This window comes from Lytechinus variegatus, chromosome 1 (genome assembly GCF_018143015.1).
Source record: "Lytechinus variegatus isolate NC3 chromosome 1, Lvar_3.0, whole genome shotgun sequence".
In the NCBI taxonomy this organism is placed as follows: domain Eukaryota; kingdom Metazoa; phylum Echinodermata; class Echinoidea; order Temnopleuroida; family Toxopneustidae; genus Lytechinus; species Lytechinus variegatus.
In genome coordinates, this window is record NC_054740.1 from 71905556 (window position 1) to 71958436 (window position 52881).

The 52881-nt window shown below is 36.9% G+C and overlaps 1 protein-coding gene across 1 annotated transcript; it reads right to left on the minus strand.

Annotated features, from left to right (window-relative positions):
* Positions 1 to 227: 227 nt before the first annotated feature.
* LOC121421982 lies at positions 228 to 33651 on the minus strand. The gene is made up of 2 exons (XM_041616787.1): positions 33372 to 33651; positions 228 to 5841 (listed from the first exon to the last, which is right to left on the minus strand). Exons 1-2 carry the CDS (start codon positions 33414 to 33416, stop codon positions 709 to 711), a joined length of 5178 nt encoding a protein of 1725 aa, XP_041472721.1. The 5' UTR covers positions 33417 to 33651; the 3' UTR covers positions 228 to 708.
* Between the last annotated feature and the right edge of the window lie 19230 nt (positions 33652 to 52881).

Here is a 52881-nt window from a genome sequence, read left to right on the forward strand (position 1 = left end):
AGGTATTTCTACTTTAGCTCATATAAGAGACATAGATTTGGCTTGCCACATCCTGGTATTAGTCTAAGTTCTGTATTACTTTACAACTGCTTCACAAAATAACCCCTGACAAATTATACTTTTTTAGAAATGTGCTCAAAAAACAAAAATGCCCCATTGAGAAAAAAATTATGTAGTTTTCCTATAAATCTTTGATATTAAAATCTGGGATATATATATATATTTCAAAACTTTTGATTCATGTAAGATGCATACAACCCTGTCAATTAAAATATTGAAATTTCCAAAATTGATCAAAATCAGTATTGTATTGACAGAGTTTCCAATTTCTGAGGTGAAAAATTGAGAAAAGTGTTATAGACTTACATGTATAATAGGCTAAATATACATTAGGGCCCATATTCTTAACTCCAGTTTAACTTAAACCATAGTCTAAGTCAGAGCTGAAAATTATGGGAAGCTTTAAGTGTGAAATATTCATTTATTACTGACTGTTGTCATATTACTTGGATATGTCCAATAATTAATGGTGAAGAAAACTATTGTATTTATCACTTCAAGGCAGTTTCTAATGCCTTGAGAGACAAATTGACCAATTATGTACGAAGAAATGTGTTACTTTTGGCTTTCCATATTAACAACTTCAGACCAGAGGTCAAATTAAACCAAGTTCAGAATACAGACCTAAGACATTGACTTGCTGATGCATCATACATCCTCAACCTCTGCTAGTGGGCAGTTCTTACCTTCCAAGTCTGCCTCATCACCTCCCGAAGACTCATAGTCCTCCTCATCGGCCAATGGGATGTATCCACCAGGTGAAAAGGATTGGTTAGGTTTGGTCTCTGGAGTTGTGTTGTTTTGCCTATGGGACCCAGACACCATATGCATCAGGGATTCAACAGACGAGGTTCGTTCTGGATCAGGTAGAGACATCTCTACAGCCTGGTGGTCCATCATGATGTCCTGGTACTCATCTACCATGTCATCAAAAGGTTGAGCCAAAGCTGCACTGTCCACTGTAGAGACAGAGTCCCTGCAACCAGGGAGCTGGAGGTGTGCCTGGGTTTCCTTGAATTTAGTTACGGCTGGAGCAGGAGGTGGTTTTGTAAGGACAGCCCTCTTCACCTTGGGACTCTCCACAAACTTGACACTCTGCATGACTGGTGGAGGAAGGTTGGCAGGATGGTGGTGACTGTTCATTTTCTTGTTTGTATTGACTTTGGTTGGAATCGGACTTGGCCCCCTGCTGTTGTCTTCTCCAGAGAAGAAAACTTCCCTCGTTGTTTTACGCTGCTGACGGCTGGCACGTAAATCGGGACTAGGCACCCGGACATACTCTGGAGCAACAAGTTTGACTTTCACTTTAACAGGTCTCTCAGGACTACTGTCTGAGCTGAAACCGAGGTTGTCTGATGATTTGGGGTGCCTATAAAGTTTAGTGTTAGTGCCGGGAGGAACAGGTCGAGGAGTTTTGTCTTCATCTGATGTTGACTCATGATCACAAGCAGGATTATACTCATCCTTCTTGACCATCTTTTTTGGATGTGTGGCCTGCCTGTAAGGGAAAAATTCCTGGCCCTTCTTTGCTTTACCAGGCTTCTCTTGCAATTCTCCACCATCAAGTCTGTGCAGAGTAGGTCTCATTTCAGAAACATCTGATGTTGCTCTCTTTCCCTTTTTGCGATGTTTGCCAGATCCTGGAGTGGCATGAACACCAATAAGCTCTTGTAGTTCTGCAACCTTCTGTGCAAGCAATGGAATCTCAGCAGCCCGATGATCAAATGGCCTATAGTACTGAGGATGGAGTATCTCATCTGCATCTTGATCAGCCTCAGTGTGGATGGTTTGGAGTTGATTCAAGGCATATTCAAAGTCAGCACTGTCCCTTCCTCGAATCCTCTTTCCTGCAACATGGGTCGCCAACAGATGCCCATTTTGTTCCAGTGAAGAAATGGCATCATTTTCCTCATCTTTTGGAGCTAGATTTGGCTCACTGCCAGCACGATGCATTTTCAACTGGTTTTTTACCTTTTCTAGAATTTCTTGCTTTTTGTTAAGGCGCTCCATTTCAAGCTTCCTCTGTTGGAACAGTTGTGCACCCATCGATAAACGCTTGGCACTGGAATCCCCTTCAGCTAGTTCGACAGACGTACTTGAAACCTTGGAACTCTCAGACTTTCCTTCTCTCGTGCGGGAATTAAGTCTTGGAAGACTTTGGCTCCTCCTTCCTTTCAGTCCTGGGCCTGTACCTTGGCCACGCTGTCTCAGGCGGTCATAGTAAGCATGCCTCTCATCAGGTTTGGATTGATCATCATCAGAGTACATTTCACTTCGGTTAACAGGAGATGGGCTTTTCTGGGCTTTTTTAACCTTAGGTGGTTCGGCAAAACTTTGCTTTACCGTTTGCTTCTTGATTTCAGGTTCCCTAGCAGAATGGTCTTTGGGCCATTTGATGCTGCCATACACTGCTTTGGGCTGAGAATCAACTTTCTTATGGGTATTGCTTGGTGTTGCTTCGTCTCGGTTTTTGTGGCTGACTACGCTAAGGATCTCTTCTTCCTTAGATAGAGGCTTCAAACTCTCATAGAAGGCCCTTCTATCTTTAGCATTTATAGGCTTAGTATCCTCTTCACTTTCATCTGGACTTTCTTGCTTTACATCTGGTCTACTTTCGTCCCTGTAGGATTTATCGGTGGCACGAAGCTCATTAGAGAGTGGACGAGCATATGTTTGACTTTTTCGTTCTGTTGTATCAACAACTTCACAAGGAACAGCGGTTGCTGTGATATATTGCTCATTGTAATAGGCAGATGGGTGACTGTGCACTTTTCCGGAAATTTCATATGTCTGCGTCTGTGTATCTTTAGAATCCCTTCGAACAGCACGTTTGCCGTAACAAGTGTCATCTTTGATTGCTTGGTTGGATTGCTGGGCATCTCTCACCAATATACTCTTCAAGTCAGCTGAGGCTCGCCTAGGGGGTACGACTTCATCAAGACCACCATTTGTTTCAACATCCCTGTTGATTTTCTTTATAAGATCTTTGACAGGTACAATGGGTACATTATCTACTTCATTTTCTTTCCCTGTACCTCCAAAACGATACTCAGTATCAGAAAATCTTTCCCTGTCAAGAAGCAAGTTCCTAGGTTGATGTGTCTGCTGGTTTTGTTCTCTTTCGAACTCTGGACTAGAATGATACCCTGAAGACAGGCTTGCTCCTCTGTTATGGTCTTTTGGATTTGAATAGTTAACCTGTGCCTTTTTAGGTTCAATCTGTGAGGATGCAATCTTCTTCTGAGCTTGGTGTAGAGCTTGTTGAGTGTAGCCAGCTGATTGTCTTTGCCTGTACAAAACAGATTCATTGCCCATAGAGCTATCTTGAGATACTGTGCTCTGGACACTCTGTCTACGTTCATACTCCTCTAGCTGTCGTCTCCAGGCTAGATCTCCCTGGTTTGTTTGGTATTCCATCTGTGACCTTACTGGAGAGTAACTTCCACGCTGGGAATAGCCATTTTGCACAGGGCTCTTCTGACTGTATTGGTTGGGTGATAGTTTGGGCACGTTTACAGGCTGTTTCATTACAGGTGATACCTTCCCATTTTCAATCTCCACAAACTCCCTCTGCATAGGCTCTGGACTTAACTCTGGACTTGGTGAGGTGGGTACTACTTGAGAGACCAGGCAGAAGATAGTCTGTTTCCCAGAATCCACTTGTTTTACAGAATTGACTGAATTCTCTGGATCAGAAGGAACTGGTGACCTTATTGTCATCTGTGCTGGATAATCTTCAGGCCAGTCCTTTGGAAGAAGAGAAGATCCTTTGTTTGCTGCATAATTTTCATTGTATATTTCTTGCTGGTTGTGTTTATGGTTATTTATACCATATTCACCATTGGAATAGCTTTTCTCAATAGGTTCAGAATATTGTTGACTGCTCTTGGGACTTATCCCATACTGATTTTTATAGGTGGAATTATTGGAGGGATTCTTTGGTGATGCAGCTGCTACTCCAAATGCTGAATTTTTAGACCGCTCTAAACTTGGATAAAGTCCATCATCTGAAGCAGGTTGTTCTATGGCACTCCTGGGTCTTCCTTGGCTAAATGTGTTCTGTGGCTGTCTTGGAACACCGCCGAGGCTTGTAGGTCGTTTGAATTTCTTCATGTGTTGATCATAGGCTTTCACTTCTCTTACTGTGCGCAGTGAGTTTGTTTGTTTTGGCTGCATCTGACTTACTTGCTGGCTCGGCTCTTCCCACTGCATATCTCTGGGTTCCGACTCTGCTTGAAACTCTGGATAGTAATTGAAATTTGCTTTACTTGGTTTACTGGTCGGTGAAGAGGGGTAACTGTTGGAAGGGGGTGCCTGGTTGATTGCAAACATATCAGGTTCTCTGGACTTCTTGTAGGTAGGCTCTCTGAGGTCAATCTCTCCATCACTTCGATAAACTGGTCTTGGACCCTCAGGGACTTTGTCATTTGGGGGCAACACAAGGGGCCTTGCATTGCTGGTGGGTCTAGACGGAACTATGTTTTTCTCTTTGATCCAAGAATTCCCATATGGATCTGAATTCAGCTTTTGTTTCTGCTGCTGATTGGGAGGTTTTTGTTGATAATCTTCTCCATAAGAGGTTGGAGGGTTTTCAAAAGAAAATGGGTTATATGGGCTGGAAGAGTGCACAAAGGGAGTTGGATCAGGGCTATATGGGTCACTTGGTAACCATGCACTGTTTTTATCTGCTTGGTATCCATTTGCTGAAGGCTGATGACTCCTGGAATACCTTCCATTTTGCCTTTCAGGAGAGAAGTCTTGTTTGCCATAGTGATCACTGTATCCATTGTCTCGAGTACTATATTGGTTTTGCCTTCTGTTGTGTGACCCGTCTTGTTGACCATAATAATCACCATTTGTTTCATGGGTTCGATTGTCATAGTGCTTCTGATTTCTGTCCAGAGAGCGGTCCCGCTTGCCATAGTGACTACTTTGGTCATACAGTTGATTGTCATGTCTCTGCTTTCTCTCATGAGACGCATCACGCTTACAGGAGCGATCATCAGGGGCATACTGGCGAGTATCATATTTCTGCTTTCTTTCAGGAGATCGCTGTCTTCTTGGAGGAGACCTTGAGTATTCTTTAGATGGAGACCATGATCTTTCTCTCTGTTTGGAACCCGATGAGGTATGACCAATAAGAGGACTCACCTTCCAGTTCTTTGGACTGCTAGATCCAGATGAGGGACTGCAGATCTCGTATTCACTGGTCGAAGTAGTGAATTCAGTGTCCGGCCGTTCGGGAATATGGACTCTGTTGAGAGATTCCTGTCGACGTGGTGGTTTAGGTGGTCCTCGAGGAGATGTAGGAGACCCTTGGCCATACTGTCCTGGCAACGATCCACGTCTGTTCTTCCCTCTGCTATCCTGAGAGTAGTGGCTTGGTAGCGATCCTGATCTTTTTTCCCCTCTATCCTCATACCTTTGCCGCTGACTGTTGATATGCATGAGCTCTTCATCATCTTCTCGACTGTACCTCCGCTCAGTGCCCGATCGGTTGTGATGATGCATACTGGAGGAACCATTCCTATAGTCTCCTGTAGAATGACGATACCGTCTGTCTTCTCTGGGTGGGCGTTCGTGTCTGCTACGAGAGTAGCCCTGGCCCTGTGACTGGTGATGTTTGGGGGCTCGAGGGCGCTCTGGGCTACTTCGACCGTTGCTGCTACTTGGTTTGGTGATGTAATCAAAGTGGGTCGCCTTTACAGGATGTGCTTTCCCATTCGTCTCATTTTCTTTGCCCTTTTTCTCCTTCCCTGGTGACAAGAGGCCTGAAAGGCCCTGAAAGAAAAAAAAGAGAAAAAAATCATAAGATTGTTTTCATAGCAGTCTAGGAAATTGCTCAAATGCATCCAATTACTGTCAACAGGGCATAAAATAAGATATTTTCAAATTATCACTTTGTACCTCAAGGTGAATTAAAAATATGGGGAAGTATGAATAATTTCTAATTCAGTGAACTGTTGATTGTACACTGAAGATATCACCTTTTAAACTCTCTTTGCAAACCAGATAATATGAAAAAAATAAACCACATGACAAACTTGGTAGAATAGAATTGTGGGAGACAGTGACTGCTTTGGAATTAAACTATTTTTAAGAAAATCATGGATAAAAACGTCTTTCATGAAAAGTGAAGATAGATTAGAAACCAAAAGAAAATGTGAATTCTGAGACAGACCATGATTTAAAAATATAATGGAAATAATTTATTTGTCTTGTAGTGACATTTCAAAGGTAAATAAGGGCTGTTATTTCATGGTTCCAGTGTCATGATTTGTAAATGAACATTCCTAAAATGCACACATATACAAATTCACTTATTAATTTCAAATGTATTTTGCATAGACCCTCTGACCCCCAGAAGATCATATGGATCAAAAACAAATTAAACAAATGAGCAGATTTAAAATCATTCCCTCAAGACTCAAGGGTAAAATCCGAAAGTAAACCCCAAAGACAATAACAAGAATTTCTAAAATCATGGACTGACAGGCAAAAATTGAAAATGTCATAGAACAAGTCCCCTACATGGACTGCTGTGGGCAAATTCATCCATCATGGTTGCTTGCCTTTTGACAATTTTTGAAAACTCTCAAGAGATGGCCTTTGCAGACTAGGAGCTATATTAAAGAAACCCTAAATTGGAAGCCATTGTTTCTGTCATTCATGTCATTGGAAAATTTTATGCAAGCTCAAGTCTCTCCCTCTCTCTTTCATAACAGACTACTTTACAGAAACAATGAATTGCATGAAGATACAATAGATTCCTAGTTCCTTATAAAACTTCATCCATATCTTTATGTAAATTTGGGGTTTTTAGAAACTTCCTTCTATATTCAAGAATGACCAACAGTCATTTCAAGGACTTCATCAAATGGCAAAATCATGAAAGAAATATATCAACAATTGTTTGTTTTTTGTAACATTTATTATTCATTTGTTTTATATCTTTCAGGTTTAGCTTTTTACTTCTATTACAGTTTTTACTATATCCAATAGGTAGAGCGGTAAGACATACAATGCGTTACTAAAGACTCACATAATACAGCAAGTTTTTCACACCATTCATTCACATAATCAAAGAAAATCAAAGAAAACTGAAGCATTAGCTAGCATTAACCTAATGAGCCCTATGTCAAAGATAAGTTGACCAAGAGTCTACAGAATAATAATAATAATAATAATAATATATATGATTTGTATGGCGCCAAATCCATAAGAATATCAAATGCTCTAGGCGCACTAGTGCAAAGTAGAGGTGAAAAAGAAGGAAAAGTATTTAGATTAAAAGTGCTGAAGACAAATAGAAGGGATAAATATCAATTGTAGGCCAAATTGAACATATAGGTTTTAAGATTAGATTTAAACATTTCAACAGAGCTACTATCTTTAATGGTCCGAGGAAGAGAATTCCATGCGGATGGCCCAGCATGGGCAAATTTACGTTCCCCCCACTTTGTTTTGATTTTAGGGATAACCATCAAACCAGAGTCTTGAGAAAGAAGAGATCTAGAAGGGGTATATTGGTGTATCAAGGAGATGTTATAGAGAGGAGCGGATCCATGTGTACAGTGAAAGAGTAATAAAAGAATCTTAAAAATAACGCGTTGTTCAACAGGTAGCCAGTGTAGCGATTTCAGAACGGGTGTGATGTGGCTGTGCTTATTGGTGAGGGTCACTATACGCGCAGCAGCATTCTGTAATTTTTGAAGTTTTGCAAGAGCATTTTGAGGTAAACCAAACATTAGAGCATTTCCGAAATCTAGTCGAGATGATATTAGAGCATGGGTGATTTTTTCTGTGGCATTGCGGGTGAGGTATTTACGGATGAAGCCTAGGTTGCGTAACTGATAGCGAACTGATTGAGAGATACGTTGAATCTGTGTGGACATTGTCATTTGGGAATCAAGAAAAATACCTAGATTACGACAGGCAGTAGATAAGGACACCACATGCCCGGCGAGCGTGACTGAATTGATCGAAATCTTTTCTAATTGAGGTTTGGATCCATACATGATAAATTCACATTTTGCAAGGTTTAATTTAAGTGAATGTGAGTTCAACCAGATATGGACATCGTCAACGCATCGCTCAAGATTGTGGATAGCGCTAGCTGCATCGCTCTGATTGGGTTTGAATGACGTATATATTTGAATATCGTCAGCATAGATATGATAAGAGAGTGAGTGCTGAAGGAAAATATTCCTAAGACCTGTTAGATATAACATGAACATGGTGGGCCCGCCCACAGAGCCTTGCGGCACTCCGCATTTAAGTGGTAAAAAATCAGAAAGGCAACCGTTTATCCTTACTGCCTGGGAGTGAAGTGTAAGGTATGATTTAAACCATTGAAGTGCCTTACCATTGACACCGAGAGATATGAGAGTGTTAATTAGGACTGTGTGATTAACGGTGTCGAATGCTGCTGACAAATCAAGGAGTATCATACCAGTCACTTTTCCCTTATCCATCTCGTGGAGAACATGATTGGTAACATTTGTGAGGAGGGTTTCAACACTATGATGGGGGCGGTAAGCAGATTGGAAGGGATCAAGGAGGTTGTTATCTATGCAATAGTCTAATAATCGTGAAAAAACTACTCGCTCTAATATTTTGAAAAGGAATGGAAGATTAGAAATCGGACGATAGTTACTCAGGGATTGGGGGTCAAGATTGGGTTTTTTCAGGATAGGAAGGATGTGAGCCGTTTTAAGGACAGAAGGTACACATGCCTGATCAATACTTAGATTAACAATATAGGTAATAATACTAGCGAATGTAGAGCTGCATTCCTTGATGAGAACAGTATTGATGGGATCTAGATGGCAAGATTTGGCTGGTAATCTGCGAAGTAGTGACTTTATCTCGTCAGGAGTCGTTGGCCAGATCGTATCGAAGGAAGCTGATGTGACTGGATCGACAGGTGTAAGATCTGGGGTAAGGCTGTTCTGAATTTTATGTATCTTCGAGTGGAAGAAGTGGATGAATCTCTGGGCCAGTTCTTGACTATCGGTGTGCCTTGGGAGTAGAGAGTCCTGTTTACGATTGAGGAGACGGTTAGCGGTGGAGTAGAGTTTCTTAGTATCATTACCACACATGTTGATTAGCCCAACATAGTAGGATTTCTTGGCGCTTTCAACAAGATGATTCACAACCTCTCATTGCGCTTGGAACATCTGTCTGTCTATGCAGAGCTTGCCGTTTGATCGCCATCGTCGCTCGAGCTGTCGACGCTTGCGTTTCTCAACGGTTATCTCGCTGTTGTACCAGGGGCTATCTCGGTGATCTCTCACTTTGCGGGTCTTGGCAGGGGCATGAATATCGAGAAGTGAGGTTAGGATGGTGTTGTAGCGGTTGGTAGCCGAGTCGATATTCTCAGACACGGAGGATGGGGAAATAATATTGCTTTTCGCGACATCTTCTATAAAAGACTTTCTATTGATATCTTTGATGTTGCGTGAGGTATATGCTCTATTGACACGATTTGATCTACAAGAGCGAATTACACAGGTGATAGCAGCGTGGTCTGAAATACCTGGAATAATGTTCGGTTTGGAGATCGGTAGCTTGTCCGAGTTCCGGACGAGGACAACGTCAAGAATATGACCTTTGTCGTGAGTTGGGGATGTGACCAACTGGGAGAGACCATGGCTGCTGATGAGATCCAGAAACTTAAGAGTGTGCGGAGACGAAGTCTTATCAAGGTGTATGTTCAAGTCCCCCGTGATCAAGATAGAGGAAGGATTGCACAGTCTCTCATCAAGAAATGCTGAAAAATCAATGAGAAACTGAGAAAATCCCTGAAATCCAGGAGGACGGTAGACGACGATGATGTCGACCTGCTTGGAGCCGGCATGAGACAAAGTTCCAGACAGGGATTCGAAGGTGTCAAATTGTCCTGTTGGGCCAATATCAACATGAAGACTGTCCTTGTAGAGGAACCCGACTCCACCACCGCGCTTGGTTGATCTGGGGTGATGCTTGAAGAGATATCCTCGTGGACAGAGGTCAGCAGTTGCAGCATCATCGGACGTGGTAAGCCAGGTTTCGCAGACACATGTGAAGTCGAGTCGGTGATCGAGGACAAATTCATGAAATTGGGTAGTTTTATTACGCACAGAACGGCAGTTAAGCATACCAAATTTTATGTTGTCATTAAAACGGTCACGGCCACCTTTCCTACCTCGATGTGATATGATATATTGAAATCATTTTTGTTCAACAGATCAACAATAGAAAAAAAAAAGAAATCTCAATAATTAAGTCTTCTTTACTGTCTAATTATGGTGGGAAAACTATACAATGTCTGGTAATACAAAAAGTTTTACACTGTAGTGTAAATGCTCCAAAAGTGTGATGGTGGAATTTGGAAAGTCAACCTTAAAAGCTTTTACTTTTTTTCTGGCACATTCGGATGAAGTGGTGGGTGCAGTTGACCCACAAACAACCTCATTTTTTCCAAGGCTGATGTGTTATCATCAAACTGTTAGCAGAGCAAAAAATCTGGTTCCACTTTGACTTTAACCTTCAGACATGATCTCAATCATAAACAGAAAATAATCTCTTTAACAAAATCTCTGCTACTTTTTTTTCTTTCTCTGCCTTCACATTGATCCCTGAGCAGAGAATAATTCCCTTTAGTATCTTCTGATCTGATTGGTAATGCAGCCCCCCCCCCCATCTCCCCGCCCCTTTCCCTTTTTGATTGAAGAGTTCAAAGACATAATTGGGTGAGTGACCTTGGAGATTTATTTCATATACGTAATAGAATGGCAAAGCACCACATACACAATAGGCGGTTTCAGACCGCCTCAAAGTTCGCCAGTTCCAGGTATTCTCTGATCGGGAAATTTACCCCGATCAGAAAATACCAGGTATTTTGGTAATGTGAAAGCAAACTACGCGTAATTTCCCCGAAAGAAAATACCCGCTAAATAGTAGGTACTTGGCGAAATTACGAGAACTTTCGTGGAGATTTTTCCAAGGTCGCAGGTATTTTGGCGATGTGAAAGCAAATTACGGGAACTTTTATCCCAGCGTGTCATTGGGCGCGGCGGGGTGAATGGCTGCTGGGCTAGTGATTTTGAATCTCCCGCCTTGCCTGCTTATCAGACCACACTGCGCATGCTCGTAACTTCGGGAACTTATCCCGAAGGATGTGTTTCGGGGCGGTGTGAATGCAGGAATAATTAACGGATATTTTTTAGCTTTAAAAAGTTCTCGTAATTTAACGGGGATTCTTGTGATCGAGGCGGTTTGAAACCACCTAATGATAATAACAACAAATGATTGGACCTCTAGAAAGAACAGAGCCAATGCTCTGAATAGAGTGATCCATCCATATCTTTTCTGGTGTTAATATATTCAATATTAATATTTTGTACAATTTATTTTGTTGTGACTCTTATATGGTAAATTAAGCCAAACCAAACCAACCAGTACTAGTAATGATAAAAATAATTGATAAAATTTTTAGAAAATACAGATAAAGATAACACATCTTTTAAGGTCAGGGAGATCGGGGTTAGTTGGTACACGGGGTAAGTTGAAACATTGTAATTGTCTTTAACGCCTGTAAAATAAATTTATTTCTATTAATAATACAACAGTGTTGTATTATCAATAGCAATAAATTGAGGGCAGTATTGCATAAATTTTACAGGCATTAAAGAAAATTGCAATGTTTCAACTTACCCTGCGTTCCAACGAACCCCAATCTTCCCTACTTATTTTATCTATTCAGAGACACAGAGTGATGAAATAAGGTCCATGAAAGTTGGATCATTTGAAATATGACGAGATTCAAGAACAGATATGTCAGACCAGATTTAATTCACTCTACAGACTTTTCACTTTACTTGAAGAAAGTAAAAGAAAGTGCATTCCACAGAGAATGAGAACTAGTAGCAAGGTTCTTTTTTACCAAATGAGAATATTTTTTGTCTGAGCCAACCAATGTCTGTAGGCTGTTAATGATCGTCCATAAAACTAGGATTGGGGACTTTCTCATCTACATGTATGTTATACAGGCTAGTTTCATATGATATCTTCAGAATTATCACATGAATCCTGTAAAATACTTAACCACCCCACCCCCTCCCTTTTCCATATGTATCCTGTTCAGATTTGATACCCAAGTGTTCAGTTTATTCCTCTCCACCAGACTCTATCCCTTCTTGCCAAAAGACCCTTTAAGCAGCCATGAACCTAACCTTGATATTGACTGTTCATTCCTTTCCAAACAATACAACTGTCAACCAATACCTGTCATGTTTTCGAATGGATGGTAAAAAGCACAAGTTCATTATAAGATCAACAGTCGCATTAAGATAAAAAGATGAAAGGTTTAGTGTTACGTGTAAAGCTGCAAAATAATACCCATTATCTTTGATCACCTTGAATCTCATGGAAAGACTGAGAAAAGGATCCTTTCAAACCATGAACTTCAAGGCCTCACAAGAAAGTACATTCACCGGTAGAACATGTTCACTAGTTCCATGGACCTATCCATGACTGGTTCATACCCCAAATTCCAAACTTGGGTTTATAATTTTATGGATTGCGAATCTTTGCGACACAGCAGATTGATTTGTCAGCACAAAAGGTACTCAAATTCATCCTTAACATCTGGGAATAATAACTGAAATAGTTTTATTCACCATTAAAGCATGTTGAAATAATGTAAAAAACAAGAGAAACAACATTTTTTATTCTTCTAATATATTTCTTTATATCCTCCTAAGACCCATTATAGCCATGGCTTATGCCTAGATTTTGAATCTCCAAGATGCTGAACAATATGTAGGCACAGTGGATAAAATGCATGACTACCACCCAAGTTAGAAAGTTTTTAATGCCATTAATTTGGGACAGACAATACAAGCACTTACAATATTCTGATGGGTGAAGATTTAGATAAAGACCATCCCCCCCCTTCTGCCCTACACTCCAATTCCTCACATTATTATTTTCTGTATGCCCCTCCCCTAACCATCAACTAATATCTTAGAATCACAACACAACAGAGCCGCTTGAATTGGCCTGGCTGACATTAAATCACTTTCACATTCTAGACATAGCTTTGGGATTACAGAGCGCTGGTAATGATACAAATGATGGTTAGACGTCACACTTCATCACTGATCTTACACTAGTATCATAAGCAGTATGTTCAGCCACAATGAGCATACTGCATCACAAAATCATAAACTTTGACATGATTTTATTTTGGCCAATTTCACAAGGCTACAATGAAGCTTACATGATTGGGTAAATTGCCCATTTGTCTACTACCAACTCGTCCATTCCCCACATGGTCTACTTTCATTTAGTCTAATGCCATTTCATCCAACATTTCGTCTAATAACCATTTGGTCCATTAACAATTTGGTCCAATCATCACTCCATCTAATCACCATTTCGTCTATGACCATTTCGTCTAATAACCAATTGGTCTAATACTCATTTTATTTTCATTCATTTTGTACAATTTAACACTTAAGACCAATAAGACCACATAATATATGGAATAAATGGCTATTGGACTAACTGGTTATTAGACGGAATGGCATTTATAGACTAAGAGAATTTAGACCATGTGGTGATTGGACGAACTGATGGTAGACCAAATGATAGTAGACAAGCTGGCAAATTTTGGACAAATTGGCATTAGACCAATTGGAAATAAACACTATCATAAGCAACTATGTTCAGCCATACTGTATCACAGAATCTTAAACTTTGACATGATTTTATTTTGGCCAAATGTATCACAGAATCTTAAACTTTGACATGATTTTATTTTGGCCAATTTCACAAGGCTACAAACAATGTAGCCTACATGATTGCAGCAAAATTTCTACTTATTGCCATCCTGAAGCCTACATAAAAGAAATGTTGAACTCATCATATAGGCCTAGGTATAGATGAAGTCTGATTTTTATACTGACTGTGATATAAATGAAAACAGAAAAGAAAGGCTTAAACAATGAATAAAAGAGAGGGCTATGAATCAAATTTGACCATATTAACCATGAATCTATAGGCCTTCACTTCAACAATACAACAAACATAATGCCTACTCCTGATGGGTATAGGCTTGCATATAGGACGGATAAAGAATTTAAATGTCTTTAAATGATGCATTTATTATAAAAGTATCTCTGACTGAATAACTACTGCAGTACACTAAAATACAATGGCATTATGGCAAGCTGAATGATTCTAATACAGAAATTTGTCCGACTGTTAAATGGAAGTCTTGACCGAAAGTCCAAGACTAGGGATATTGCCTTCTACATCCCACAAATAGAAATACTAATTGGCAGCTGGGAGCCATGTCATATTCAGATCCAATTCTAATCATAACTTGATCATACAGTGTACCACGCTGCTTGCTGGCAACCTGCCAGTACAACAGGGGTCAAAGCCACATTTCAGAGGTCATTGCTGACCCTTCAGGCAAGGTCAAAGGTGGCACAACTTCAACTGGAAATTTTCAATAGAGATTAAAATAAAATCTCGACCTGGTACATGGATGTGAAGGGATTTTGGTTGGACAATCAACAGCCGGGTGTACAGACCCTTGTACAGACTGTGGTTTCGTGAGTGAATAGGGCTACATAAATACCTGGAGGACACTTGGGAGCAAGGAGTAGTTTATTCGTATCTCGAGCTAATTTCTTTTTTTTTGAAAAAAGAAACTTGAAAGGACAAGAATGCAATTTAGAGATCTGAATACATTGAAAAAATCCTTTTGAACGATAATCCGTTTAAATTCATAGACCTTCAAGAAACACAGGACAATTAATTGATAATTATTTTATTTTCAAAATAATTTCATCGACCTACACCATCTCAAATTTCCTCTAATCAATGATATCTTGTTGACAAAATGATACAATATGGACAGTGATACATTCAGTCTAATCACAATATCCTATTTCATGATTGGCCTACATATGTCACTGGAGCAAGCACCATGTAATTACTCCTTTTTTTAACTATTTGCACGCTGAATTAATATTGGGGATAATAATGACAATTGTTTCCATGTTTATTTTCTTTCATTCAAGATTTCCCTATTGCACCATTGAAACTTATTCAATATCATATAGATGTTTTATTAGCTTATCTAATTTTTTGATGGGGGAGAAAACTAATTATTGCAATTGTTAAATTTAATTGTACGAATGTACAACAGATAGCAACACGTTACACAGCCAAGTAAAATATTTTATTTACTTTTTTTTAGAATTCAAGGATGTTTTGATATTGGACTTCGTGGAAAATGATGACAATGTTCTCTCAATTGGAAATCTTCTTGGAAACGAGTACTCTTCTTTTGTTCACACATTATGGATATGATACAATCTGTTTATCCCATCAATTATTTCAGTTTTGTAAATACCACTTTAACAGACAGCAATTTGGTGCAATGACCGATCAGGAATGAGAATCAGAATGGCAAAGTTTTATGAATACTTCAGCCACAATAACATTGTCATACAATGACTTTTGTGGGGATAGATGACAGACAAAGAACAAGGAAAATAATCAAAATTTGAAAATGGTGACACAGGTCATTTAACATTCCTCATATGAACAGTAAACAAATTATTCCCAAATTGACTGTGCATGATTAAAACAACAACATAGCTTTTCCTCATGTACATGACGTCCCAGCCATTATGGATTTTTTGTGTGTTTTCTTTGAATACATGTAGCAGCTTTAATGCACATGTCTCAATACATGTTTGTGAATAATGTTAGAGCAATAACCAGATGGGACATCGGTTCAGAAGTTTTGCTCCTAAAATCAAAATCTGTTCGAATATCTTCAAATACAGTAGCTTTAAAGCACACTGTCACAATAAGGCCCAAATGTCCACTACCAATTCTTCCTCTTTGTTGGAACGTTTTGCTAGACCTGAAAAAATTACTAGCCTATCAATTTTTGTGCTCAGCAAATGTCAATGGAAACTCACACTTCTGTTTAAAAGCCAACACTAAAATTTAAAGCAAAACTATTTGCCTACTTCAGTCAAATAGGCCTCATATTCTCAACAGTATGGTACTGAACATGGCATCCCCCCCCCCCTCCCCTCCAAAAAGAAAATAGTTCTGGGCTAAATCAACACATGAAAAGCTGGATTTGAGATCAAGTGAGAGGATGAAAGCCATCTGGGAATGCTTGAAGGAAAATTGAACAATTTTTCACATATTTGTAGAAAAATGGATCTTTCAGCCAATCTTGAAGAGCTACATACCCCCGACCTGAAGGTGATGAAGTAAGCTTGGAGCTCAACCAGATGGGGCACTGACACCCTGCTGAAGTGAAATTCAATATTTCATTTTTTGCAGATTTGACATCAAGGAAGCATCTTCATGAACCACAATGAGTTGCAAGAAATTATGGCAATCCCACGATTTCAGGGAGGTATCAAACCTTCACATTATAGGACTAATGCTACAAAAAGTGATATTTCATAACAAAATAGAAAAGAAATAGTAGTTGACATCATCTGCCCTCTCATTTGCATACCATTCAGGGTGTCCATATTCTATAAAACAAACCTGTTTCGTGAAATTAATAAAACTGTTTAGTAAAAGCACAATCACTTTCTCATTTTACACCCGATTTTAAAGATTTTTTCAACATTATCAATGCTAGTTTGATTTTCTCTTTTCATTATAATTAGCTGGTGTGGACTTGACCTTTAACAACTCAATATTGTTCACAGGCTTGCAAAGACTTGCACACTTGTCAACTTGACATATCAGCAAATGAAGATCATCTCGTCAATTCCATCATTTTAGCTTTTATTTTTTTTCAAATAGGCCTACATGTAGATCTACACTGTTAAAAAACCTGATTTTACAGAAAAAGGAAAGAAGATTTTGCAAAAAGCAATAACAGAATCATTCTGTAAATTCATAAAACATGAATTTTCTGCAATTTAACAGATTAAGTCTGTTTAAAAAGGGGGAAATGGTGTTTTATTAAAGGAAATTTGTAAGGTTTCATACACCACATACCAATATCCTGTAAGATGCAATCTGGTAAGATTACAGGTGTTCTCGCGACTCTGCTGCAGGAACTTCGTTTATTTTATGGATAACTTTTCTAACAGTGTACATAATAAATGCTGGCATTAAAAAACAAGAATTTTAAATTCAAATAACATTCAAGTGGAATTCAATGTTTACGAAACTTGAAAACATTAATTTCTATGGCTTAGAATGTCCTTTGAGCTAGCTGTGCAGGTCATTGCACTGTATGGTTTGTTTTGTGTTGAGAAAAAAATTCAATGCCACATAATATTTGATGCAGGTTACAGGCAATCACTTTTAAGGCTACACATTCCTTTGAGTACAATAGACCCTCAAGGCTATTTGACATCTTGCTCAAACTCAAAGAAAGTTTCACAAATCAAATGTCAACATTTTCAGGTAGAATGGAGAGAAATGAACTTTTAATTTTGCAGCGATTTTTGTATGACTCTGTGGACAAAAATACAACAAGTGGGTGGGTGTGTTTGTGTTTTATTGTGGATAATTGGACAAAAGGTACTGAATAGAATGCACAGTATATCCATCAAGAATCTATCCACCCCCCCCCCCCACAAACACACCTGCATGCACAAACACCCTCCAAAATCGTTTTGGAGATTAACTTGAGTTTCAACTTTCAAGAGTTCAAATCATGACTTGTAACATTAGGACCCACAAAAAAAAGAAAGTTCACCCAAGGATACTTACAAGTTCCTGAAAGTGTAACTAATCTCAGTTGACAAAAAATATTGATCTCAAACACTGAAACCAGGTAGGCCTACCAAGTTTCAACATTTTTCTACCATCTTGAAAGCAAAAATATAGGCCTACTTTCCCTACCAACAGTTTGCATTCCCATCCAAATCATTCCAACGAGCGATAGGGCTACCACCTGCACTTGTGAAAATATCATGGGGCACACCATCATAACACATTAAAATTCTGATTTATATCTGTTGTGACAAAATCATAAATACCCTCAGGTAATAAATTTGAGGATGCTCTCAAATTATCAATAGAAGAAGCACCATAAGTCTTTAAATTTTGTGGAAAAGTGATTTAAATTGTCATCACACAAAATTAAAGGGGGAAAGAAAAACCCGCCTTGGAGTAAAAGTAGACAAATGAAAGGGCTGGGGAGCTTGACCCGTGGCATACATTAAAATTTCACTGGTGTATTTCACCATAAACAGAAAATGAACGTAAATCCATCTCAAAATCAGGATCCAAGCTGTCAACCTGAATATCAAATGTAACCAATCTCTGCTTTGATAAAGGGTCAAAGGTCGTATGATGAGAGATATAGTTGAAGATATTTGAAAGATAAAGCATATTTCAAAGCCTCACCTCCAACATCTGTAATAAATGAAAATGATTTCTTCAAATGGAATGACTGAGGTCTGGGTGTGGGCTGGTACTTGGTACTGCCAAGTGCCAACTTCTGGGCCCCGTCTTACAAAGAGTCTTACAAAGACTTACGATTGATCCCATCAATCTTAACTTTATGGAAATCCATCCGTACATTATTTTTTCTACAAGAAATTTGCACAATCTCCTAAGTAAACAAAGAAAATCACACTGAATCTTCAAGAGAATGATAAATGTATGAATATACATCATATCCAGAAAACATTTAGAACAACTTTGCATTTTAGAAGTTGACATTGCTGGCCATCCAAAGTTGAGGTTGATTGGATCAATCGCAACTCTTTGTAAGACAAGGCCAAGGTCTCAATAATCACTTTCATTCTACATGTGAATACACACTTCCACATTATATCTAGATATATATTTTTGTGTGATTTCATTTGTCATAGTTTTGAAATTTTGTTGATCATTGTCAAATTTACACTTCTGTATTGCTTTGCTGCACATAAAAGTGACACCAGAATCATGAATACGCTGAATGAGTCGTGACAATATTAGTACATTATGCCAAAAAAAAGTCTATATGCACACTGTATCAAAAGGGTGCCTGTATAATAACAATATATGCCAGGGTGCTAAATAACTTTTTAGAAGCACTTGCCCTGTCAGGCAAGTAAATTTTTAAATAGTTGGAAAATACTTGCCCGAAAATCTATTTCCCTTGCTCGAAAAATCCTTGAAAAAAATTTTATTACCTCTTCCCATGAAAATATTGCAGTTTTAAACACCATTGACCTTTTTCTCTCTTTTGACATAAACTGATGTACCTTGTTCTTGCATTTTTTTAACAATGTGATTTTATCTTGCCCACCATTAACCAAATTTAGATTTTAAATATATAATATCAACCCTAATTTTGGTAATTCTACTTTGAGAATTTTGCCTGCCCAATTTGGGGAAGTAGTTTTGGTCTTTACTTCAAAACACTTAGGCAAAACACCTGGGCAATCGGGCAAGTGCTTACATGTATGCAGCACCCTGGAGGCCTATTAATATGTATGGTAATATATTTCCTAACATTTCTAAGCACTACCAGATTTTCATATATGGAATCAAGTCAATTATAGAGAACTTGGTCTTACATCAATTTAACACCATAGATACACATTATGACTACACAATCTTGTCTGATTATTTTAAATTTTTCAGGATACAGAACTGGCATTGTCAAAACAACTCTAAACTTTCTGAAAATGGTATGATTTAGCGCTTCCAACAATGGAAAAAAAATCTAAAGCATAAGCAGATATTTCATTTTGTCCTAGTATAGAAAGGAATTAATTGGATCAGCAATTTTCAGCATTTTGAGTTCTGACCTCCTTTTGTCAATTTTTTCAACCTAAATAAACCTGGCTAAACTTGACAGGTGGACAGCAAAATATGCAAAATATCAACAAGACCAACAGTACAGAGTTAATACTGTCTGGGACTACAAAGAATTGACCTCAATAATTTCAACAAGATCAACATTATATAGATTTAATACTGTCTAGGAATTCAAAGAATTGACTTCAGTAATATCCCAGACAGAATACTTGGTCAGACCTGAGCATGTTCCAATCAACATCAATGGAGTGGCTCTACTTGAAATATGTAACCACAGAGCTATTTGTAATAGCTCCATAATTTAAAGGACAAGTCCACCCCAACAAGAAGTTGATTAGAATAAAAAGAGAAAAATCGAACAAGCATAACACTGCATTTTTTTTTCATCAAACTCGGATGTAAAATAAGAAAGTTATGACATTTTAAACTTTTGCTTAATTTCACAAAACAGTTATATGCACATCCTGGTGGGTACGCAAATGAGGAGACTGATGACATCATCCACTATTTCTTTTGCATTCTATTATACAAAATAGGGAATATCCTATTTTTCTCCTCATTGTGAAGTAAAACAACGATTAAAATCTCCCTGAATATGTGGAATGAGCATTGTTAAATACTATATGATTCAGTCAAGTTGGTCCTTATTCTCAAATCTATAAAAAATCAAATGTTGTATAATTCAAACAATAAAAAACAAAAGAAATAGTGAGGGACATCATTGACTGTCTCATTTCAGTTGTGCATATCACTGTTTCATGAAAAATAAGCAAAACTTTAAAATAATAACTTTCTTATTTTACATCCGTTTTTTATGAAATTTTCAGCGTTTTTGCTAGTTTGATTTTTCTCTATTTATTCAAATCAACATTTTTAGGGGTGGACTTGACCTTTAACTACAGGGCTTAAATAAAAATACTGGTGGAGGTAGAATGATCTTGAAAAGAGTTTTTAGAATTTAGAATGCTATTTATGCCATTGCTATCGCCCACTTCAGTGATTTTATCCTCACAATTTTCCACCTGGGCTAAAGCCATTTTATTAATAACATAAAAATTCTTTACTTTGAATTCAATCAAAATCATATCCCTCCACAGCTAAGAAAAGTTTTTACTGTATGAAAGGCACACATCCACATGGTAATATGGTATCTCTTGAGTGCATGCATGGACCATAGAGCTAGCTCCATGCATGGACCAACAGTGTACCACCTCATGCATGGTTGGTCCAGGGCTATGCTCTATATATAGTGAAAGGGATTCATTTCTTCCAAATCTATAAAATGAGGACACCAGTTTGATCACTTATCTCATAATGCTCAGTTCCAAGACTCATTCAGAAAAATTAACATTTTAAACCACGGACGTGAAGATTCCTTGGAATAATCAAATATCCTGGGATTCCTGGATTTTTTTTAGATTAATTAATCTCATATCTTGTGCAATGTATTTTATTGTGATTTTTATATGGTAAATAATACCAAACCAAACCAAAAGATATAATCCTTTGTTTGGAATTTTCTCTTCAATTGCTGCTCAATAATTCACCATTATACATAATATCATATATATACATATTCTTATTTTGAAAGCTCCAAGGATACGACTCGAACCTTCAAAAATAATATCAAAGATTATTATTCATACAGACAATTTTAGAGCCCAAATACAAGTGTTATTTTGTTGGTGCACTCGACCCACTTAAAAAGTTTGTTGAACTCGCCTAATATTTTTTCCGAGGTGACACAATATTGAAAATATTGGACGACTAGAAGGGGAATTCCCGAAGTGTACGCACCACTCATCGCGCGCGCATGCAGTTTTCAATGGCAAATGCGCACTGTGTGTGGAACTGTGACTGCAGAGTGATGAACAATTCCTATTAAATTTTTTCTACAGAGGCTGTAGTAAATCTCTAAATGCAGAGAAAACCAACAACTGTTAGGAAGTTTGGAGTTATATTCGCTTTAATTTCATTTTATCCTATAATAATTTGAATATATTTTAGAAATTGAGGCACAGGAAATACTATTTTTTTTGCATGATAAATCGAGTGCATAGCTTTAGGACCCCTTCTACATCGGGCGGCGAAATTAAGAGGTTTTCGAAAAACACGACGGGATTTTCGTATTAGTGAGTTTTGTGATATTTTCTACTTGGTTAATGATCTTTAGAATGTTTGCCACAAATTAGTGAAATATAATTTGTTGAAATATTAAAATTGGGACAGTTTTTATTGTTTGAAAACAAAGTGCGTAGCTTTAGGTCCCCCATCATACAGCAGAGTCAGAGTCTGAGGGCGGGAGGGAAAGTTAAAAATTATTTGCTAAAATTCTCTGTATGAATAATAATCATAATATTGGATGTCCCATTTTTCGGTCAATACAAGGAAATATAGGACTCGCTTTGCAAAATATTTCCTTGTATTAACCTCAAGGCCATCCAATATTATATAAATATTTTTCAGGGTCAAATACAAGGAGACTTTCACAAGGTCACAGCTGTTTTTAGATCCACTGACCACCTATCGAAATCTGACAGCTCTTCAAATCTTTCCTGGGGCCCCCATCAATAATCTCAAAGGATTCCCCCTATCCCCGCCCCCAAAGCGAATCAGGGGGACTACAATTAGGAACAGCATACCACTCAAGTGAGATCTGGAAATATATCAACCTGTAAAATCTCATTCTCTTCTTTGCAACTATTAATAGTAAAAGGCCTACTTCCAAGCATTTTTGCTTTTCTTTTCATCCTTTCTTTTTTTCTTGGGGAGCATCAGCAGCAGAAGAGATTTGAAGTCACAGTGTCCTACTTCTGAAAGTGCACAAGACATTGGCATGTACTTTATAAATCTATCTTGTAAAACAGAAGCAGGATTTGGCTCAGTGACATCTGGGACTTGTGCACAGAACTCAGTCAGGCCTTCAGAAACTGAACAACAATCTGTGCTAGTCTTGTGGCAAACCCAACTTGCTGATGAAGTTTCAATAGACCAGTTCGTAGTTACTTCATGGACAATTTTGGTCAAAAAGCAAGATATTACGTAAGCTTGCCTTACATAGCAGGATGAAGAAATTGAATAGACCAGGTGACTAGAATAGCACACAAATGAACACTTAATGAAGGCATTTGTTGCATTCCTACTTTAAATGCATATCTTAGCATGTTGCAGAATGTACTTTGTAAACTGTGAAATACGAGTCGTTCGTGGAAGCATTGTTGTTTTTTGTGGATGTAAATGAAAACGACAATTCAAAAGAATATATGAATAATCAAGACATCAAAGTTGGTGCTTATCTCATTAGATTTTAAAGCACCATGTCACTTTAGTACAAATGACCTTCTTCTGATCATGCGTAGAATCTTTTGATCATGCGCAGAAAGGAACTACGAACTGGCTTATGGGGGTCTGTGTCTGCAGCCAAGATTGATAACGATTTACATCCACTTTCTTAACTAACTCTTGTTACAGACCGTTTTTGCAAACTCATTGCAGAATCTTCGCATCACACGAAAGAACCAATTTAATTTTAATACATGTATGCTCCATCAACGATTATCATTAAGAAAGGCATGTGGGTCAACCACTTAGAACAGGATGGAAGTGAGAACAGAAGAAAATATTATGAATAGATATTCAAGTGAACGATAAATCCCCAGCTTAGGCAGGATAAGGATCAAGCAGTATATCTGATAGAGCTTCATAAACTATGTAGGGCAATGTACACAAATTCCACTATTTTTTCAATACATTTTCAACATAAACAATATACACAAAAATCACAGATCAAATTTGAGTTAAGTTGTCATTCCACCAGAGTTTGTCCTTTCCATGAACTGCCTTTGACAATATTTTGGGGTTGGTTCTCTGCTTCTATTGAACTGTAAATTTCTAGGTGGTTTCAGACCGCCTCAAAGTTCGTCAGATCCAGGTATTTTCTGATCGGGAAATCAGCCCTGATCTATCCCAATCAGAAAATACCAGGTAATTTTGGCAGTGTGAAAGCAAATTATGCATAATGTCCCCAAAAGAAAATACCCACTAAATAGTAGGTACTTGTCAAAATTACAATAACTTTGAGTGGGATTTTTCCAAGTTCGCAGGTATTTTGGCAGTAAGAAAGCAAATTCTTGGGCATGGGCGCCGTGGGTGGCTGCTGAGCTAGCAATTTTGAATCTTGTTCCTTGCCTGCTTATCAGACCATACTGCCCATGCTCGTGACTTCAAGAACTTTCCCAAACCTGTTTGGGTGCATTGTGAATGCAGAAAAAAAAATCAGGTATTTTTTAGCCTGAAAAGGTTATTTTGTGATCGAGGAGGTTTGAAACCGCCTTTTGTCGAGCGTATTAATCTCATTCATACTCAAGAACTCAAATCCTACATCATTGCTGTCAAAAAGAACTCATTGCAAAAGGTTAAGATCAAAGCTGGAATTATTATATTCAGACAAGCAGACTGTAAGCAACAAAAAGGGATTTATTATGCAAACAACCAACTCTAACAAATATAAAAGTAGAATTCCCTAATGCAGCCCATTCCTCTTTCTCTCCCTCTCTCCTTCTTTAATGCCCCTTTCTGATTCCTTTACATGTTTACACCATTCTTATCATAAATTGGGTTAAGGATAGATTGATTTTATAGACAATACAGGGCAGGTCAAATGGGATATATAGCTGCAAATATCAACTTTCAGCAAAAACATGTTATTGTGTGAAATCAATAAAATCATCATATAATCTATTTCCTGATACCCATTTCATATTGAGCTCTACCCTGTTACCAGTTTGAAATTCACTACTCAACTCTGAAGACTGAAGCTACACATTTCTCAAAAGTGCAGAGGAAATACAGAGTGTACAGGCAAGGAGATCACCTCTTTGGTACAGGCCTATTCTTTTCATACTGCCTATAATTTGCTAGGTGCGACTGAGCTCTCCCGGAAACAGAAAAGGCACGTTTTTTTTAAATAATTTTGAAATGCATCTATTGCACAGAGGCACAGGTTGAATCTTTGACACTGATCTCACTAACTACCTAAAACTAGTTTACTGGAAACTAGTTTAGTGGAAACTAGTATAACGTGTAGGGAGAACAGTCGAAGCGATCTTGGAAGCAATCTTCCAAACTGGTTCAGAAAACCACCTCGCGATGTATTTTTCAAGATCGCTTTGCCTCGTTAAACTGGTTTTAGCGAAGTGAGGACACAACCATTCTTCGGAAAACGATCTTCGCACATATTGAGCACACTACTCCACACGACAGGTATAGAATGCCTACGCTGCTATTGAACTTCACGCAAAACGTGTCATCCACTGAGAGCATTTCCATAGCAACAAGATTGCTTCACGTGAAGTGATTTTGAAAGCCGCTTTCGTGTGGTCAAGTGGGAACGCTAGCAAAGTGATCTTCCAAACTGGTTTCCAGTATACTAGTTTTAGAAAGCATAATGAGAACAGTGTCATGGAGCTCCAAGTATAGTAGGTTCATGGTTGAATAGACCTCTATAAAGTCATTAAGTGCATGGGCAGACTTGAAGAGTACCTTCCCCCCCCCCCATAACTTTGATTTCATGCTGCCAAGTTTGAGCAGGTAAACCAGTTCTTATTTTTACCATAAGTTTTCTTCTCCACCTTGTGAGGTGGAGAGTGTACCTGTTTATTGGGTTGTTTTCACCTGTGCCTTAAGGTGGTTTCAAACCGCCTCGATCACAAGAATCCCTGTTAAATTACGAGAACTTTTTAGGCTGAAAAATACCCATTAATTATTCCTGCATTCACACCGCCCTGAAACATACCCTTCGGGATAAGTTCCTGAAGTTACGAGCATGCGCAGTATGTTATGATAAGCAGGCAAGGCGCGAGATTCAAAATCACTAGCCCAGCAGCCACCCACGGCGCCGCACCCAACGACACGCTGGGTTAAAAGTTCCCGTAATTTGCTTTCACATCGCCAAAATACCTGCGACCTTGGAAAAATCCCAGCGAAAGTTCTCGTAATTTCGCCAAGTACCTACTATTTAGCGGGCATTTTCTTTCGGGGAAATTACGTGTAGTTTGCTTTCACATGACCAAAATACCTGGTATTTTCTGATTGGGGTAAATTTCCCGATCACAGAATACCTGGAACTGACGAACTTCGAGGCGGTTTGAAACCACCTTTATATAATGCAGCACCTTTCAACAGGAGAGAGCTCAGTATGAAAGGGGTGTAAGAGTGAACTCATGAAAAGGTAAACGTGGAGCTGCATAATAATTGTACCTCTAGACATTTATATCATGGGCTGGCAGTGATAAATATCATGTCTACCATTTTGATAAACATTATGACAACATGACTGATTTCATACCATGCAGTAAGATACATGGCAGGTCACAATGTCAGACAACTGACACATACCTAGATCAATTGGAGGTGACGACAAAAAAATATTTCAATCTGTAGAACATGAAAAACATCCCTGTTGGCTGCTCATAAAAAAAGTGATTTCACACCCAAACCCCAGGTAGACTAAACTTTCTTGGCCCGTATTCTGAAGTCAGGTTTAATTTAAACTCTGGTTTTAAAGTTGTGGTTTAAATATGGATAGCAAATTGCAACATAAATCTCTAAAAGTAGAGGTTCATAGCATCAGCTCATTTGACTCTAAAATAATTATTTCTTAACTGCCTTGGAATGATGAATAAGAAAATTGTCTTTGCCATTAAAGAATTAGGAAAGAGCAGAGAAAACATAAGAATCATCCCATGTGAACAACTTTTGACACGTTTGGCTTCCCATAATTTCAGCACAGAGTTTATAGTCCACGGTCTAAGTAGTCAAACCAGACTTCAGAATATACAGGTCCTTACATTTTTTTATCAAGAATTAGATTCAGATCAGAAGATACCAAGTATTTTGTACCAACTAGGACTTATACCCTTTTCATAAACCTATCCTCCAATTAGCCGCCTAAGAGTAATGCGGATAATTCAATAAAAATTGCGTTCACAAACTCCGAAAATAAGCTGCATTATTTTTTACGAGCGCTCGTCCTGAAAAAGGCGGATAATCGTCATGACAACTGGACACGCCCCCTCCGATGCGGTTGTGTTGGGAAAGGGTGACCTTGTGACCGCACCATGGCAATTATCCGCATTATTTGGAAATGCGTTCATAAACTCAAAATCTTGTCCCGATGCTGCTATTATGCGGATAATAGCAGCATCAAAATAATGCGGATTACTCTTGTCCTCCTCCAATTTTACGACCAAATTATGCTGCTATTAGCCGCATAATTTGGTTTATGAAAGGTGTATTATATTCATTCTAGGATATGACATTTGATGCCATATTGATGGCCTAAATGCCCCTTGTACTGGCTTTATCTTTGTACCCGTGTGAAATGTATCCTTTGAAAAGCGGCCTTGCCCGGAAACTACTGAAATCTAAGGCCAGTTATCAGTTTGAAAGTATTCAAATAAAATAATATTTGGTAGCTTCTAACTGAATTGAAATTATCGCTAGAGGGTATTCATATGTCTCGCAATCTACTATGGTCAACAAGGAAATTTGTGATCACTCTCGCAAAAAGTGTTCACTGGCTTTCTAGGAAATTCGTGATCACTCTCGCAAAAAGTGTTCACTAGATTACAAGTTCACGAGCTTTCGAGTGCTGCTGCATTTCTTTATCAAGTGACGAAAATTGTCCGATATTGTACTCTATTTATACTAATCTCCAAGACCGTACATACGCACGCGAGAACAATAGGTGGGCACTGATCTGTTGTGTGATTGGTCAGGAATTGAAATTATAACTTAATTGATTAGGATATTACTATTTTTTTAAACAAACCCTCTGATACCAATTTCTTAAGGATTTTTTTTTGGTAAGAATGCTATGCTGAAACCACTCAATACTTTTCACATAATTTGTATGTCAATGTCATTTTCTGTTCCCAAACAAGTAAATAATAAACAGATATGGTTGACAGATGAAAGGAACCTTTGATTAAAATCCTGACAAATTATTGTAAAAGTTTCTAAAATCATGAATTTTCAATGAAAAAAAGACCCCAAATTCATTGTTCGATCAAACACACGTGCAGACACGTGAATTTCTCTTTGAATTCTAACAGCATCAAAAGCAACAATTTGAAAAAACTCTTTTTGAAAATATTTTGCAGAACGGCTACACCCAAGAGACAAAATTAAAAGTTAAAAAAGTCGAATAAGGTTCAAAATGAGGTCACAGCTGGTGAACTACAACTCAACCTTATAAAACTGATCAAGTGTGAACAGTTTATCTATTTTCTTCTCTCCCAGTGATGTACATAAGTGGTGGCGTTTCCACTGCCAAATCTACCCATAAAAAAGTGTCTCTGCACTAGAGTCTATGCGCAACCCCGAAGGTAAACACATCCCCATGCTATTCTTTTCCACATAAATTGGGGTTGTTAACAGCATTTACCACCAATTTATCATCAACATCATGCAGTGAGAACTTGGTTGGTAAGAAAATTACAATAAAGCTGTCAGACAAATAATTATCTCTGAAAAAAATATAGTTTATATGAACTCTTTGCATTTTGTTAAATGAAACGGATCACTGACGATACCTTTGTGATTGACAGTCTAAAGAATAAATGAGACATTAACTTCAAAAACAAAATGACAAGCTATTCTTCTCCATTGTATTCACGCTTCGAGCGAATAGTTTAATCTAGAAATTGATCACTGTAAAATATTTCTTGTGCCTTGGCTTTCAAAGAGGATCTACAAATCAAATTTTTTTAGCATCAGATTTTCAAGAGTAATTCTTTTTATTTGACCTAGTCCAAAGTGGGTCACTGCTATTGAAAATGATGAAAGTCGGCAAAGGATATTGTATTTGGCCCACTCTTACTCCAGGCAAAATATTACCTTTTGAACTCAAATAATAATGTCTCCCTTAGTTATTTATTTCTACTCCAAATGTACACTGTAGAAGGGGAAGGTCCTGATAAATAAATAATAGTAAGAATAATTTTAGACTCTGCAAGTACACATACAGGATTGTTTATATCAGTTTTTTTTTTTAATCCAGATGAAATATTTTAGGAGTAAAAAATGCTGCTGTTGTTTGCCAAGAAAACTATACTAATGCAGTAAATATTATATGATATAAATTAATTTACTGAACACAAAAAGGCCATGCTGCATATAGTATTCAGCTCAGTCTTATTCAACATGTTAACGATTATGTGCAATACTTACGTGAATTTTAATATAATTATAAATAAACAAGTAATCCCAGATTCTATATACCAAGGTAAATTCTCGATATAGATGTAATTTCTTCTTTTTAGACTTTCAATTTTAAATATTCTCTAAAATATGTATTATATGAATTATATCCAAATTATGTTGATCAGCAAAGTTAATTTCAATTTTCTACAATTATCAGGTTAAACTAATAAATTTATGAATACATCCCAAATTACAATCTACAGTACTTCTCTAATTATCTTTAGAAAGTGGGCGAGCAAAAATATGAACAATTACTCGTGAAAGGGAATCTAAAATGAAGAAAAGTAAAATCAAATGCACTCCCTAATCATTAACTTCATTCCACAAATATTACAAAGATTCCTTGTAGTCATCAGGAACTTTTGATATTAGGCTATGATACAATTGTAATACTTTGACAGGCAATTACACCTCTTCAGTGATTTTTTTTTACAATGTGGATCTTTGAAAAACTCAATTTCTTTAGGCACTGATAAACTGAATAACACTCTAGCCAAATGACCCCATTAGACCGGCAGACTGACAGTATACAGACAAGGATTATTCAATTCACATTTTTTTGTAAACAGGCAATTGTCTGCTCAAAATTGTGGCATTTGCCAGTCTTGCAAGCCATCCCAACCCCTTCACTTGACCTGGTAAAAACGTTTTTTTTATCATTCCTTTATTTACTATACATTATTTATCAAAATTGAGTTCAACGAAGGGGTGATTTTTATTCTATAATAAAAACTTGTGAACTTTCATCAATACAGTAACTCAATCATTGAAGTCTTATTATTGAAGTCTTATCATCATTATTATTGAAGTCTTATCATCATTGAAGTCTTATTATTGAACTCTATAAAGATGGATTTAACGCTTGCATCCAGTCAGTGTTTAAAATGCTTCTTTGTAAAAGTAAGCGTAACCTAAAAATGTTCTTTATTTACATCTGATGTGGATCAGTGGATGAAAATCTATTGTATTTTGTAAAAAAACAATTTGTTGCTGGGATGGACTTATACCCAGGAAGAAGTGGACTGGAATAATGTATGCCTCTCTTTCTATTAACAGATTTTCCAAATATATAGAATTGTATAATTAACAGATATCGACCTGTCTGGATATATCATGAATGGATTGACCTTTTTATTCTTCAAAACAATCTGGTCAGGTATTAAAAGACCTGACCTCGATAAAAAAGTTCACAAAACTCCAGCCATAACAAGTATCTACTAATCTGAAAAATGACCCCATTACAGAACAATATACAGACAGAGGTTACTCAATTCACACCCTATGTAAACAGTCAATTATCTGTTAAATACAGTATTTATGAAATCGCCAAAAAGAAATTGTGACGTACACGATCACTGCACTACTCTTTCCTTGACCTGTTTAAGACCCTCCTTTATACTCCAACCATCAAAGTTGCTCAATAATTAGGGGACAACAGTTCCAGTAAAAATATTTCACGGCCATGCATGGTTCATTATACACGTAGTTTATACTGGATGAATGAGTCTGAAAACTCTATTTTAATTCAGTAGTTGTCCCAATAACCTGTCAAAGTGATATTTATCTGGAACCATCATTGAGCAGCATCACATCATGCAGTGTGCTACATAAGCAGTTGCCCGATTGCCCGAAAAAAAAAGGGTCAATTAAAACTTCCAAACTTTCTTTAGAAGAGGTAAAAGTGCTTCTAAAAAGTTATGTAGCACCCTGTCATGATAATAACCACCATCAGAAACATCTTAATCACCACCGTCATCGTCATCATCATCAGACCAAAATTTCATTTTCCATTTCAAATTCAATAACAAGTTATTCTCCACACCACAGTCTGGAAAATTTTTTGTTCACATTTTTGTTTCAAACAATTTAAACACTCTCTTTAGATTATCAATCAATAATTAAATGGAAATTCATTCTGTTCTCATTTCATCAAAGGCGTGATGTTGGTGCGATATAATTGATTATCATCATGACCGGACAATATCCTAATTTCTACAGGTGCTTCATGCCTGCCCAATAATCATAGGGAAATACTATAATAAAGGCTGCTAATGTGAAAGCAATATCCCAATAAATGTTAAAACTGCCAGAAATTTCCCAGGGATTTCTAAAAGAAAATACAATGTAGGCAAGTGTGAATGTGTAGAATAAATCATTCGTATTTTAAGTCCTGAACAATATCTCATAATTTACACACAATATTGGGCAGGTGTGAACACTATCATCCAAAACACATAAAACTACTAGTAGTATAGCATTGCACCAAATCATCTCACGAGTTGTGAACTTGTGACATTGGATTATACTCACTTTGCATGACACATCTTTCAAGAGTATTGCTAATTTTACTTTCAACTTACACAGTAAAAACGCTGTTTAAGATTTTATACAACGCTGTTTACTATATGAACCTTACAGTATTTGTTTAACCGTTTTAAACAATCATGTTTAATTTATTGACAATTAGATATTGAAAATTAAACTTTGTTGCTTAAGATTTAAACAGTTGTTTAAACTGTTTAAACAATTACTGTAAGGTTCATATAGTAAACAGCGTTGTATAATTTTTTTACTGTGAACATAAGAACTATAAAAAAAAGCAGTAGCAGCCACTGAAAAATCCCTTTTGAATTTCATACAGGTCATTTTTATACACTCAACTATGGAAACTATTGCAACTTGTTAAAGCTTATACAATTTTCAACCCAAATCTAATCACAAATTCACCCTAAAACATTGTGCAATTATGATGATTCATTTCATTGAGTTCCACAAGGATGTCACTCACACAAAATATTCAAAGAATCTCAAGTATGCCTATTTACATTGCTTGTATCAAGAAAAATCAAATCAATGAAAAAGAACCATAAAATATAATTGGGGTCTAATCTCTTTTTGTTACACATATTTGTTAACTTAGCACCTCAGTCAATGAATGAGAAAAAATAATGGGATTTTTATTACACTTGACATATTCCAATGCATGAATCAAATCTAGCCACAATTTTCAAGTTTTGCTTTGTGGTATATTGTCATTTTTATCTTCCAAGTCCGATTCTGAGGTCAAAGTACATTATTGCAAGAAAGGACTTCATGTACATGTTTGGTCGATAATATAAATCAAAGGGACAAAATCAGAGAGGGAGAAGATGGAAGGTGCTGGTATTATGACAGAGAAAAGATTGGGACAAAACTTTAAGTAATGGGAAAAATACAAGGAAATTAATTAGTATAGAGCAAGAGAGGAATAAAAAAAGGGAGAAAGGGAGTGAGATGACCAATTTACAACCTGAAGGGGTGAAAAAAATTAGTGGAGAAAAAACGTAGCCCTGGGAAATTTGGGAAGCAATAGGGCCAAAATTGCCCATCCTCCAAGGATTTTTGCTGCTACACTGAATTTATCACTTGTCTTAAAGGAAAAGTCCACCCCAACAAAAAGTTGATTTGAATAAAAAGAAAAAAAAATAACACTGAAAATTTCATCAAAATCGGATGTAAAATACGAAAGTTACGACATTTTAAAGATTTATTTAATTTCACAAAACAGTTAATGCACATCCTGGCTGGTATGCAAATGAGGAGACTGACGTCAACCACTATTTCTTTTGTATTTTATTATATGAAATATTCTAATTTTCTCCTCATTGTCAAGTAATGCAACAATTAATTCCTCCCTGAACATGAGGAATTGGCATTGTTTAATACTGTATGGTTCAGTCAAGTTGGTCCTTATGGTCAAATCTATAAAAAATGAAATATTGTGTAAATTTCAAACAATAAAAAACAAAAGAAATAGTGAGTCATGGACATCATCAACTGACTCACCTAGTTGTGTATATCACTGTTTTGTGAAAAATAAGGGAAACTTTAAAATGTCATAACTTTCTTATTTTACATCCAATTTTGATGAAATTTTCAGCACCATGCTAAGTTTGATTTTTCTATATTTATTCAAGTCAGCATTTTCCTGGGGTGGACATGACCATTAAGAATAAAAAAATTATGGACATTAATTACTGTGGTGTCAACAAGATGAATCTAAATGCAGTTACTCCATTGAAAACAGTGACCAACCCTTCAATCTTCAATGACCTTCAGATTTTTTTTCTTCTATTTTTACACCTATTGGTAACCAAGTCTTAGCCAAAATAGAAGTGACATACAGCTCCAATTATTTTTCTCTGAATGAATACAAAACTTCATCGACATTCCTTATCACTGCTGCCGTTGAAACTCACCCATCTGTAGTCACCAACACTCTCTATGGGCATTGGTGTCGGCATTTTGCTTGCTTGCTGCTGGTGCTGCTGTTTCAATGAAAGTTCAATCACACAAGCGTCTGTCTTACGAAAATTTGATCTACTAATCAGCTTTACATTCCAATCCCGGCCACATCACGGGAGCAGACCACAGTGCTAACCCTTCCAGCAGTAGACCATGCCAACAGCGAGGGCAGACGCAAGTCAAGAGAAAACCCAGAATGTTTGTTGCCTTTTAAACAGAATTCACCGCTGCACTCTCCACGCCTTGTTGACTTCTGCTTCTCACAAAAGAGGCAAAGCGTAAAGCCATTGGCTGATCACTTCTTCATTCTTCAAAGTATTATTCTTTGTGTTTAAATTCCACTATACTTCTGTGCATAGCTGTCGTGTAAACAAACTTCTTTTTTTGCCTGTTTCCTCTTTTACGCCCACAAACTGCAAAACTCAAGTAAGAAATGTTTTGTGGATAAGTATCAAGATGTACTTGTATCAGTACAAGAGCCAATACCTCAATACTTTGAAAATTCCAAACTTGACATTGTCGATGGGGAAAATACTGAATGTAATCTCTATTATAGAGGAGCTTTATTCATCAAGAGTGATGACCATACAAATTGTTATGAACATGGAGTCAACAGGTCTGAAATGGACAAAAAAATTATGACTTTGGCAAGTATCCATCAACTACATACAAAGCCAAAAATTGTATATAGAATAGCAGGCCTATACTGTTGCTCCAAAGTGAAAAATGTTTGCTGTATCAGCAGTTTGTTAAATCCATGAAATAAATTGAAACTACTGCATGTATGGGCAATTATACTTATTGGAGGCTAACAAGAAGGGACTCTCTGTATCTGTTCTTAGCATTTTGCATACTCTGAGCAAAATTGTAAAGACCTCTAGTATACAAAGCAATATAAACCTTCACAATACAAAGGTGTACAACATTATTTTGCTTCGGTCTTTAAATCTCAGAGGGCACAGGAACTTTAGACTTTTGAGTAAAGGATTGTAATAGAGCTTTTGGTTCAGAGTAATGTAGATAAGGATGAGGGTTTATTTACATGTAGTTTTGGAGGTTAGATTTTATGTTTGGCGAAGAACGTGCAGATTTTCCATCTCAACAATTGTCACTAGAGCAAATGTCATAGAAACAACAATACGTATCTTGGCCAAAACTCTGATCTGAGGTAGAGCTTTTATTTTACAATGAGGCCATGAGGCCAGCCTAACATCATGCCACGATGTCCATGAATGTGTACAGTATATATTTTCATAACTTCTTGTTTATGATCCATCAAAGATAGATATAGATAATCCTTTGCAAGATGAAATTCAAACTCTGACACAGTGGATTAAAAAGCTACTCATGTCATCATCATAAAATGCAATGTACTGCCATGCCAGGTGTACAGGGTAGTATGTCCTAAATGCTCTTCAGCTATTAAAACCTCATCTTGAGATGGCCCTGGTTTCATAAAACCTGGAACCAGTCATGAATTAAATTCAACTAACATTATGAAACTGCCCCTGATATAACTAATTTCTTGGGCTAAATAATCTAGATAGTTGTTAATATGATTTGATCAAGGTCAATCAAGGTCAAGAAAAATGAAAATGAAACTTGGAACTGAAAACAAAATCAACTGATTTATTTACAGGGAAGTTCATCCTGACATCCAACAAGTTGAGTTTAATAAAATCAGCAAGAAAATAAAGAAAAGTATTACCACCAGGCTTGGCAAAATCCATGAAAGAATGATATCGATTTTTTTAAATATTATGATATCACATTATGCAAACAGCTATATATTTCATAGAATGTTATTCTATGAAATGACATTTTCTTGGTAAACTGACATTGATTTTAAAGAACATTCAATATCATCAACCACAAAACTTTTCATTAATGATTTACAAAAAAACAAACTTCACAGCATGAACGTATTACTAGCTCTCATTTTGCAAAGAGCATTTGTTATCACCAAAATTACATTTTAGCAACAGATATAGATAACCTTCTGAATTCATTCCTTACATTTCCACAAAACATTGTATATCAGCATGTCATGAATCCATCTTACAAACATTAATCTTCTGAAATTCTTCTTCCCAAGAAAGAATACCCTGAATGATCTATAGACAAGTCCACCCCCAACAAAATATTGATTTGAATAGAGAAAAATCCAACAAGCATATCACATAAAAAATCAACAAAAAAAAATCAGATTTAAAATAAATAAGAAAGTTATGACATTTACAAGTTCCAGAACAATTGGTATGCAAATGAGGGGACTGAAGATGTCACCCAATCACTGTTTCTTAGAACTGTATTTTTATTACGAAATATTCTAATTTTCTTCTCATTGTCATGTGAAACAAAAGTTTTATTCCTCCCTGAACATGTGGAATTAACTTTGTTTTAAGTTACATTTCATAGAACTAAAGTTGATTCTTATTGTCAAATCTGTAAAAAGTGAAATATTGTATGACAAAAAAATAAAATGAGGATCATCATCAACTCTCTCACTTGCATGTCAGTTGTGCATACTGTTTGTAAAAAATAAGGAAATTTAAAATGTCACATAACTTTCTTATTTTACATACAATTTTGATGAAACCTCATGTGTTATGCTTCTTTGAATCTGATAATTTTGTATTCAAATCAACATTTCTCAGGTTGTCTAACATTGCCACAGTGTGACAAATATGAAAAGTTTATTTTGCAACTGAAAAATACAAAACTACAAAAGCAAAATGAGTTGAAGCTCAAAACCACCCTACTAAAAACGTGACTCAAAAAAATAAGTAGTGCTTGGTGCACTTTATCTAACCTCGCATTGGACAGGACCATTGCACTCAGACAATAGATCTAAAGTCAGCCGAATTAAATACTGATGAATGAGGCTTATAACTGACACTTGAACTTCAATTGTGAGATTTGGGATTAATACAGTCCTGAGTTAAATTCCTCTGATAAGATCAACAAATGGATAGGAGTCCCTGTAGAAGCACAAGATAACTGTTTTTTTGTTTGTTTTTTTTTTCAGTAAATTGTCTTGATTTTGTGTCTAAATGGTGACTGTATTAAAAGTCATTGTATTCGTTGAAGTTGTACTATAACAGCTCAATTTTCCTACCTGAAAATGTTATAAAATATGCCATGGGGTCTGGGGTTGAGAAAAAAAAATAATCAGATAAGTTTAGTCGTCTTATTATATTTTAGTATGAAAAACCGAGTTACACAAACAAAACATCAACTCTTTTCAAAGTTAAAAATTAGTGATTTAAGTTTTGACAATAATGCCAAAGGCATGTATTTTGAAAAATGAAAGTGATAATGAATAATCCATTCTTCTAACAGACAGCTCCATTGTGAATTTTCTTTCTACTACTTTGTAGCCTATCCAATGGCAATGCATTCCATAATTTTTGAAGGATTTAGGTTATTATAAATAAGGATATCATATTTTCATATTGACTTAAATTTTTTTAAGCTATAAAGTCCTACATGCTCCTCAGTCCTCACAATGTTCTATTTTCTTCATCCATCATGACAAAAGCCAGTTTTGATTCTTCGGAGTTCTCTCTTAAAAGTGAAAGCCCTACATGTTCCACTTTTGCTGTATGCGGATGCATGGGGTAACAAGAGTATTTCCTCTAACTTTGAAAAAAAAATATTGAATTGTACATTCAATTGCTTGGAAATTTGTCAATGAAAATAAAACAGTCTGCACAGACCAGATGCTTGCATGTATAGGCTAATGTGTGGTGCTAAAAAGTTAGGCTCCAGTCACATTTCCCCTACCGCGGACGTACGGCAAGTTGAAAACAGCCGTTTTATTCATTTTTATTCAAACCCCCTATATGTAGCTAGTACAGAAAATGTTGAAACTGCTGCTTTTGACTCACCGTATGGCCGCCATAGAGCAAATGTGACTGAAGTAATAGTGAACCCCACCAAAATATGCAATCCTTCAGCATGCTGAGTGTTGAACATAGACAACAACTCTACAATATCCCACGAACCCAGAAATAAAAACCATATTGAATGTTATATTCTATCCCCTGACTTCACAATTTCAGAATATGTTCATGTTCTGGTGGAGTTCACTAAAATTTTGAGCACCACTGTAGCTGATGGAAATCAAAATGTTTTAGAAGTACCTGTACCAAAAATGATTTGAAGAGAGGCCAGCATTAGCCATTAGGTCAGCAGCCATGCATGTATAAAGTCACTCTTACATAATTCACAAGCAGCTCCGGTCTCTGTTATGTTGGTTGTTCCGCTGAACTCTGTTGGCTCCACTCACCAATTACAGAGACCGAAGTTCTAACTCGATCTGTACAGGAACTCAATGCCCATATGTTTATGTATTAAGTTTGGATCAACCAGGGAAGTGGGAGTTGCGCGACAGCTGAAGTAAGTCACTGTTTTTTCCCCTTTAAGTTTATTTTCTCCCGTTTTGGTGCGTTTCAGGCCAAAACAAATAATAATCATAATTTTGTTCCAGTTCTTTTTCTATATTTTTATGAAATAAAGACAAAAATCGATGAGCCCCGTCAGGGGGATTTTGCATTGTTAACCCCCTAATGGTGGCTGCACGATATCAAGCCGTCTGCGTACAAGGAGAAAATAAAAATTAAAAAAAATGTTAAAAAAACTCCTTGAAACAGACGGCTGCCAGCTGTCTACTTTATTAAATGTCCCCTAAGTTTACAATTTTCAAGAAACCATTACAAATGTTAGGGGAAACTCAAGAAGTGATGTAATTTCTTTCATAAAAAGAAAGAGCAAATTACCTGAATGCACTGATACAGGATTTTCGGAAGGTAAACCAAGAGATTTTAAGAAAATTAAAGAAATACAGAAAGATGAAAAAGAAAGGTCTCAATGTGGGTTTAAAAAAATCAATATTAGAATCAACCTTTTTATTATTAAACCAAATGCCAAAATTAGAAGACGTCAGCTCATGATGGGAATGAATCTCTTGTCACAAATCTGGTATGAGTAAACCAAGATGGGCACTGGCGACGGAAGCCCAAAAAAATTGAGGGTGAGGGGGTCTACCTGAAAAATTTGACAAGCAAAAAAAAAGGTAATCAACCTACATTTTAGGGGGGGACAAGAGACATTTTAAGGGGGGTCCACCAGAATTTAGGGGGGATGCAGGAAACAAAATTAACAAGCAACAAAAAAAAGGTTATCAACTAAAAATTTAGGGGGGATCGTCCCCCCCCCACCTCAAATTTTTTTGGGGACCTGTCCCCCCCCCCCCCCCCCCCCCGCTTCCGTTGCCTATGAAGATGGGTAAGAACATTTGGAACTGATTCATATGATACATCACATGATCAAAATCGAGTGACACTGAATTTTACCATGTTTACATTTCTTTGTACACAGTAGATCTCAAATAATTTCATTGCAATACCTGGACAAATATTAATAGCTGTCTTGTCCGGAGAGTGAAGGCATCAGAAAGAATGTAATCCCGACAGCTGTTTCTTTCATTAATGCCAAGCATGTAGTCTGGTGATTCTGGTCCAAAATAGTCACCTTTCCCCTTGCTCCATGACCTCACCATCATCATAATTCATAGCCAATATTTAGTGAATTTGATTCAAAATCAAAAACTCCTCTCTTATTATTAGGACCTACATCATGTAGACCTATACTTTACATACCTTGATGTATAATCGTGGTTTCAACATGGTGGAACCGTGGAAGGCACAGGTAAAACATTAAGCCAATTGTAGCCCTATTCCAGTATTTTCAGCATGTGAAATATGACAGTCTCTTCTTTAGTTACCAACGTGCTGTCAGCGTTATTATGAAGTGTCTTCCAAGTTCCAACACAAATAAAATTTGCAAGGCTACTGTTGGCAACAAAATCAGCTGAAAGGAAAAGTGTGTTTCTATTCTTGGAGCCAGAAGTATTCCGTCAAAGGAAAATCTCAGGGTGCTCACTTGGATTGAATAGCGAAAGTCCTTTCAAAAGCAAATCCAAGATTTATGGTGCACAAAGTAGCTCGAGCTCAATTGTGAATGAAAGTGTCCCTGGACACCGCCGACGACTTTTCCGTAGACTCGATCGTTGCTCGACTAACCACCAAAGAATGTTTGGTTCCGTTAACCTGAATGCATCATCGACCCACACACAGCATCCTTTGTGTTTGCGCTTCCTCCTCCTCAATCTAGATCATGAATTATTTTAGAAGATGCTCCCAGGAATGTTTATGTTCATTCTGCTCGTCCTCATTCAACAAAATTAGGGTTCAAGAACAGCTAAGACGTAAACTACCGCTCCATTTCGTCACACAAGTAGATGGGAAAGTAATTTCCAATACACAAGATCAAAACTGACGGTTTGTTTGCGGGGAACGCGGCCAAAATCCCCGGAACGGAGCGGCAGCTTGAGCGATGACGTTTGTGTGATAATTGAGCGGGCAAAAATTGTTGGGAGCAAAAAAAGGAGCCTTGTACGACGTTGTATTGGATGCAACTTGACACCAGAAACTACCTCAGCCAAGTGGACTGCTCCATACTGGAATTTACTACCAAAACAGAGGGGTGCTGGTGAAAATTGTTTACAGTAGACTGGGAGAAAAACACGAGATGTAAAACCGTCTTGATATGGATGTAGGCGTACTGGTGCAATTCCAAATTATGTGTGATGAAAAATAAATGAGGATCGGAGGTGAGGAGGAGGAATCAATCGTAGGCCAATAGCAATTTTAGTAACCATCCCCCCCACAAAAAAATAATAATAAACAAATAAAGAGAGCCAAAAATAAAAAAACATTTAAGACAAAAGAACAATCCAAATTACACCTTGTTCCCGGGTTTGTACCAATACCTTTTGGCTGCGAGAGAAAACTGAAAAAGATGAGGTGCATCAATAGAATTCCAGACAAATTACTCAAATTTAACCGCACGCATGATATGTTGCTATAGTAGGCCAGTCGAGCCACTGAATTGATTTGAATTTTCATCAAAACATATACCCCCACAAAAAAGTATAGGCCTGTATATATATATATATATATATATATATATATAACATGGAGGCGGTGTGGGGGCATGGATTTCTTCTCCCCCCCCCCCCTGCAAGAAAAATTAGAACTAAGAAAAAATAAAAAGGTCAAAATTTTGGCTCGCTGACAGCTTTTTATAACTTTTGCCCCATACACCATGTTTGGGCCCTTCTAAATTTTTCATATGGGAAGACATCCCCCCCGCAGCCCTTGCGAATTAGAGAATTAACACTTTCATTGTTACATCATGGAGCTAACAGAGAGCTCTATGGTTACATTGTCAAACAAATTCTCACACATTACCCCAATTCTGACATCACTGCACTGCTTCCTATATCGAGGATAGGATAACTTTCAAGATTTTTTGCTCGCCCTGCCCTTGCACTTACGGATCTGCTCCCCTATTATCTTTCTTGTATCAATATTTATTATTTAGGTTTCTATGTTAGTTCAAAAACATCTCGTTTGCTTGTTATTTTCAAAAACCTGGGGGAAAGTTCCTTTTTTCTCATGCGTGCCCCATACTATGGAACAGACTTCTTGAAGACATCAAAAATTGTATCTCTGTTGAGTCCTTCAAAAATGTTCTTAAAACTTTTTCAACTTCTTAATTTCCATAATGCGCCTTGAGCATTCTACAGAATGGGTTTGGCGCTTTGTAAGTCACATGTAGTTACAATGGCTATATATTGTTTTATGTCCGTTTAAAGGTCAAGTGCACCCTATAAAAATGTTGATTTGAATAAATAGAGAAAAATCAGACAAGCATAACGCTGAAAATTTCATCAAAATTGGATGTAAAATAAGAAAGTTATGGCATTTTAAACTTTCGCTTATTTTTCACAAAACAGTGACATGCAAATGAGTCAGTCGATGATGTCATAAAATGTCATAACTTTTTTATATTTTACAACCGATTTTGATGAAATTTTCAGTGTTATGCTTGTTGGATTTTTCTCTTTTTATTCAAATCAATTTTTGGTTGGGGTGGACTTGTCCTTTAAGTTCCGATTCTCTCAAAAAATAAATCATTCGGGGGAAGGGAAAGAGGCCTTTCAAAGTTAAAGTCTCCGTTTTTATTACTGTTTCATGAAATTCGTTCACGTATCGTGCAGACTTCTCAGGGGGCCCCATGCCCCACATTACGTTGCCCCCGGAAATAATCACGAATGTAAAACAATACAAGGTTGAGAGGAATCATGTATGATTTCTTTTTTTAAGGGCAATTACTTTGCACCTGTCTAAGTAACCAAATGTCTCTATGGTCCAATCTTGCCATTTCTCGTGAAATCTTGTGAATCAGTGGCTTACTGACGAGAGTAGAATTTTGAGGGCGCATAAAATGGTAAAATGTAGGGGGAAAATATGTAAAAAGTCGCGAGCGAGCGAACCAATTTGGGAAAATTTTTGCCTTTTAAAATGAAAATCCGATCTGATCGATTTTGACATCGTATTAAACAAGTAATATTAAATTTTAACTTCTTCTTTACTTTTTCCTGGTCTTAAAACTTTTGAAGGCTATTGAACCCCCCCCCAAAAAAAAATTTAACCGAATGTATGACTGATTTTAAGGACACGATATATGGCTACGAATATGGTATACAGGAAATGGTGGAGCAACAATTTAATTGGGGAATTTCAATAAGGTGTCCGACAAAAAAAATCCGTCCGTAATCCTCAGAGGCGTTATAAGTCCCCCCCCAAAAAAAAAAAAATAATAAATAGGGAACCGATATTTAGCCATGCACCCTTTGCTAACGGGTAAAACAAACGAGAATCGGTTAAAAATTCAAATGGAAAAAAGAGCAACACGTCTTTAGTCCTGAATATATTTTCAAAGAAAACCAGCTCGCGCTTCGCGCTCATATTTTTAATCTACTGAGATATGTATGCTATTCATGAATTTGTATTAAAAAAAGTCCTAAACAGTACGTTTTATGGAGGTCTATTCCTTAAATAGTGGCATATTTTTATTTTTTTTATTGAGTAGTTTTTATTGACAACTTCAATTCATATACAAAATAAAATATATATAACAAATAGAACTTTGTTGTCTTTACAGATACCTAGACAACTCATAAATTTAACATAATTTTTCATGAATGTTACAATAAAACACAATGTCAGACATCTTCCAATACATAATTATAAATTACATCGATGATAATTATATGCATCAAGAAGAAACTTCTACAGAAAATTCCAACATATTGATTTTTTTTTTCAGTGTCAAATAAAAAAAACATATGAGAGATTTTCCAAATGTTTTTCCAGATTTTCCATATGTATCGCATTTCCGATTTCAAAAAGTGCATAAAAATTAACATATTCGTTTTCAGTGGGCCTATATAAACTAAAATTTCAGCTTGCACTCAACGCCTGAATTATGTGAGTAAAAAAAAGGCACCTCAACTCATGTAGCTCATGTAGGTTAATGACATAATTGGAATCTGGATTCATTCATTACAGCCATGCCTTACTTAAGCGCAATTCGAATTTTACATCACAGTAAAAAAAAAAAAACCGTCTGGTTATCCAAGTTATACCATATACAACATAAATAAATTACGGTATAAAAATATACTCCTTCAACATGTTCAGGCCATATATAATCATTATGTGTCTGTGAAATATTTTATTCCTTTAAATTTGGGATTTGTGAGGTGTCAGGTTTTTTTTTTTTACTCACACGGTATATTGAGATACATATCGTATTCATGCTTACAATTAACGTTTTTATAAGTAATTAAAACATGGACCGATTTCAGCTCGCGCTTCGCGCTCGCATTATTTGTTTAGTGATGGGCTTATACATGCATTCAAACGGTGCTTGAAATTTCCATTTATCATGTCATTATATGGCGATAGTGGCAAACATATCGATTTGCTCTGCCCAATAATTTCGACAAAATTAAAAATTTATGTTTCCATTGTAAAAATGTGTTTGAAAGAAAAAAAAACATATGAAGCGCTATAAAAAAACATCAAACTTGACATAAATATACTATTAAACATATAAAATTGTAAATCTTACGGTGTGCTTTATGTGCAAAATTCTGCATTATAATTTGACGCGCAGAGCGCGCCGAAAATTTTGGACATTGTCTTTACCCCTCTCGCAATCCGAAACATGGATCGACACTCCTGACTCTAAACTATATGTTTTAAATAATTTCAACCCCAAATAGGGACTACAGTATCTAGCGACAGATCCATTTTCTTAAAAAAATATCCTAAAGAATGACAAAAAACGGAGCGCTTTTAACAAAACACGGACAGGTTTATAGTTAAAACTTCAATTTCATTTCATTTCGTGGTGGGTGAAGTATATAGGGAGGTTAATTTGAAAAAAAAAAGTTGAAAGGCATTCTACTACATTAATGTATAGTGCATTTAGATATTATTTTGCGAGGGAGCGTTTAGCGGCGACCGAGTGAGAACAAATTTTCGAATTTGAATAGTAAAAACTTCTATTTTAGAGCACTTGACGACATGAATGGATAATGTATTAATCAATACATATACGCATATAGGGCCTACATATCTATCTTTTTATTTTTGTTTCTTTGTGGTCGATTTTTTTGGAGGGTGGGGGCTTCAATCCCCAAAGCCCCCACCCCTAATACTGGCGTCAGTGCCCAGTTGTCTGCTTGATATACAATATACAAAATATACAATGCATTGTATCCACAATTCCGACCAGTGTCATTTCTTGTCTGAGGAATATTAGCGCATGGGTAATAACGCAAGGGTATATAACGCTTCAGAGTGACGCTTGGTGCCTAATTTCCCTTTAAACAGACACGATTCACTTCCGTCTGTACCCTCCATGCGAATACTCTCTATGGGAGTATGTCAACCTGTTCAGATAAATGATACCATCCATCATCTTCTTCCGTCGAGGTCAACTCCAGGTCATCTGTATCACATCCAAAACAAATCTTCCAACAGCTGCTACAATGTCATTGTCACATGCCTGTAACCAAATACATGGAACATTCAACAGATAGGGATCTAGATGACTCCATCTTTTTCTCAATGATATATTCGTGGGTGAGATTGATTATGGAATGTTGAGGAGTTTGAATGAGTTGCATTTTCTCCTCTTGGGAACATCGTCACTTCTTGTAACCTTTCAAAAAATCAAAGGTGAAAATTCCACCAATATGAACTTCAAAACCATCACCATAATTTGGTGTCATATAATTAGAAATGAAGAAAGTCCAGGTGAAAGACGAGCAAATGTGCCAATCACTACAGACCCAAAATCATTCTGTCTGAATCTAAATTATCGAGAAGCAGGCTTAATATCATTATGTTTGAATAAATTTATCCAAATTTGTTTTAAGGTTCGTGATTGATAAATAACTCGCACCCACAAAAATGGAAAGTAGATTTGGAACATTCTCTTGAAAAAAATCCTAGCGAAATTTCAGATACTAGGTCATAATATGGAACAAATGAATGGTAAGGATACGTGTAGGCCTATATGTCCTACGTTATGTATAGGCCTATATTGCGTTAGGTTTCCTCATATTTTGTTAACGTGAAACGGAAATAAATCAAATCTATTAAGACCATTCTACACGTTTTTATTTCACGTCTGATTTCCACGAAATTTCATTGTAATGATTGTTTTCTGTATTATGTAAATATATTATTATATAAAGTGTTGGTGTGGGCATATTAGCATTTTATAAGATTTTATGAGGAAGCCTATACATTCGAAGAATATTGCCACAGCTTCTATATCTGTGAGTGGTACCTGATTTTTTTTTGGGGGGTGGGCTTTGTTTTAAGTTATTCATTTTTCATTATCATTATTTTTCACTTAATCTAGATTTTTATTTTAAGTTTATTAATCTCATTTTGTTTTTTTCGATTTGTGGGGCCCAAAACTTAAATCCTAAACCTACCTTTAGGACAGATTTCAAGAGAAAATGGTACATACATTGTGTTCAGGGATATATATATATATATATAAGGCAAAAAAAATTAGCCCATGTTTGGGGTTTTGTCGTAAAAATTGGACCCTAATATTTCGTTCCTCAAACCTCAAGAAATACATCGAAAAAATATATAACAACGATTCAAATACATAATTATCATCATAGATTCATTGTTTAATTGCTTTTTTGTGAAATATTATCATTAAATGATGATAGTTAAAAGGAAACGAATTTAATTTGAAGTTTTACTAAAAGACTTATAATCCAGTCTGCAACAGTTTTTTCAGAGGTTCGAATGAAGTAGGTCACCAACAAGGGCTCGAGTGGTGAACTTGATGGATAGCTTTTATATAGCCCTATGTAATTTGTCGACCCAAATAAAAATGAAACTTGATCAGAAACATTTCTTTATTAAATTTGCCGCATTTTAACAGCTGTTGAATATGCGTGGAAAACTATACGATAAACAATTCAATTCTGACTATTTGTATTGATATATACAGAAGCCCGCAGGGCCAGAGAAGCGACTCTTCATACTTTTCCCCCCATTGATGTTATTGGTACTACCTTATGATACAGCATATTTTTGCCTGGGGCTACGTCAAAATATGCATTCACCCTTCTCAGGGGCAGGGAATGGTGCGCAAAAGGATGCAAATAACTACAATTGCTTGATTGATAAAAACCTGTTATTCCTCCGGTAAAAGGTCCAACACTGAATGCTACCCCACTCTCGCCCCCTTCAAAAAAAATCAAATGACCTTTATGAAGTGAACTACTTCTACATCTCTTTGCCGCTTTCTTTTTTTTTTCGTTCAAAAGCTGGGCGACAATAATAAGCCCTCTCACTGATATGCTGAAATAAAATTGTTCGTGATGAAACAAAAGTTCAGAAAGAACAGGTCGGCTACAGTTGTAATAAATTCGTCATTGCTTGACCGTGCCTTAACTTGGCAAACACTGATTGAATCTGAACTATTCCTCTTGTGTCACGTACAAAGCCTGCTTCAAGGTGTGGTGCTAACATGAAGGGGGGGGGGGGCGACGTGTCTTTAAAAAGTAACAGTAGCCAATAGGATACTAAGGAATGCGGGGTTTTCAAGTCTACATGGGTAATAAATCATATCTATTTATGCAAAGAATCAAACCGATAATAACAATTTTCAATCGGAATGGTATAGGCCTGCACTCCAGAACCGGGTGAATTTAATGATTGGAATATGCCAAATTATTCTGAAATTCTGGGGGAAATAGACATTAGGGAAAAGTATAGATTAATTACAGTTCGAGTAAAATCAGACAAAATAACAAATCTATACTAGTTTTGAAAAGTTGTATCACATAATATTAACGTATGGTTTTCTTGAGGCGCCGAATATCTAGTTATCTGTAATGGTGCACTATTATATTCATATCCCGGTTTATAGCTCCAGCTGCAAAGGTGCTTACTGCATTAAATGAATCAATCATGCCGGGTACCCATTCACCTCACCTGGGTAGAGTACAGGACAATGTGGGTCAATGATATTTAGCTTCAACATTAAAGGCTAGGAAAAGAATCACAAGACCATAACGCGCCACGTAAGACAATTTAAATTTCGCCATTTTAATCTTTTTTTTTTTACCGCGGTGAAGGATCAACTCCTGTATCATAATGCACAAAGTTAACGTTTTCGCCTTTATGAGTATTTACATTTTTAAAGATTCCAGGGCAGGTTGACCCGGAAATCAATCCGTCTGGGGCCGCATTCCGTTCCGGGTCAAAAATGGCCCAGAATGAGGTCAGATGAGACCTAGGACGGAGTGTGGCCCAACACGGAACAATGTAATTATCTAAATCACATTTTTTAACTACATGAATGAAGGAAAAAGATAACTACATGAATATATAGTATCTAATCATAAGTCAATGACGAGGCGGAGCCCTTTTTTTTACTATTATTCAACATTTGCCTAAATCAAATTTATCCAATTTGAAAGCTATCAATCAGCATTCCTTGTCCGACTTCCTACCAAAGTTCTCCATCCCATCTTTCAGTTTTGTTTTCTATTTCCACATGATTCCTTTTAAGCCAGGCGGGATTTGCGGGGGGGGTAGGACAGGTGCCCCTGTTTTAGAATCATTTCGATGAGAAATTGCCCCAAATTGAGGTGACAGTTGACTTTTTTTTTTTGGGGGGGGGGGCTCATCAGAACCCCAACCACCCCACTAAGTTTGATTTAACTTTATTTCTGGCATTCGTGCACTCTGGCATCTAATATCATAGGTGCATTTGAGGCAAACATTTTTATGTGACTTAAAACATGCTGGATTATTTTGGAAAATTGCAAATGAGAGAAGCAAAAACTACATAAAAATATAGCTTCAAAACAATCATTAATTTAATAATAAACACTGCGCCGCCCCCAGATTATAATGGAAAATTTGTCATTATGATAACAATAACAATGATTTAACGAAAAGCCGCCCTTTTGTGAAAAAAATATTTGTAGCAGCAGCAGTCCCAAAACACCATTACCAGTAAACCAGTGGCTAATCTCACCGATATAACAGTGGGAAAGAAATGGAAAAACACATTCACTATTTATTTCGCATGTTATTCGATGAAATATAGAACATTTCATTTTTGCCGGTTTGACCATAAGAAAGGATTTTCATTTATACAGAAAAGGTTTCAACAATAATAATGTCAAATATTCAAAGAGAAATCAGACCACGTTTCGCATCATAATGAGTTTTTTTGTCATATTTCGTAAAATAAAATACCCCCAAAGGAGTGAGTGGATTACGTAATCAATCCCCTTCTTTGCACATGACGTTCACTAGTGCTGTACACAACTATGGTAGAACCATGGACCCTACTACGAATAGGGTCCATGGTAAAATTTAGCTTAACTCTAAAAGGTCATAATTTTCTCATTTTACATCCGATATTTATGACATTTTGGGGTTTAGCTTGTTTTATTTTTTTCTGTTTATTTTTCGTTGGGATGGACTTGCCCTTCAAGTTTCACAGACAAGCAGACAACAAACAACATAGCATATCGAATATTTATATTGGTAACGATGAGGATATTAAAATGATACACAGCACATGACAAAGAAATGAATCAGAGAAGTGAAGCGCATAATGTCTAATGCCTATGCTAATTGTAACAAATAGACCTATATCGGCCTACACGAAGAAGCATCTTAATGACCCAATGACCGCGTGCAGTCATCACCTTTGATAGCGACTGGACCTTGCCCTAATACCTGCATCGATTAAACTTAATCGAACATTTCCTACGGTTTTAATAACACAAAATCTAGAACAAAAGTGGCGTTCTTACCTCTAGTAGAGCCTCCAGTACACTGTCCGACCATCGTCGTGATAACATTAGCACAAACTCACATTAATAACATCCAATATGAATATAATGTAATACGGGTGATTAGCATAGATGCAGTCTACATGCAAGCTCTATTGGTATCTAGCTATCTTTGTATCTATCTGCCCATCCCTCCCCCTTTCGCCCCATCCTCTCTGATCATTGTCATCTGCTCAGGATGATAGGCTCATATCTCAGACGTTTGTTTCATAGTTTAAAAGTCATGCGCACATGACTGTTTCTGAGACAGTGATGAACATGAGGTGAAGCCAGTGTACTTCCATACGGGGACATGGTAGGTTAATCTGAATATGGCGCCTTTTTTTATAATAAGAGAGTTATAATATAGTTCAACGGCACGGCCTTCTCTTTTTACCATCTTTTTACCTTGTTCCACACTCTGTTTCTTTTCTCTTTTTTGTATTATTTATTTATTCAATCACTTGAAAAAAAATAAGAGGGGGCGGCTTCCCCTGCCCCTCTTCCTGTGGTACCGCTCCTGGTGACGAACCACGGATGAAACATCGTGATTAGACTCTCTCCAATCTCTTATTCCCCTGTGACGTACATATTCCAAAGATATCATTTTTCCAACCATTACAGAAAATATCACTTTGCCAGGATGTATATTTTTATTTATGAGAACAATCATTAGATAAAGTCTTAGCACTATTTGAGTCGTTTAAATTTTGGCTCCATTGTGTTCGTAAGATGGCCATACGCGAGACGTAAAATGTACTCAACGTATTCTTAAGAAAAACGTACTAACATCGTTAAACGGAAACTCACTTCTTCTTTTTTTTATTAGAATGACATCAAACGGTGTTCGTAGGAACTCCGTCAGGAAGCCGTAAGAACGTAGGCTCCATTTACGAAACTTTAAGAACTCTAAAATTCGTATGAACAGGGAGATTCGTATGACGAAACAACCTTAATACCTTGGTCACATTTGTTCTACGGCGGCCGTACGGCGAGTCGAAACCAGCCGTTTTAACATTTTTTGTACCAGCTACATGTCGGTGGTTATAATAAAAATGAATAAAACGACTGTTTCCGACTCGCCGTACGGCCGCCGTAGAGCAAATGTGACCATGGTACCTTAACTTATAAATATATGTGAAAACTGCGGTGTTAAAACTGACACCAATTGGTGTTAATCGAGGACCACACCCTGAGGTGTTAAAATTACACCCTAGAGATTAAACATAACACCAAAGAGTGTAAATGTAACAACAAAATGTGTTGTAACACCTATAGGTGTAAAACTAACACCACCAATTTAACACCGGTGTTAGATAACTGGTGTGGTCCTCTATGTACACCGGTTAACACCACAGTTTTTGCTGTGTATGTGTGAATGAAACTTTGGCTTTGGAACAATTCGTTCTGTTTTGAACTTCGGACCAGCGAGCAGGAAAGAGCAAACGAGAGTGACGCGGTTAAAGTGGCGCCATTAGAAAAAAAAGCGGCATAAATGTTAATGACTTCCAGAAAGCCAGAAAGACGCCACAAAAATTCACATCATGCATGTCATGGCATGAGGCCTGTGGCACGACAACACAAGATTGGATGTAATTTACTTAGGAGTGTCGAATTTGACTGCATAGCATTCGGTCTGACTGTTCCAATAATTAGAGGCGGAATTGGCCTTTAAATAACTATACCACTGCACTGGCAAAGTTCGCAAGAATGATATCGTTTTAATCCTATGATATGGTTTTTATCTCGTCACCCAATTTTAAAGAACAAAAAATATAAAAAGCCAGCTTTAGGGTGGCGACTCATGCTGAGGGAATATCCCCCCATCCCTCCGTCTCTCTCTCTCTCTCCAGCAAATTTGAAAACTGGAAAAGAGCAATATGTATAATATATAACGCTGTAGAGGCGTCGATCCTGCATGGGAGGGAAGGCAATGGCAGTATTTTGGCGTAAAAATACTATAAAACATACAAAGTTGTCAATTTTTCGAAGCAATACGCGAGCAAAATTTTGTATTATAAAATGAGCGCGCCTTTTTAAATACATCTCACGCCTCCCCCCCCTCCAAAACGTGGGTCGACGTCATTATGGTGTCAATATTTCATAGCACCAATCCAGTCTGCAAATGCTCTAAAAAAATAACATTTTCACATCTCAAACCAGCAAAGTTTCTCATTTTGGTTGCTGTATATATGCTGCTTGGCAAACTATTCTTTTTATAAGTAAATATCATGACCATGGCTTCACTCATTTTTAAGTGGAAGTACTTCTAATAAAAATGCACAGCTTTTCCAGTGCATTGAATAAGACAATACAAAATAGTCTGATAATCAATGCTATTAAACATTTGCCCCCGCCTCTGTTGAAACATTCAATGGAGGGAATGAGATTTAACTCTTTGATTTGCCTTTCTGATGTCCGAAAATGATCCCTGGAATGATCAAATCGCTCCCAATCAAATTCCCCCGTCACTCTTTTCTTTTTAATTAATTATTGTAGTAATGTCAGGTATTAGGTTCGATCAAATTATGAATACAACAACTATCATGATGAGGATGAAATTATGCATAACGTTTTATTTGAAATACCAACTGACATGGACATGATCGGGATATATCCCAAAATTCCTCACGAATTGCAAACTGTATAAAACAACGGCATCAAGGAATTCGTTTATTTTAATAATGTTTGAATGCGCCTATTAGAAGCGTTAACTTTTATCGATAGGTCTTTAAGTACCCTTCACTGCCTTGCTTAATCTTTATATACACTCTAAGAAATAAAGGTTCAAAATTGTACCCCGAAAGGTTGATACAAAATCAGCACCATATGGGTTCAAAAATTGAACCCCTTATTTGGGGTTCAAAAATTCATTTTTCATTTTTGCACCATGCGGGTTCAAAACTGCACCCCTAGGGGTTCAATTTAAAATTTAGGGTGCAGTTTTGAACCCACAGGGTGCAAAAATGAACCCCAACCGCAGGGTTCAATTTTTGAACCCATAGGGTGCTGATTTTGCAACAACCTTTCGGGGTTCAATTTTGAACCTTTATTTCTTAGTGTGTACGTGTTGTAGGTGAAAAAGTTTCCCATCTAGAAAAAAACAAACAAAATTTATCAAACATTCAGAGCGCCATTTAGGTTTCTAGTCTCGCCCGCGGTCTTGAAAGAAATTCCATTTCCTTGCTGGGATCAGCGATTTGGCTTTCAAATTTCACCTGCTTTACTTAAAAAATACCATCAATAACAGTATTGAATAATGATGATATTAAAGGATTTTCATAGCTAAAATGAAAATAAGATGAGAATTTGTAATTGTATTTTTGTCTCCTTTTCCAACTGACTTTTCGTTTTCTGTCTGTCTGTCTGTCTATCTTTCTTTTTTTTTCTTTCTTTCTTTCTTTCTTTCTTTCTTTTTTTCATTTTTTTCTTTCTTTCTTTCTTACTCCTTTCCACCGTTTGCTTTTCTATAAAACATGCCTATACACGGCCTAAAAAGTATCAATATAAGTTGGAAAATATGACATGGGGGCATAATTACTTATCTTAACTTCCAAGGATGGAGGGTGTTTAATAACATTTTGTTTTCATGAAAAACTTGAACTTGTAAATTTTGGGATCGGATGCATGGTAAACTTTCGACGTGTGTATACAGAGGCAAAATTCTAAAAGGGTTTGTCGGATCCTCTTGAATTAGCCCTGATCAACCAGAATACTCTCAAATTAGGATACGCGCACGCATTTTGATCGGAGCAAGTCAACATAAAAATGACGTCATTTTTCTCATTAGAACAACGGGAGTACTAATACGTAGTGTTATATGACCCACATCTCTCTCCCTCTCTCTCTCTTTGATATATATATAATTTAACAAAATTCCTTTTTCTTCCGTCTTTCATCCTCCCCTCTTTGGTTACCGCCTCGCATGGACCCAAAGGGCAATCGCCCCTGCCTCCCTTTAGCACCGCCCCTATATTATCAATGACAGACATAACGAACACGGTTGCAAAACAAAAGACTTCTTTTCTAAGACTGTTCGTCTAATTACACATCGTTTTAACCGGTCATCATCGAAGACGACACCCAGTGACTCTACCCTGAGCTATGCCCAATGACAACATACCAGGACAACACCGGGATACCGGAGACCC

Bases quoted from the DNA above. Each gene is read 5' to 3' on its own strand.
- LOC121421982 (XM_041616787.1), bottom strand. From the start codon at position 33,416: ATGCCGACACCAATGCCCATAGAGAGTGTTGGTGACTACAGATGG. The intron at 5,842-33,371 runs GTGAGTTTCAAC...TTTTTCTTTCAG, and splicing joins GTGTTGGTGACTACAGATGG to GGCCTTTCAGGCCTCTTGTC.